Source organism: Chelon labrosus, assembly GCF_963514085.1.
Source record: "Chelon labrosus genome assembly, chromosome: 20".
In the NCBI taxonomy this organism is placed as follows: Eukaryota; Metazoa; Chordata; class Actinopteri; order Mugiliformes; family Mugilidae; genus Chelon; species Chelon labrosus.
In genome coordinates, this window is record NC_140353.1 from 9,710,814 (window position 1) to 9,782,902 (window position 72,089).

General features: G+C 41.6%; 2 protein-coding genes across 2 annotated transcripts in view; both read right to left on the minus strand.

The window, feature by feature from the left end:
* Positions 1 to 12,668: 12,668 nt before the first annotated feature.
* Positions 12,669 to 41,889, minus strand: LOC311505927 (uncharacterized protein C14orf132). Its single transcript, XM_084569754.1, has 2 exons — positions 41,638 to 41,889; positions 12,669 to 15,442 (listed from the first exon to the last, which is right to left on the minus strand). Exons 1-2 carry the CDS (start codon positions 41,662 to 41,664, stop codon positions 15,206 to 15,208), a joined length of 264 nt encoding a protein of 87 aa, XP_084425880.1. The 5' UTR covers positions 41,665 to 41,889; the 3' UTR covers positions 12,669 to 15,205.
* Positions 41,890 to 70,430: 28,541 nt separating this feature from the next.
* Positions 70,431 to 72,089, minus strand: part of tunar (TCL1 upstream neural differentiation-associated RNA) — a gene marked incomplete at its 5' end in the record, with an annotated part of 4,901 nt that continues 3,242 nt past the window's right edge. The window contains one exon of the mRNA XM_084568454.1: positions 70,431 to 71,057. Coding sequence (XP_084424580.1) covers positions 70,872 to 71,057 — 186 coding nt within the window. The 3' untranslated portion in view covers positions 70,431 to 70,871. The remainder of the gene's footprint in view (positions 71,058 to 72,089) is intronic.

The following is a 72,089-nucleotide window of genomic DNA, read 5'->3' on the forward strand; positions in this document are numbered from 1 at the left end:
GGGAGTGACTGGGGCACCGAAATGCAGCCTGATGACACCATCCAGGTCAGAGGTTAGTAAGTCAATCTACAGACCCCGGATGATGAAAACAGGTAACTCTGGACTCAGTGAGGAATAGCACTAGCGTATCATAAAATATTGGTGAAATGAACGAGTTTCACGGCAGATAATGCGTTATTTAGAGGCTGCGTTTCGGTGCCCCAGTCACTTCCACTATATGGAAATACAAGGCGCTCCGCTGGATCTAAATATCTTCCGAACGACTCCAAATGACACCAAAGTTATATGGGTGAGTAAATGATCGTATTTCATGCCAGAAATAAAGTCCAGGTTGTAAAAAACAGTAATTCCTCTTTAGGACAAAGCTTACAATCACAACATGGACAAGTGCCTAATGTAAAAACTTGCTTTCCACTTGGAAAAATGGGCCCAGTCCAAGTTCATTTAATTCGGCTTAAAGAACTCAACATAGACATGCAGGACAGAGTGTACAGACAGTCTAATGACAAGATTTCACCATCTGTAAAACATGGCTACAGCTTTGCAAGGCCTCGCCCGAGTCACTAAAGTAGGCCACACTTGTATAAGTTGTATACTTTTTTTCGTAGGTCGATTTCCTGAAAGGTCTAGTCTAGCTTATTAAAAAAATTTTGCACATGTGCCGCAGACAGAACAGTTGTGACTTGTGGTTTTCTGGCAGCAAGATGTTGTTAGTCAGGGCTTTTGGGTCCTATGGGTCGAAGGGAAGGGCCTCTGTGAATCAGGCTTGTTCAAGTGCATGCCACAGATATTTGATCAATTTAGGATCTAGTGAATGTGAAGGCCAGGTCAATACCTTGTGGTGTTCTTTTTGTTTTTTTGAGTTGTTCCTAAATCGTTTTTGTGTGTGTGTGCTTGTGCACAAAGCTGCTGCTTGTAGTGACTTCTAACAGAATCGAGCCTCTGACAGTTCGTGCTTGAATTCTAAGTTTCAATAGTAGTAGTTTCAGTAGTAGTGCCAGGGCTTTGGCGCAGCTTTGCCATTCTTTTGCTCTTGAGACAAAATTAATTTATACTGACTAAACAGAATTATAGGTGCCATTGTTAAAATATTCCGTAAATAACCGTACGAACCTACACCATAGCAGACTATTAGCGAGTCGACTGCTGCATTAAATTGTTAGGAAGGAATGGGTGGCTGCTGGGGCATAAAACTTAAATTGCTCTGGCGCCGGGACTAATTCTAACTAAGCTGCTGTGAAGTTTTTCGTATATAACTTTCCATTGAAAAAAGCACCACAAACACAGTTCTAATCATCTATTTTTTATGTAAAACGACCCTTTGCTTTAACAGCTTTGTCACTTTAGACAAACACTCACCCAAAACCAGAGTTCTAATGTTTATAGTGACACGCCATGAATCTTTTGACATCACAAGACTTGCAGACTGAAAGAAAACAGATGCCAGCTACAACTGCCCGCTGCTGTACGTTTTGCCTCATTGGCGGGCGAGCACTGAGGTTTATTAAAAATGTCTGGGCGAGGGGGCGGAAAGGTTCATGTTCCTCTTCAAAAATATTCAGCTCATTTCCCGTCTCCTCCTGCCTGTCTCTTAACATTTTTTCCAGACTGCGGGCTCCGTTGCTCGGTGCTGATCCCGCCCCCGTTCCCTCTTTCATAACTCCTCGCAGGTTCGAGGCACAGCCCCTCGTGCACAGTACTTATCATGTTTTCACAGATGTCCCGTATAAACAGGGTCTTTGAAAGGAGAACAAGCAAAAGTTCACATGAGGTGGACTCGAACAAAACCAAAAGTCTGATGCTGGGAGTAGCACCAATAAGCTAATGTCTGAAGCCACTAATGCAACTTTAATGAGCATTGTGTGAGACCACAAATGCAGCCAGCCATTGAATAGAAAGCCCTTTGTTCAAAAATCCAAACCAATGCTACTCAAATGTTCCTGGCAGAGAACCTATACAGTCCACCCAATACTAACACCGCTATACAGATAAAATAAAATTAATTCTTTCAGTACAGCAGGATGAATCAGGTTTTAGAGAGTCACTTGATCCCTAAAATGTCTCACGTATCATTTTTATTTTCCTATCAACCAAAGCCGACAGAAAATGTCCAAATCTGCGTGTTCTGTTCTGGAAACTGTTCTCAAAAGCCAGCCGCCATGAGACATTATGCAATACTTTGCATCATCAGACAGTGGGAAGCTATAATTTAAACATTTCCTGTCTGAATTTCAGTTTTGTTTTCATTATGTGATGTTCAGGTAAGAAAAAAAAAGAAAAGAAAAGAAAAGAGTTGTGGAGGGGGCATGGTGCATCAGCTGCAGGAGAGAGGTCAGGAGAGCAGGGCCAGGTGAGAGTGATTGACACAACTGCATCCTGTTGGACTAATCACTCTCTCCTTTTAACACAGTAGCGTGCTGGACCTGGGAGAGACCAGACACGGCACAAGGACAGACACACTTGGCTGTCGGCAGCGTGAGCATATCCGAACGACACCGGATAATGTGTAAATGTGTTGTGAACTGAAATAAAATGAACAAAAACGTCAGTGCTCTCTGATTCTCTGCTGAAGAACCCACAGTGGCATCTGAGTACGCCACAACAGTCTACCAGGAAATCTACCATTTATGGTGAAAGAAAAGTGTTTACATCCAGCTGAAAGTTTGCTTATCTGTCCATGGGTGTTTACGGGTTAGAAAATAATCAAGTGAGACGTAAACTATGTGGGAGAAAGCCATTTGACTGGAAATGAATGGTTGATGTGTCAGCTGCTGGCGGTGTTGGTGTTGCTAAGTGTTGTTGTGACTCAAAATGATTTTACTGAACTATGGAACTTCCACCGGAGCATTTTTTTCTAATTAACATCTGCAAATGATACTGAGTAATAAGAGAACTGTGCTCACATCAGTTGCTATGTATAAGGTTTTCTTCAGACCACCTTAGCAACGTCTGTTTTCAATCAGGACATAGATTATTATTATAATTTTTTTTTTAATGCATAAAACGTTCCTTTCTGCAGACTGAGACACACAGATAAATATTACTGTATCCGCCTGATACCATGGCATTGCATATAATCTGTCTCATTTTGGGAGACACTGCAGGGAACTTTGTAAATTGAAGTCTTCTTCAAATGCCCATCACAGTTAAATCTCTAGTAATTCTACAAGAAATACACAGATCAAACATACCTAACTAGATATACATAAATCCACACCTTGTCTAGTTTAATATCAATTTAATGTCAAATTACATTAATGTTAACCCCTAACCCCTTAAGTCAAAGTATACCGTTATACTAAATTCTACCCACCAGCTGATGACCTTATTATTTGCACTTAATCCATTTTATAACCTTGTTTATGAATCTTCCCTCACTTTTCCTCATTTTCTTGCAATGAAGCTGATTCAGATTCTACAGTTGACAGTGTGCAATGCACAGTGTTGGGGAGTAACGGAATACATGTACCGGAGTTACGTATTCAGAATACAAATTATGAGTAACTGTATTCCGTTACAGTTACAATTTAAATAGTTGGTATTTAGAATACAGTTACATTGTGGAAATCAATGGATTACATGACGATACTTCTGTTTCACGAGTTTATTCCCTTTCTAAATAAATTAAGTCAACTCCATGCATTTCCCAGAAGCCCCAATATGAAAACGAAAAAATGAGCTGCGTGATCAGTCACAATGGAGTCGGAAGAGGAGCTAGCAGAGGTAGAGCTGGAACCGGCACAACAGGGCAAGAATGCGTTTTCATCGTGGAAATTCAAAGATCATTTCACCTTCAAGAAAGAGAAGGGACGCAATATAACTGTGCAGTGCAATCTCTGCTTGCCTCATCCTGAAGTTGCAACACCTATGTTAGATATATTAGGTAATAACAAATTCTGTACAAAAACAGAATATTTTATGTTTGTCTATTTTCCCACATTTAACAGCTGAGTAAATAAAGAAACTGAAAAGGGAAAATTGGTAAATTCTTCACTTTTTTAACAAAGCAAAACATCTTTTGCATAAACATACCCTTATAGTCTTGTTTCTCTACAGCAAATTATAATATATAATTTGCACTTTAAGGGAGACTTGGGCCTAACACATTCAGCCAGTTGGAACAGAAGAACACACCAGAATAGGCCTGTTTAGTAAGCAGGATTTGATGGTCGCATTCCTACACTTATAAAATGCAATTCAATGTGGAAGTAATCCAAGTATTCAGAATACGTTACTCAGATTGAGTAATGTAATGGAATACGTTACAAATTACATTTTTGGGCATGTATTCTGTATTCTGTAACGGAATACATTTTGAAAGTATCCTTCCCAACACTGGCAATGCATATCCACATTATTATAGAGTACAAGCATCTGAAAAAAAAGAATAATTGAATACAGAGCCCTCTACTGGACGAAATGTGTAGTCCACTGTGCCTTAGAAATATGAGAAAAAGACGACAGTAAGAACATGAGGCGCAGTAAAAATATGGTGTAAATATTAAATAAAAGTAAAAAATACTGCACTTTCAGTATAAAAGGTAAGGTGTACATTGCTTAAATGAAGAATGCATATTCACTTTATATAATTTTGCATATATTTTATTTATTGAATATACATGCTGCATGGTGTGGCATGAAACTAGTTAAAATACAAAATTTAGTGCAGCACTTTAACTGGATAAAAAAAACTGGATAAAAATGGAAATATTCAAGTACCATGACCTTCTAGTTATAGACTATACCTCTACTGTACAGACTGTACTTTTACTTTTGATGCCTTGTGTACATATTTCTAATATTTTGCCAATATCATGAATGCAGAACCTCAGTTTGTATTGACAGTAGCAGTATTTTATACTGTGGTGCGGCTACTTCAACAACAACAACAAAAAAAGCATCCTAATATAACATCGTCTTTAAGCCACATGGAAGCCACCTTACAGGTGCCATAAATCATGAGTAACATGTTAGACATAAGAATCGCTGGAAACAGAAAACAGCCTCCCTGGCTGGGTGAGCTCGAGATGACAAAGATCAGCATCGATCAACAGCCGTCAGACTTTCATTACAACACAGAGAAATGGACAGAGGCTTCCACTTCCACATCCCGATCCCTTCCCTTCCCATTCCCTGGCATTTCTGCTCATCTCAATCATCCTGTCATTTTCCATCAGCCCGTCCATCCGTCTGTGTGTCTGTCTCTCTGCTTGTCTCACTGCTCCGTTCGATGGATCCTCCATTAGCCCCTGGAGTGGTTTCCACTTTCATTCTGGCCAGCAAACACGTCAGCGAGACCGTGGCTGCCAGTGGGCTCATCAGGCAGCTGGAGTGAAACATGTCAGTCTCCATGGTGACAGGCAGCCTGCTGATATTCAGTTATATTCAGTGTAGTGACAGCGCTGTGGTGGTTCAGAGGCTTGCATTTAAAGCTGCAGTGCGAGACTTGGCTCATACAAATGAGCATCCATTCCATTTAAGCCAAACAAGTTAGTCTCTCAGCGTTTCACTGTTTTAAATCTGTTGTCTGAGGGTGACATTCCTGCTCTGGTGTGCTGGAAGAGGTGTGTTTTATGTCAACCGGCACTGTTTGTTTGCCACAGTTACAAATGTAACCAAGGTTCTATGAATTCAGCAGTTCCAAGAGAAGTTTATTATGATATTATCAGAAACTATGCATAGCCTCAAGGACTATTGTTTGCAGTAGCTTGGCAACACTGGAAGCTTCTCTGTGTCTGCTTGTTTATCTCATTGACTGCTACGAGCGTCTCGGCGTAATCATCCATATGTTCAAACCTCAATATGAAATTCATTTGATATGCATTGGGATCTGTAAGGGCTCACATTAAGATAATCAGGGCCAAACAAGGAGAGAATCCGGGGATAACTCATCCAAGAACTCCTGTAGTCTGAGGCCGGCCATAAATACAAGAGCTTCTTAAATTGCAGTCATAAAGTCTTCAAACTGATGAAATTGACTCTCGGGAGAACCACTACTGGGGAAGGAAGCCTTAGAGCCCAAGAATACCTCCAGGATAAATTTATTACAGTTATAATTCTCAGACCTCTCCAATTAACAGCGCCTCAGATTAGAGCCCGTATCAGTGCTTAAAAGAGTTTTACGTCACAGACCATCTGTGTGTTTGTGAGCTGCAGAGAAGAGGGTATTGTGTCTGTAGGTGGCACTGACTTTTGTGTAAAATAACAACATACAAGGCTCTGGGCGGGGTTGCATCCATCTTGCTCTAAGGGCAGCTTCATCATGAATTTCTTTCTCTTTCTAAGGATGTTTCCCGTGTCAGATGACAGGCTGAGACAGATACTTCCCCTGTCCTCCTGCCTCACAGACGAGTGTGTGTGTGTGTGTGTGTGTGTGTGAAAGAGAGAGACCAAGCCATCCACTCAACAGCGACACTAAATCAAAAGAATGGCAATCTTGCCTTTTGGATGACGGGTGATGTCGAGCTCCCATCGTGCAGTAACCGTAATGAAGCATTTTCACCGAGGGTACGGCAGCGGCAGCAGCAGCATCAGGGGGTGGTGGAACCCCCGTGATTGCATTAAGACTCTCTGTTCCCTGTCACACTAGGGAGCACCATTAACCATACCATGTGAGTTGAGGTAGAAAGAACAGCTTCAAGCAGAAACTGATTTGCGTGTGTGGTGTTTTCTACATTTTGCCTGCATCTTGTGTCCACACAGTTAGATGGGAAAGCTTCAATTGTGACTCTGATTTGGGGGGAAATTACCAGAGTGAATGCAACTGAGGATGTGGATAATGAGTTATCTACACTTTGTCAATGTTGCATACACATCAACAGTTAACTGCTAGGTCTTTGCAGGATTGTCATCTTACAGGGCTTATCACCTTGTTTAATCATCCTGGTTAAACAAGGTGAGCTTCTCGTGGCAGGATATTAGCTAGACTGATAAGCTAATCTCTAATGAACAGCATCATCAGGATGCACGTTTGTGTATTTGTGTGTAAGCAAGGAACAAACCAAATCAAGGTACAAAGTATCACAAACTAAAGGCGCTGTCCAAATTCACTACAGCTTGCTCCTGAAATGTTCGCAGCCCGCTTTAATGGTTTTTTAACCAACTTCTCTTCCCTATTATACCGTATCAAGAGGCAATCATACATCGCCAGTCGCTGTGAAGCATGTAAGAAAGTCTGCTAGCGATGACAGCTGCCAGTCAGTCACATACACAGTCATTGGACCAGAGAATAAAACTCTCATTCTGCTTCTGCACTCGGGCAGCTATCATCAAAAACATATATCATTCCACTGTCAGAGTCCATTATGGATGATGCAAACGCAGCATAACTCATGTTATGCTCTGATACTTGTGCCTTGTCAGTGCCTCCTGTAATGTGCGAAGTGTTCATCTGACGGGAGCCAGCGGACTTTATTCCTCTTTGTAGAGTGACTGCAAGCAGGAAACCGTGATCTAAAGCCCAATATTGAACACAGTAACAACCCAATCTCATGAATCTGAGAACCTAATTAATATTAACCAGCAGAAAATCATTGGATCTACATTAAGATCCCTCTATTGTAGTCTGCTATCATGAGTTCATTAGTATAATCACAGTCCAGTTGGTTCCTCACAACGAGGAGTTGTATAGTCTTATGGCCTGAGGGAGAAATGACCTTCTCAGCCTGCAGGACAGGGACAGCAGCCTGAAACTGAACGAGCTTCTCTGCCTGACTATGGTGTCGTGTAGAGGGTGGTGGACATTGTTCATGATGGACCGGAGTTTGTTCAGGGTTCTTGCCTATGCCACCGATGTCAGGGACGCGGCCCCTACCATAGAGCCCGCTTTCTGTACCAGTTTGTCTAGCCGTGATGATGCCTCCCCAGCACACCACAGCGTAGAAGAGGGCACTGGCAACGATAGTCTGGTAGAACATGTCCAGCAGCTTCCGGCAGATATTAAACGATCTTAGTCTCCTAAGAAAATAGAGATGGCTCTGACATTTCAACATAAAAAAAAGACACAAAGGTCCTCTCTAGATTTCGGTGTTTGGTTGTGCACCATGGATATATACACTATTAAGAACTCATCTAAGGACAACATGCAAGTTTGTCTAACTGTTTATCAAACCTGCAGCGAGATCCAGAGTCTGATGCTTACAGACTAGCAAGCACTTTGTTTCATGGATACATCTGGCGAGCCCTGAAGCTCTCAAGCGGTCTCACGTGAGGCGCACAAGCTACACGTGGGCTTGTGTGAGACGCACTGAGGACACTGAGTGCAGCTTACAGGTATATTACTTGTTGTGCTCAGCAGTGACAGATACAAATACAGGCTCTAAGGGGAGAAAATATACGGGACCAACTGTGTCACACAGTAGTCCTGGGAGTTATTTTATTTTATTTTACGGGGCGGCACGGTGGTACATTTATTTGCACTGGGTTTAAACTCAACAGCTTGCTGAGGCCTCTCTGTGCAGAGCTTGCATGTTCTCCTCCTTCACATGGTATGTGTGTGCATGGATTTCCTCTGGCTGCTTCCTCCTCCCTTTCCTCCTCCTCTAAATTGTTTATCTTTCCATGTTTGGGTTGTGATAGACTGTGTACAGAGGTACAGGGATGCAACATGTACCTCTTGCCTAATGACTGCTGGGCTAGGATCCAGCCCCACCTCCAACAATGAAGGATAAGCAGTAACAGATAATGGATATTTTGCTTTATTTTAGTTTATTTTACTAAACTACGTAAATAAACTAGACCAGTTGTGGTACTGGATACTTTAGCAGTAGAAGGTGATTTGTTACAATATAAAAGGAAGGATTTCTGGCACTATGGCCTCTGCAGCCACAGAGGTTACAAGTAAAAGACGTCTTAAACTAATCTGACTTTGATTACATAGCATTCATGTAAAGGTTTTGCAGTGTTTCTTAAATGTTTTTCTGTCTCTTTTAAGCACTCTCTCTGTTGTGATCACCGAAATTGTACTTGAGTGACACATTCATCAGAGATTGCGTAATTTATTTCTTTAATTTTATCGGTGACAAGCCAGAGAGCTGTATTTATAGTCTAATTAAATCTAACCGACCAGGAATAGAGTGGAAAATAATAACCGCAATGAGAATAATTATATTGTGAGGTGTTTACTTGTAAATATGCAATTTTTATTTTTTTTTCCTTTCAGCACGATTTTTCCTTCACTGATGGAGTTCTGAGCTCTCCTTCACACGCCCACGTACTGCATGCAGAGACACTTGCAAGCTCTAATAGATGTCCTCTCCTGCCTCTCCCCTTGGAGTTGCAGAGCTTTCTCAGAAATAGCAATTTGGCGGCATACGACCCATTACAGAAATGATAGCCTTTATTAAGGCGTGGGGGAAGTTTGGACACACTGTATGTTCCCATGTGTCTCTGAAGTGACAGTCTGATAAGATGTGTCTAAGCAGCTTGGCATATATTAGCATATCCAGCACCTCATCGCCAAGCTGTCACTCTCGACTGGACAGGACTTGAGCTGAAGTGTTACATCCTAGGAGAGTCCGGGGGCAACAGAGGTGAAGTGAGACAACCTCTCCCACCATCCCCCTTCTTCACACATTTTCCATTCCTTTACTCCCCTTTCAGACAGATTAATCTTGCCTTGGGTGGAAATTAAAGGCACTATCTATTATTCTCACGCAAAGTCTGCCTCATTTTGCACAGACATTATAAAGGAAGTTTTGAAGCCTCTGTGGATTTTTCACAAAAGACCATCACCACAAAAGTCCAATAATTGGCATGCATTATAATAGATTAGCCCAGCCAAGGTCAATGGTTATTTCATTCCAGTGTTCTACGAATAAAGCGCGCTGTAAGCTAAACCGATTGCAATGCCCTCTGAGGCAAAAAGCGATTTGGGGCTATATGAATGAAATTGCCTTGACTCGACTTCTTGCTCCTTCTGAGGGATTTTTTGAGGTTCCCGTGTCCCCTGCCTCGGGGAGTCAGTGGCTTTTCTCAGGCCACTGGGATTTTCCCCTGCAGGTGAGCCAATTGATTGGATTCAGAGGAAAGCACAACGCCCCATGCAAGCAATGAGAAGGTCGTTTGAAGAACAGTCGATTTCATGTCAACTGCTAAAGGGGAGGGATCTGAAAGGCCCACGGCGGATCTGAAAGGAACTGATCCACGTATTATCAGACCAAGCTGTCTTTTCAGTTGGGAAAGGGCTGATTCGGTCAGTGAGATAGTGTAAAAGTTCAGCCGTGCAGCTTCATGGAATTATGAATGGGATCTTAAAATGTTTCTGACACTAGTTTTCTCCAGGGTGACAGGGATTTTCTTCCTGAAACCTTAAATGTGTGGAAGTGTGCCACTCTGTGTGTTTTATTCATGAAGGCACCTGCTATGTTGAGAATCTCAGTAAAAGTGCAAACTGAAACTTTTTAAAGGGGTTAGCTCACTTGATTATTAATTCACTAAAAGTCAATTTTGCCACAAGTGGATCTCAATCCATTCATTCATCCATCCATCTATCCACTTGTCTGGTCGCTGAGTCAACAGCGTTAGCATGGTATTCCAGATGGTATTCTCCCAGCGTATTCTAGTTCTTCATGAGGGATCCCAAGGCACTCCAAGGCCAGCTGAGATACTGCATGTAATGCCTCCAGCGACATCTGGGTCTATCATGTCTCCTCCCAGGTGGCTGTGCCCAATAAACCTCCATGGCACCCCCATGGAGGTTCGCCCAGTAGGACTCCTCTCCAGATACCCGAACCACCTCAACTGGCGGGCCGATAGTCACCAAACCGAAGAAACTATTGCTTTAACACTGTAAGATTTTTAGCCATGCTAGAAGCTGTGGCTTGGTCCAGACTGAAATGTCCTAGCCTAGCACAGCTATTGAACAGATTGCATTTTTTTGTGCACACAAGCAACAGGTCAGAATATATTATAGTTACCTGTTAGCAACTGTCAGAGATTGCTATGCCATAATACAGCCTCACAGACCAGCTCTCACTGTAACAAGATTCTCTTAATTATTACCTGAAGGATTTTAAATTTATGTAGTATGGTACAAATGTGTCACCTGTACCCAGAAAGGTGCAGAACCGCTGTGAAAAGATCCCTTTCATGTATTTCATGTGTCTTCCTCATGCACAATATGTACAGTACAGTTTATCCTTTATTTATATATGTATATATTTCTTGTATATTTTATTGTTTTGTTTTTTTGATTTTCCAGACGTACACTATATTACCAAAAGTATTCGCTCACCCATTCAAATGATCAGAATCAGGTGTTCTAATCACTTGGCCTGGCCCCAGGTGTATAAATTCAAGCACTCAGGCATGCAGACTGTGAAACAAGACATTTGTGAAAGAATGGGCCGCTCTCAGGAGCTCAGTGAATTCCAGCGTGGAACTGTCATAGGATGCCACTTGTGCAACAAATCCAGTCGTGAAATTTCCTCGCTCCTAAATATTCCACAGTCAACTGTCAGCTCTATTATAACAAAATGGAAGCGTTTGGGAAAAACAGCAACTCAGCCACGAAGTGGTAGGCCACGTAAAGTGACGGAGAGGGGTCAGCGGATGCTGAAGCGCATAGTGCAAAGAGGTCGCCGACTTTCTGCACAGTCAATTGCTACAGAGCTACAAACTTCATGTGACCTTCAGATTAGCCCAAGTACAGTACGCAGAGAGCTTCATGGAATGGGTTTCCATGGCCGAGCAGCTGCAGCCAAGCCACACATCACCAAGTGCAATGCAAGGCGTCGGATGCAATGGTGTAAAGCACGCCGCCACTGGCCTCTAGAGCAGTGGAGACGCGTTCTCTGGAGTGATGAATCACGCTTTTCCATCTGGCAATCTGATGGACGAGTCTGGGTTTGGAGGTTGCCAGGAGAACGGTACATTTCAGATTGCATTGTGCCAACTGTGAAATTTGGTGGAGGAGGAATTATGGTATGGGGTTGTTTTTCAGGAGCTGGGCTTGGCCCCTTAGTTCCAGTGAAAGGAACATTGAATGCTTCAGGATACCAAAACATTTTGGACAATTCCATGCTCCCAACCTTGTGGGAACAGTTTGGAGCGGGCCCCTTCCTCTTCCAACATGACTGTGCACCAGTGCACAAAGCAAGGTCCATAAAGACGTGGATGACAGAGTCTGGTGTGGATGAACTTGACTGGCCTGCACAGAGTCCTGACCTGAACCCGATAGAACACCTTTGGGATGAATTAGAGCGGAGACTGAGAGCCAGGCCTTCTCGACCAACATCAGTGTGTGACCTCACCAATGCGCTTTTGGAAGAATGGTCAAAAATTCCTATAAACACTCTCCTCAACCTTGTGGACAGTCTTCCCAGAAGAGTTGAAGCTGTAATAGCTGCAAAAGGTGGACCGACATCATATTGAATTCTATGAGTTAGGAATGGGATGGCACTTCAGTTCATAGAATGAGTAAAGGCAGGTGAGCGAATACTTTTGGTAATATAGTGTATGTGTATGTGTCGGGCTGAACAGCGGTGTGGTGGTTAGCACTGATGCCTCACAGCAAGAAGGTTCCGGGTTCGAATCCACCGTGTGAGTATGAATGGTTGTCTGTCTCTCTGTGTTAGACCTGCGATAGGCTGGTGACCTGTCCAGGCTGTACCCCACCTCTGGCCCCAATGACAGCTGGGATAGGCTCCTGCCCCCCTGTGGCCCTCCAGAGGACAAGCGGTTACATAAAATGAATGAATAAATATGTATGTGTATTGTACTAACCACCACAACAAATTTCTCATATGTGCAAACCTGAGAGGAAATAGAGAATTCTGATTGTGATTTCCCTTGCACTGTATAGTTTAGAGTTTTGTTTTGTTTTTTACTTTTTTAAGTATTTACCTTTCTGCACAATCTTTCTGCTTGCTCAGCAAAACAAATATGAAGACAGAGAGATATGGAGCGGTGCAGGGGTGCACACAAGAGTGAATCCAAGTGATTTCTAAGCAACCGGTGCCCGTGTCAAAATGACAGATGGTGTCATTTAAGCTGAGCATCTATCTCACCTGATGGCTCAGCACCGACCGGTGACATCTGCCAGTTGGTTGGCTTCACCCAAACGTAACGCCGGGTGACTCAGGTGGAGAAAAGACGGACCTAAAACACCTGGCGTCACTGGCTGCCGTGCACGAAGTCAAACGTTCTCCTCTTGGTACTCAATGAGTTGATTCTGAACAACACTGTGTGTGCTTCTTTAATCAACAGAGAAAACCGATTAGCATTGATACAGAAATTTTAATAGTAACATATCTTTACAAAAGGAGCGTCGTGTATGTGGTTTACAACATGTCTAAATATTTCTACATCAACCATTTATTAAAAATAACTGGAAAAGTCCTTTTAACAATGTAAAAGTACACTCGTTATAACAGATTGTTGTGTCTGACTCTCTCTTTACATCGTTCAGTAGATAAAGTAAGCTAGTATTATAGTTATTTGTGTGTGAACATTTGAACACTTATGGTGTTTACAAGACAGATTTACATCTTTATAGTATGTTGACATTATTATAATCCAAGGAGAAATATCAGTTCATGGAGCAAAGCGATTCTGTTTTTATTTCTCGCTAATTCGCCATCTGAAAAAAAGGAGAAATATCAGTTCATGGAGCAAAGCGATTCTGTTTTTATTTCTCGCTAATTCGCCATCTGAAAACCAGTCACTTAACCAGGAGAATGAAACACTTTGCTGACTTTAAACTTTTTTTCCATTTGTAGCTAAAAAGAGAACCATAAAATAAATTAAGCAAATAATCAGAAACACCAGTTTGCAGACTTTACAAAAAAAAAAAAAAGATCAAAGTCTACCAGCTGTAAATTTAGTGTGAATGCAGTTTACATGTGAAAATTATTACTTGCATCTTTGGCTGTAAGCTAACGCTCAAGTGTCATGGAAAATAAAAACCACGGTACAGTATCCCACTTAGAACAAGGGGCTAGTCGCCACAGAGACGGCTTTAGCATCCACAGGAGCGCAGGACTACATAACTGAACTGTGAGAATTTTGAACGGTACATCTTGATATATAAGATAAACTTCACTAGGCATCACTTCCCCACTCACATCTATTTATTTATCATAGGGTTTATCAGAGAGCTCGTCAGTGCTGCGTAACACATACAGTCTATTTCCTGTATTTTCACCTTCTGCCGTCGACAGTGTTAATGTGAGTGATGAATAAAAGTTATTTACAACCTGTACTGATGAAAATAGTGAATAAGGAAAGAAGGCTACGTGTGTTTGATTTAATTTGTGCTTCTAATTCTATTCCTTTGACATCTCTTCATATATCATGTAAAATTTACTGAACAGACCACGACGATACGATTTGATTTTCTAATCCCTGTTGGGTAGTACTGTAGGCATTTAACAATTTAACATTTACGAGAGGATGCCACGGTCGTACAGTCATCACTCCTTGTGTGTAATTACGTTAGCGCTACAGAAGACCTTTCTTTTTATGAGACTTTAAGTGGGTTTAATGAAGTCTGTGTCCAGTTCTCCTTTTCCTATTAGTAACATTGTTTAGAAACACACTACATACACTGATGATCAGTGTCTTTACTGCGTTTCATTTACATAAATGAGCTCTAATGTCCTGAGCCTCAGTGGAGCCTAACATGAAAATAACCTCTGCGCTTTCTAAATATTTTAACATTCACCGTTTCAGTTCAGTTGCATAATTAAGCAGCACTGCTTAGCAGCTATCTGGTGGATGTGTCAGATGGCCCGGTTTAACCCTAATCTTAAGCCCCATTAAATCTCTGTTCTCGCTTCCGCATTACAAGAGAGAGTGGGGTCTGAGCAGAAACACGGAAACAAGTTTAAGCTAAAAGAAGCTCTTTTGATTAATGGGTGAGAGTGCAGGTTTGCTGTATCTGTTTTTAAGTAAGGAGCTTCTGTGTGCGTACGGTTCTCCTCAAATTTCCTACTGAAGCATACGAAAGTGCTTGTTGCTGATAAATGCAGCCAAAAACCAGTCTTTACGTTTGACAGAGAAAAATAGTAGTCTATATGTCATTGTCAAACATCTCTGACGCCCTCAGGGGCCCAAACTGATCCAAAAACCAAGTGTGAAGGAAAGAAAGAAAGACAGAGACATAGAGGGATGGGATGTGTGTCTTCCTACAAAGCCTCGGTCAGGGGGTCCAGAGATTCAGACAAAAGCAGGATGTGCGCGGGCTGTCTTTGTAAGCATGTGTTCATCAGAAAGTGCAGGCGTAGACGACGCCCACCACCACGATGTTTCCAATAGTGGCGACGATGGCGATCCAGAGCCAGATGGCGTCGCTGGACATGGACTGCTGCTCGTCTTGCTGGCCTTGCACCGAGGCGGCCGAGGCGGCAGCGTGGACACTGGCCGAGGAGTTGAAGAGCGAATGCTCGCCGCTGTAGTCGTCATTAGGCGAGGAGTCCATGAAGGCTCCTGTCATAACTGGGATCTAGGAGGAGGGAGATGAAAAGTGGGGAGAAGGGTTATGATATGATTGATCTGGGCTTTTGAAGAAAGTAGTCTCTATTGGAGGTCATGAAAAATGGGACATATCACATCAGGTGGTCCTCTAGTTAACTACTGGAGGGCACAAACAAGTCTTCCATAGGCCTACTTTTTCTAGTAAATTAAGGGTTTTAGCAAACTGGGGGAATTATATTCTTTCTCATAACAGTACTTATAGACAGTACAGCTGACAAACGTACGGTTTTATGTATGGCAGTGTCATTCATCAATCTGCCACTTTGGTCCAGATTGAAATTTTACAACAACTGGATCGTATCGTTTCCATGATAGCTTGTTCCGACATTTATAGCACAGAAGGATAACGGCAAATCATAACGAATTTGGAGACTTCTCTGATTGCTTGACATTAATAGTTTTGAGTGAAATGTCTACAATTGTTGAACGAATAAGCATGAAAGTTGTCACAGTACTTCATGTTTCTTTTTTACAATGACTGGTAACAACCTTGGTATTGTATTGACATCAAAATGCAAAATACTAACAGGCGCTGAATGTCGTATAACTGTCTCCCAAACTGCTGCAGCAAGTCCTGCCAAAGTCCCCAGAATAAAAATGCCCACACGTCCCATAACCCTAACCCACTGAATATTTCCACATAGTACGCAAAATCCTGGATCCATTTCTGGGTTCCCACGTTGGCTTAGAAATCGCCCACTCGTTTCAGCAGAGACCTCAACTTGGAGACTCGAAGTCCCTGCGATTTTTTTAGTAACTAAATTTAATTATGTAAAGCCTTCATTAGTGTGGAATGCTGTGAGTCTTAAATCATAAACTTAAAAACAGAGTTGTCTGGCTTTAAAGTGCAGGCTTTCTTGAGGTGGTATGCGCATTCCTGGAATCGAACTGGAAAACTACTGGTTTGATTTGTTCATTAATTCATGATCAGCAAATGTGGTCATTCAGGATCATTTAAGAGTGAGACTGCAAATGTTTTCAGACCTTTTGTACTTCTCCAGAGTAAAGAATCCCCCTCATAGGCAACTATTCCACCGAAAAACAGTTCGGATGTTTGGGATCCTTCGTTCAAAGAATTTTCAAGGCTCTTTTCTTAATGCACCAACAATCCCATGTGCACGTATGTGTAGAACTGAAACCAAAGCCTTTTCGGTGATTCACACCTGCAAAGCCCGCTAGCCTCTTCCATCAAGCGTTCTCTAAACGTGTGGAGTCCATGAATGGACCAGACATGGAAGGACACATCCTACCGAGGTTTGGCTCTGAGAAATACCTTTTAGTTTTGGTGTTGGAACAATACCTTGACAAAAACAGAACCCCTTCAGAACCAGTGCAGTGGTTAGGATTAAACTCCCTAGCAACATCTCTCCTTTCCAGCAATAGCACGCCAGATTTGTCCCTGTTGCATTAACACGTTTGAGTGCTGTGAAAGAAATGAGAGGTAACTGCTCACGACATCGTTAGTCAGAGGTTACAGGGTTTCCCACACCGGCAGGCAGGGTCGCACTTTGTCTCGCACACCACCAAGATTGCGTGTCTTGTGCATGTGTGTGTTTATGAAGTAACGCCTGATTAACGAGGAATGAATATTTCAGATGTGGCATGTGAAAATGATTTATTGCTAAGAACAATCGGGGCCGTGTGAACGTATTCAGCCCTCATGTGTGCCTGCGTGTGTTTCTATGGAAGTGCATATGACTGAGAAATGCACGAGAGACGCTTCAAAAGCTCAGACTGGAAAACAAGACTCTGCTGAACATGTGAAATAAAAAAGAAAAGGAAAACAATGCTAAAAATACCTCGGAGGGATGTTGAGCACTCGCACAAACACAAAAATTCTCTCTTGCTTGCTCATTTGCTCACCTTCGCTCGCTCACTCAACCCACCCCCACGGCTGCCCGCCCTCTCATGAACACACGGGCTAATGCACAAAGACGTTAACACACACACACACACACACACACAAACCACTCCTGGTCTTCCCTCACACAGGGGAAAACACTGTTTAGAAAGCATTCGGCTGCTCTCCCTTCATTGGCCCCTGGTGGTGAATAATGACATGACACATCCTGTGGAGCGCCTGCTGTTCGCATGAGCATGATGGAGGCAGACAGGCATGCATGAAGTCCAGCAAACCTGGGTCTCCCACCCCCAACATCACCCCCATTCAGTCACTGCAACATGCTGATTCGTCCAACTATAGCATGTCGTATCTACTTGAAGGTTACTCACACATCATGCATCATCATACAACAAGATGCCATGGAAAATATGTCAATGTACGCCTGTTTTATATCTAAGTATATCTTTATTTATCTAGTTGAGTCTACAGAAGTCAAGCTGAAAAACCTCCCCCAAATTTGTCAAAATCTTATTTCGAAATCCACCTGTTACTTTACCCTCTCTGACCCCTCTCTAAAACATTCGCATCACTCGATCCCTTATTTTTACCGGTCACACCGCCCGCCTCCACAACGTTAAAAACCCTACCTTGCATTCAGAGGCGCGCCTCGCCTAATCTAACGCTCAGTCAGACGATAACCGAGGCTTTCAACCCCGTCTGCATTCTTTATATTAATGTTTTATTTATAAGTAACTCATTGTCCACAGGAGTGAGCTGTTTGCATAAATGGGGACATGTACCCAATGTGTGCGTGGAACATCTTTCCCAGTAGTAAGCCCTAATCTAAATATTTGATTGCCCGTGTTTTTTTACTATTTTTGGCAGAGAGTGTCTTAATTACATGTTTGTACATTGTCTTTCTCCGTGCGTCTACTCATACGAGGCCACAATCCTCAAATGTATCTTGGATATGAGGCTAGAAAGGGAAGCGGTCATGCGCTAATGGAACGGAGGGAAACGGAGACCTCGAGAAGAAGCATCCCAAAACATCTGAACACTTAGATGAGCATCCCCTAAGAATTACAGCCGGGAAACACCGTGCTTGTTGACATACATGGATGAGTAATAACAGTACAAGACTGACCAAAGTTTCCTGGAAAATATAAACATCCATCTCTCCAGACTAACGGTAAAACACCGGGCAAAATGGCATCAACAGATTAAATTTCACTCCGTGTGCGTTACAGCTACGCCTCCTGAACACACAGCTCCAGCACTCAGAGAGTATTCCCCAGGCAAAAAGGTAAAAGTAGTCTCATTTCCCGAGATGTCTTATGTGACTTGATGTTTTTTTAATCTTTATATTAAAACTGAATGTAAACTAGTTCACGCTCGGAGTAAAAACTTTTTGAAATTCACATTTTGTGTCTCTTTATTCTTTTGCAATGCACAAGAGGACCGAGCATAAACAGATTCTTCCTCGGCGCCTCGTCTCCAGAACGCGTCCACCGGAGCCTTTGTTCTTGTTCCTCTACAGAACTGCAAACGGATAAAGATGCAGCAAATGAGAGCGTCAAGACGTTAAGACAGTTTTTTTTTTTTTGTTTTTTTATCAAACTCAGTGTGACCAAGTTTATTTTCAGACGGAATTTCAGATTTAAGTGTATGTAGATTAAATGCACATTCTGGATTTGAAATACAACTGACTTGACAGACTAGTATCTTCTCATGACCAAATTACACGTCACATACTGTGATTATATTTAGAAGATTTCGTTGGCACTTAGCCGCTACCCTTTGGCGAAGACAAAGACGAAGCACTCTTCTTGTCCTGAAGGTGGTGATAAAGGCAATTTGACTTTATGCCATTCAATCATTCATTCTGCCGGTCTGTCTGCTCCTCTCATTCACCAGACTGTAGTCTATTGTATCTTCCTTTCCTTCCTTCCTTCCTTCCATCTTGTGTATTACTGATGTATAAACTTGACGTACAAACATGACGTGTAGCACAGCTGAATCATTTCCATTATTTTGTTATACACCGATCAGCCACAACATTAAAGCCACTGACGGGAAAAGTAAATAACATTGACCATCTTCTGACAATACAATGATCTGCTGGGAAACTTTTGCACCTGGCATTAGTGTGGATGTTACTCAGACATGTAGCACCCACCTAGACCAGACCAGACACCCCCACCCCATAGTAATAACACTCCTTGATGGCAGCAGCAGCAGCCATCCCCAGCAGGATGCAGCCTGCAGCCAGGTGCACACACACAATAACGGTTTAGGAACAATTAAAAACGGCAGAAGGTGTTGACCTGGCCTCCAAATTCACTAGATACCGAACTGATCAAGTATCTGTGGGATGATCCAGAGGCCCCTCCCCTCAACCAGACACCACAGGACACCCTCAGAAGGCCCATGTCTATTCTCTGATGAGTCAGAACTGTATTGGAGACACAAGGAAGACCTACACAATATCAGGCATGTGGTCATAATGTTATGCCTGATCGGTGTAGGCTACTGCTTTATTGTATGAGGTGTGTCAGATGAGCAGTGTTCGTGACAATGTGGCGTTAAAACACTTTTACAAAGGACAGACTTGTGCATCCTCTCTACGGATGATGCATTTTAGGAACCGAGTCAACCTTCAACAAGGCACGCTGAGATAGATTTCTGGTTCACGGGCAGGAGAACAAAAGAGAGAGGAGAAGGGGTGGCAAAAAATAGAGAAATGAGAAGAGCCCCAACACTCGTGTCAATTCAGACCGGCTGCTCCCATCTGCTTCATGTCATGTCACCTGACGTTCCCTACATCTCCGTTTACCTGCATCCACTTCCCAAATTCATTTCCCCTGTACCATCCGGCCTCGCCATGCAGTCCTTGCTACGTTGCCTTAATCCTCTCCACCGAAGCTCTCTATCGTTTCATAGCCTGTTTGTTTTGGCGCTGCTTGTTTTTTTGACCTCGCCTGAATCCTGTCGGATTTTCGATTTTTGATTCAAGAGAATTTATTATTTTCGTTCACCTGCATTGTTTTGTGCTAGTCTCACGAAGAAAGAAGAAGATCGTGGTTAAAAATAAACCTCTAGAGAGTAAAGTTTGTGGATTATTCAAAGCAACCAGGGCATTGTTTTTGGAAAGACATGTACCCACTGAATTTTTCAAGTGTAATTTTCTGCACTTGGAGCGCCATAACACTTCAACAAACTCTACTGGGGTGGTTGCAGAAGTCTCTGCAAAACTGTCTGCATTACTCAGTATCACAAACAGAAACCCGCCAATAAAATTTGAGCAAATCATCCCCATAACCTCCCATTCTGATATTTCAAATGATAAGTGAAATGAATTACATTAAGGTACAACGGGAACAGCTGGAAAGTAACCTCACTCCAATGAGCAACAGCTGAGGAATCTCCTGACTTGCATATTCCGCGCCTTCTTGGCTCGGAGCGGCGGCGACACCTGTGCAACACTCCACACAGCAAAAAAAAAAACCAATCAACGGCAGGCGTTACAGTGAAAATGTTCAATTCCACCTGCTCTGCTCCCCCAGCTTTGATTTATTCGTCCCAGCTGTTCCCAGAGCTTTGCCATCTTACATGGATGATCACAGTAATTGTGAAATAGAATGGACTGTAATTGCCTCCTGTGGGACGTTGGCACCAGTAAGTGCTCAAGTGAAATGATTTTGGCACAAACAAATAAAACCCAAATAAGTGTCCCTGGATGGCGAGGAAACCGAAACACAGCCGCAAAAGCACTCAGACAGACGGAGCGCAAACAAAGCCCAGGAAGAATCAGACAGAACGAGTTAGTTTTGTGGACTCATTGATTATACGAGGCCAGTCTGAAATCCAAGTCGATTCTTGTGTCCTTGCTAAGAAAAAACACAGAGGTGGACAGGGAGGGAATAAACAAGTGCAGAGTTGGATCCCTGCTGTGTAGAAGAATGGGCTTTATGCTCGACGCCGCACGCACAATCAATGAAAACCCACAGCTGCTTATTTTCTCACCTGTGACAGCGTTCTCAGCTCGATTAACTCCACTTTGCTGGACATTTTCATGAACTCATAATCTGTTCGGAGAATCTTTATCTTTCTTTGTAGCGTTTTGCTTCGAAATCACAATTTAGTCACAGAGTTAAATGTTTCGCTGGAGAAAAACTGACTGCACTTCAAGGAAGAGTATTGTTTTCATTGACTTGTTGCTTCTGGGTTCATATGGCTTTGATTTGAGCTAAACCCACAGTTCTTGACAACAATCCTCAGCTAACCATTCATATATTTAAAGGGAAGACGTAAATTATGATTGTGCACAGCAATAATAAATTGTCTGCACTGTCCTTGCCTCATAGCAATGGGTTCGAATCCATCGGCCGACTGGGACCTTTCTGTGTTTGCATGTTCTCCCTGTGTCTGCGTAGGTTCTCTCCAAGAACTCCCACTTCCCACCGTCCAAAGACATGCTCCTTAGGTTAATTGGTGATTCTGGATTGGCCGTAGGTGTGAGTGTGAGTGGTCGCCTGTCTCTCTGTGTTAGCCCTGCGATACACTGGCGACTTGTCCAGGGTGTACCCCGCCTCTCGCCCAATGACAGCTGGGATAGGGTCCCGTGACCCTCCAGCGGTTACAGGAAATTAATGAATGAATTATATGTGCACACATAACAAATATGGTAGGTAGATATCAATCATGATTGATATCTACCTACCATAGAATAATAAGAACAATCCAACTGAGGGTTTTTGACAGCAAAGTTAAAGTGGTGAATCCAGCAACAGCAGCAGCTACTGACTTCGACTGCACACGGATGTGACTCATCATTCTAAAGGGTTAGACAAGTGTGTGCCACAATGCAAATTAAAACATCAAATTAAACTTGCAGCTCAGATAGATAGAGAGATAGAGAGAGAGAGAGAGAGCTCAAAGAATCGATCGTTAAGAGCAAGCTCTGCTGTTGGCGGGAGAGCCTTTAATGAATCTGAGTGGGATAAGGAGTCTGTCGAGAGACCTAATCTGCCTTAATAAACACATACAGTACATGAATATTGAATCTTAAACATCAGAAGAGTTTAAAGGCCACAGTCTACTTGTCAGAGTAACAGTGATACGTGACAGTTCATAAAGTCTGGATGTTATAAGCCGCGCAGCAGCGACTGAGCCAATCATTGCAAAGCTGATTGTAAATAGCTGGGGCCAGTCAGCCAATATGAGCTAAGCATCAGAGTAAGGTTACATCTCTTGCAGCTACATGCGAGTCGTGATGGTAAATAAATTTGGATTAGAGTACTGAAAAACTCTCAGGATTAACCCCTCACGTGCAGCTGCTAGGAGAGAAAAAGGTAGTAACTTTAATCTATACAGTGCTGCCAGATAGAGAAAACAACAGATTTTACCTGTTCCATATCAAACGGCTGCACACTGAAGATAAGATAAGATAAGATAAGATAAGATAAGATAGGACTTTATTTATCCCTGTGGGGATATCAGGGTGCTACAGCGGCAGGGAACAACAGTGCAAAATGCAAAAGGATACAAAAAATAGAATAAGGTAGGCAGGAGGCATTAACTAGTCATGTCGTAAATTTCTAGGGTTTTAAGGAGGCTTGTTCACCAGCACCGTGGTGTTGAAATCTCCAGTTTCAGGCCTGGTTCCTATACTGCTCAGATTTACAGCTCCGCTCTCATTGATTTTCCCCGTCTCAGCAGGCCGGCTACATTTCTTAATAAATCTTATAACTCAATAGAACAAGTGTAGCCCAAGTGATCCTTTCTTGATGGTCAATGGAAATTCAGCAGGACAGAAGAGAGTTTATCACAGTTCTCTGATATTATGTATGATCACTTTAGCCCCTTCGTGTTTTTTTCTTTATAGCACGTGCCCGACGTTTATGTTATATTATTGCCACTCATAGCAGCCTGAGAAACATTTCTCTAAAACACAATCCGTGCAGGAAATAATGTACGATCACATTTGGGACTATAGCTCACAGATTGTTTCTCGCATGCCTTTAATTAAATGTTGCGTGATTGCTGAAAACGCGAGACAAGACTGAATTCACCAGCTATGAAACATTAAAATCCACCGCAAAGAAAGAATGACTTCTCATTCCGGGGGAAGATGAGACCGAGAAGCAGTACCAGATGATCACACTGAAAACTCGTGTGATCATCTGGCAGTGCTTTTCAGTTACGAGAAAGGATGAAACCGAGACAAACAGACTGCGCTCGTTCAAATGTCTATTTGTACATCTGGGCTCGTCCAAATGCTTTATTGTCTTCGTGTCCCAACTCCTTTTTGACATGTTCCAATGTAAATCTTATCCTGTTGTGCTTTAATCTGTGACACCCCATGCTGCAAAGACTCAGTTCACAAGGGAATAAAAAAAAAAATAAATCCCCAAATAAAAATCCTAGCACAGACTGGATGAGAAAAAAAAGTAAAGACGGAAAGTTAGGATCAGGATTTCATTTTTGGATCCCCCCCAAACAAGTCTTAAAGAATTGAAGAGCTCAGACTATACGGCAGCGATATTAAACCGCCAGCCTTGAGTCTTTTTTTACTTTTTTCTGTTTCATTATTTAGACGATCATTCAGCCGAACACCTTTTCTGGCTCTAAGATTACACTGATGCAGTTGTATGCATGTTTTATTCATTATTATTGACACAGGACACTTACACTTTTAAAATAATTCATTATTCCGTTGCCCTGCCTGGCTTAAACCCGCCTCTGTTCCACTGCACAGAATATTTTGAACTGGATGATAAGATTTGTTTAAAACAAAAAGGGCGCTGACAAGTCTTAAAAAATATCCTGCTTTTTACATTTCATTTCTAAATGATAATCACCACTTTCTCCGTGTCTGTGTGAATGTTTTCAGATAGAAATTTAAGCTTTAAACATTTAATTTTAACCCCTGGCAGAATTACACCTTGCTGAAAATTATTATTACCACAGTACATGCAGTAAATTAATTAAAAGAACCTTATGGCATATAGTTAATGGTGGCTTCACCTCTAAAGGAAACTACACAGTATTACTCACCTTAAAGGTTAATTAATCTGCAAAATGCTGCTCTCCCACTGTCAAAACCGTGCAGTAAAATGCACCACTGTTTGGGCATATTTGAACCTCATTAACCATTCATAACTTCATTTCAAGATACTTATCAAGATTTACAGAAAAATGCTTTTTCACCAAAGCCGAGGGTCATTCATTATTCACAGGGCAGATATTTTAAATATGCATAAAGTGGATTATGTGCAGCATGTGTTTTATGGCACAGTTTACACCGAAGAACGCGTCATGCTATAGCGACAGAGATTTCTCGCCGCGTACTATCACACCACTTCAAAATCTCCACGCGCATCTCGCTCATGTATTTTACATCGTGAGCACTTTAAATTAAAACGCACCCAGTGGAGTCACATCTCACCTCTTTCGCGTTAAACATATGGTTATGATGAGACCCAATGGAAACAGGCTCCACCTTATGCACATGCAAACAATAGATCAGACTTGTTAGAGTAGATAACTTAAAGTCGTCCCCAGAGTGGGATAAATGAAAGGATTATATTATGATGTCTTAATTCCTCTGTTACATTTGGGTTTTCGCCTAGTGAGCCAATACCTGGAACTGGAATTGTTATGAAGTTATCAGTATCAGTCATACTCGTGACTTGTTTGTGTTAAAATGTCAGAGTGTTAAATTATAGATGCTAGAAAAATAATTGTGATTTTTGCCGATCCATTCAAAAATCCCATTTGGAATACAGTTTTTATGAATCGATTCCAAGCCACATTTGGAGGTATATATGTATATATAAAAACAGACACAGCCACAGGTTGGCGGACTTCTCTTTTGAAGCCTTGGATTTGGCATTTAGCTATCGCCATATTGGCTTTAGCTTTTTCGGTGCTGGAAAAACGTGTTGAGACGGACCCGAAGATGGCAGTGACTCCAGATACAGACAGTTGTTTGAGGCCTATTATCTACTCACAATTACAAAATTCCAAAAGGGAAGGGAATTTAGCAAATTACATCATAAAGACTTGATTGTAGATTATTTTGGAGACATCAGCTAGCTGCCACCAAGCCACTTCCACATCAGCTTCAATCAACAGACCAGGGTTTCATTGATATTTTATATATCTATGGTCTATGGTCTCAATTTAGGCACTCCGTCAGCTCATATCAGATTTTGATGGGTCTTTTGTGTCACTTTCATCCTGACATACAACATCAACGTCAAATCCAGAGTGGCGGAAGTGCTGAGCAGAATCCATTGTGCCACTAGTGGGTCAGCAGAACGACAGTCAACGGAATAAAAAGTCTGCTGGCAAATTGGGAGCAGCTTCCGAATAAGCGAGACTGGAAGTTGAATTTGATGTTGTTGCTTTTTTAATTACGTCATTACCGCAGCTACACCTGCAGATAGGAAGGCGATGTAAGGATGCACAAATCTGATCTGGTGACGTTTTCCTAAAGATTCTCACCGCAAAGAGTTGCTCCAAGTGGCCAAAGTATAGGAGAAAATTCCCCTCCCCTCTTCCCCTTAGAAGAATTTCCCCATAAAGTTAAGACTTAAGAGTAGATCCTGGTAAAGATAAAAGGTATTCCTAAAGAATCTTAGCTCTTAAAAGTGCTCTGAAGGTGAGATCTGTTATGAGCAGGGAGGAGGACTTAGGAGTTTCTTAAGCAGAGGAGAAAATGGCAGAAAAGAGGCATTTATCTGTTATCTGTGCTATATTTTCCCATGCCTGCTTCTTGGCTTGTAGTGTGACACTGGGGCCAAATCTACCTCTTAAAACACTTTCATTCTCATTGACCAATTGAGCCAGAAGCAAACACTGTTCCTCTGTGCAGCTGGGTTTCCTACTTCTTTTCTTCTCCATTGCTGTTTGGTTTGTGGAAGATCTGAACGTCAACCAACGCTGCTCCTTATAGGCCGGTTAGCAATCACAGAAATTGATGAAAGCTGAGCCACTTTGTCCTTGTTGATACCAAATGGAGGAAGTGCAAAAATTACCAGCATGGTAAATGAATGTAAGCAAGTAAATACAACTATCAGCATGTGGATACTGTGCAAGTGGGCCTGAGTTTTCACACATTTTGTAGGATAATTTTGAAGTATAGCTTACTATTTATTTAACAGAGATTTTCTTTGTATGTAAATTATTGTTTATAATTCCACAGTCTTCATAGAGATTAGATTCTATGATTAAGTCTATTGAGTTCACGGTCTGTTCTCTTCCCATTATCAGCAAAAGTGTATTTTTATTTATTTAAAATGATGACTCATACCTAAGATTCTCACACATACGGGCTCTGATCACTTGCAAAGCCAGCATGCACCGCTGGAGTCTGAGGGCGGAGCCAGAGGTCGTCAGGAAGATTCAGCTCACCTGCACGGTCTACCCATAACCTATATGAGCATGTGGCAGTCAGCTTCACTCGCTTCATCTCCGCTGACTTCTCCTTTCTTTTCTATTCACTTAGTTGACATATACTGTGAGCTACTCTCTGCACTGCCCTGAGCTAAGCTGTGTCAAAACAGATTTTGAAAGCATGTTACGATGCTTTCTACCGTGCTACAAAGCCATATGGGTCAACGCAAAAAAAGACTGCCAGGGTACAAACAAAATCTGAATTTTTCCTTCATTTGACATGTATGTTCAGTTTGATAAAAATGAAATACAATAAACTGAAAACATACTTGTGCACTTGTGCAGACTAGGACTATTTTGCAGACAAAAGGGAGAAGTGCTGCACAGTTAATTCATTGCAAGTTTTAAATTACTGTCTTTTTCAGACTAATAGGCGGTTAAGGGTTCTGCGTCAATTTGACGCCACAGCTATTGCAACAGCGCAGACCCTAACGCCATAGCCTGACGTGCACCTCCCCAGAAATGTAACTGCGCGCCACGGTAAAGCAGACCACAAGCAGTGATGGGCAATCGAGGCTTTGTTGAAGCCTCGACATGTGATTCAAAAAAAGGTTCATTACGCGAAGCTTCAATGACACAGTGCTCTATTAGGACATCTAGTGGACAATAAAATGTAGTACAATCGAGACGTGTCTTACAGGTTCATGCTTGTATGGGATTTGATTTGCCATGCACATTCCTGTTCGACTACATTACATGGATATGTGGTTTAAAGCTGATAATAAATAAATTATACATATAACAATAAAATACATAAAAAGCAATCAATGGGAATCAAACCCTTGCTTCACTAACGAAAGACCGTTGTTTTTCGCTTTTGTCGTTGGACGGTTTTGATTTATGTCACTACTACGCTCTAATAAGTAATTTACACCAATGTTTATGTTGCAGCGCTTACATCAACTATTTTTTTTTTTTTCGCTCTTGGTATCATGGTTTAGTAGTGTTAGAGAATATTTGTACTGAATGCAACTCTGTCAAACCAAATCTCTCTTGACTCAGTCATTATTTACTTCGAAGACTCATCTCACCAACAACAGCAACAAACCAACCTACTCTGCAAAGAAACATTCAAATTAACACCACTAAATAGGGACAGGATATCCGGGATATCCCTGAACACACTCGATCCCACCAGGTGAGTCACATGACAAACCGAACCCATCAGGTGATTCGTTTGCCCGCTGAAGCACTTGAACTGCTTCGAACATCACTCAAGTGCTTCAAACGTCACTAGTCACATGACCTAACCACGCCTCGGCACAGTGGTTCGATTACAATTGCTTCATGAGCATGTGTCGGAGCCTCGGGTGTCAGAGGACCATCACTAACCACAAGAGCTGTGATGGGTCCGCTTGGTAGTAGCGTGTTTTTCCGCTTTAGTATTTCTGGCTGCTTCTCCATCCCCACAATTATCTAATTGTTTTGGATCAATAAAGATGGAACACATCGAGGAGAGGTTAACTGAGAAGCTTCGGAGGTACAAACATTTGTATGACTCGTCTTCGCCAAAATTTCAGCCATTGTTGAATTTGGAAAGTGAAGCAGGAAGTAGAAACAAAAATTAACTGGCAAAAAAGACAAAGCGCCGACTAGCGTTTGGGTGGTGTTTTTACAGAGTGAGCCAGACTGACAAGGCACAAGTATAAATGGCTGGTGTAGGCTATGTATGTAGGCTACACTCGTAGGTTACGGCGTCTGTGTACGGCAGTACCCTAAATACCCTTACCCTTAAGAAATAAAGCTACTAACTTATTGTCTTTTATGTATGCATATATGTAGAGGTTTAAGTCTAGAAGCACTTATTTCTGGAATCTTTCATTGCCCAGCATTGGAAAAAGAGAAGGTACAAATTATGGAAAAAAGTCTTTTTGTATAGCAGAGGTATTGAACTACCTGTTGAAATTAAAATATCTAATCTATCAGCACCATCATATTCATTTTTTTCTTTCTATATGAATCCTGGTGACGAAGTGCAATGTCTTGGCAGCTTGTTTCTGTCTCTGTGTGTGTATATAAGAAAGCTTTCGGGGGAGGGGAGAAAACAAAACCTCGCCAACCACTCGGTGTATCTATTGCCTGTGTCAGCCACCCTTGCGGCTCTGTCCATGCCTGCTCATTCATTGCGCGATACAGAGAAATTTAAGGCATAGAGATGAAAGCCCCTAATTGAATCTTCACTCATGTAAGCCTTGGTTTGAGGTAGCTGGGGCAGCCCTGATTTGCCCCTTCTCTTAATGTGCAGAGCAAGCAGAGAGACCCCGATCTACTTAAACTGCTCTGAAGAGCAAAGAGATGGCAGTAATATGATGAAGAAATGTCATTGCCACTGTCTAAGAGATGATGATGAGATTCTCTTTAGAGCTTCTCTAGACTCATGGTGCTCATGTGTATGAATTCTTTAGTCTACTCTCTTTTGCAAATTTGCAGATAAGAGATGAGGCATACTTGATGAATACTGATGTTCTGCAAATTGTTCCAACGGTCACCCACTGTGGAAATTAAAAGCTCTCTGGAAACGATTTTGTCTATTAGCTAAACCCATCAACTGTTGTATTTCTCCATCAAACTCCAATATTTCATCCTGGGTCGGCATCAATAGTGATCTGCACACATGAAAAGCTCTTTTGAACTTTTCTGCGTTGCACCACTTAAAACGCATTATACTGCACTTCGCACAGCATCAAAAGAAAGTTTCACCACAGAGAGATTCTTTCTGCTTGAAGGGGCTAAGCCAGTGTTAGACTTTAAGAAGCAAAGGGTGAATTTATTGAATGCTTTATAATGCTAATGCCGGCACATGCTCTGCAGTCTATTTTGAGAATCTCATTGATATGCACTTCCTCTCGGTAGTGCTGGCAAAGACGAAATGTTTGAAGGTTCTCACCCTGAGCTCTGTGTGAACATAATGATGGCATGGAGCTCTAAAAATTTAGAAGCAGATTTAAAATCCACAAGGAAGAGTATCAACACCACGTTTCTCATTTCACAATCCTAGAAGACTCAGAAGTGATCCGCAAACATCTCCACACCCAAGAAATCCTCCAGGTCATGGTTCAGTCCTGTGACGTCAGACCTCTCTCTGGCATCTACCATCTATTTGGTGCCATTGCTGGTCACAAACTTCACCTCATGTAGGCTGGAAATTCATCTCAAGGAGAGCACCACCCTCTTCTTTCTGAATGGTATCCAGTGCCATACCCTCTCCATTTATTTACTATTGCTTCTTGGTTTTATTCATCAGGCAGGGTCACGGGGTCCACATATAGGTTCTATGCCCCCTCCTATGGCATTCATGTAATATGTATGATTACAGTGCTACAGTCAATGCAAATCACTGTAAGCTAAATCTGATACATCTTCATCAATCTCTGGATCATTTGCATTCGCATATCTGCGCCGCTCTCGCCTTAATGTCCTGTCTCATTAATTTCTGTATTCCACAGCTAAACTGATATATTTTCCTCATGATATATTTACGTTTACATTTATAATTATGAATATTTATAACACAGGGCGCAGCAGCGTACGTTACTGAGGTCTTATTGTGAGATGACTCTGTCGTGGAAATGTGACTGAAAGCAGGAGTTATCCATAAATGATAGCCAGATGCAAAGAATCCTTACAGTAAAGTGGTACGCATGTAAGTCAACAAGACTGACAGCAGTAGCGCTGCAGACAGATGTAATTAATGTGCTTGCTTTTCTTCTCAATTCTGCACAAACCTGAATTCAAGCACTAAAAAAAAAAATGTGGCCGAGCTATCAGAGCATCGATACATCATGCATTCATGTCATGGTTCCACTGTAAGTATGTTATTTATGAACATTTCTCGCAGTTGTGCGCAAACTGTGTATCCTGCAGCCCTCCGCTTCTGAAGACCCCCGTGAACCACCTCCCTCCCCAGTCTAATGTAAACTGTGCACGCGCCTTTAAATTCCTGTCATCCCTGTATTGTTTGTTCTTCAGCTCTATTTCATTTAAAAGCGCCCTTACAATTATTTTTCCCCTCGATCTTTTTTTTCCCCCCTCTTGTGTAATAGCCTGTCTGCTCCTGTCACAAGCTGTAAATCTCACGGAGGGACATGATTACATATCTCCCCTGTTAAACCTGGGAAGCAGAGGAAAACATATATCCTGCTTGCCTGCTAATCCGAAGCAGGAGTTTTAGTCTGTGAAAGAAACACAATTAAGTACGCTCAAAAGTCGCTATGCATACTAATAGCTGCTTGATTTTTATACAGCCGAGTGCGGAAATAAATCTGAGGGGAAGTTAAATATGTTTTTGAAGTTATCTCATTTGCAAATTAGCATTTTGATTAATGTCTGTTAGTGCAGAAATTACATCTGTTCCCATTGGTACCAAACAAAAAGTACAGAGTTGTTATATAGGAACAGCAGCAGAATTCATCTTTTGATCTCTTTTCATTGTCTTGTGACATGACTGAGATCACCTAAATAATTTTTTTGATAGTAGATGCTATATTATATCTTTGCCAGTTATTTCAATTTTCAGACTGCCTAGACTCTGTGGTCACTTTATTGGGTTCACCTGTACCCTCTCAGGAAATCTAATGTGATATGAAACCCTAGCTGTGAGTAGCTTAGTGTCATAGATGCACTGAGGTTATAGTGTGCAGCCAGGTATGTCTGATGCTCTACTTCTACATTTGCGTGAAAAGAGACATATAAATAATTAGAAACATCTCAATATGAGGGCCACCCAGTACTTCACCATCATGGGCTATGATGTCAATAATAAAAACATACAACAGTTGGATTTACACTCATTTGACAGTGTCGACAAAGGCTCACCATTATAAATTTTGCGGTACAATTTATGGCTGTAATATTGATTTTTAATCGATTGCAGATGTGGCCACTGGTTGTTTATTGTGTGAACACGGAAATAAACCGGCATCAGTTATCTACTGACTGTCCAGAGTGAGTGCCGAACCTCCTTGTCATTACTTTAGTCTAAATTGTTCAGTTTAGTCTAAAACATGCTGTGTATTGTAGTAAAAGAAGATTAATGACTTCTCACATTGCATGTAAACATAAAGGTCTGACTCAAAAACCATTTACCACAAAACAAAAATCCACGTCTACATTGAAGCTGTGATGTACAATGTTTCCAACAGCGCGGCAGCAAAACTGCCGGAAAAATGCAATTAGTATGCCGATGCCTACACTGGTGTACGCTAGCAGCAGCGGTACAGTATACTGGATACCGCTGCAGGTTGGCATCTACATTAATGAATGGTTACTGTATGCATTCTCCCCGTGGGAGGAGGGGGGTGGGTGGGTGTTATAAATTTGTCACGCGTGTGCCATGTTGGCCTAGTTGCAGCACAGTGTTTTCAGACACTGTTGAGAGTACGACAGGGCTCGCTCACTGTGCATGACCCCAATCAAGCTTCTGACTGAACATGTTTGTGTATATTAAGAGGCACTGTTAGCTTGCATGCACGTAAAGACGACTGCCAAATCATATGTGAATTACTCCATTGAAAACTAGAACTCCTAATTCATCCGAGTGCACAGTTAGACACACAAACACACACATATGTGCTCTTGCAAGCCTTGTGTTTATTGTTCTGGGCTCTCTGCCCATCAGTCACTGCTATAAATAAATAGATTTCTGTGTCTTTCACACTCTGTGATGGATATACATCACTGGGAGCAATGAGGTGGGCGTCAGGGCGCAGAATATTGTTTGTGCAAAAGCTGGGCGCCTCACATACAGGCAAACAAGACTTAGGTGTGAAATTAATCAATTACAGCATGTTAAGTCTTTGGTTTCTAATTGCAGCAGCAAACAATATAATTGCTTCTAAATGACACAAGTGTCTAAATGCTTTTAACACATGGGTGGGTACATTTTAATCCCACACAGCATCAACCCTGCAGGAGCGATGTAATGCTTAGAGAGTGGCAGTAAGACGGAGTGGATATGTGACATGCATACTGCACAGCAGACTGCCTCGTCGCTGCATGGTGAACTTCAATATTCTCATTCACTTTTTTTTATTATTATTTGCTGGATCAAAATGCACTGAATCATGATTAAAAACCTGATAAGGTAGTGTAATTTTTGCTGCTCCTCTGTCAGCAGCTCGGGGCTAAATCCATTACTCTGAAAGCTGCATGGTTAGGACTGAAACTGGTGAATGCAACATTAAGAGTGTCACTCACACACCTCGCAACAGCTGCAAAGTGAAGCTCGAAGCTCTACCTGTGAATTGAGTCACGACTCCTCGTAGACATCATGAAAAATTCAACCGTAAAACAAAATCGGAGTCGCCACTCGTGCGCGTTCGCATTAGCATTCCAAATGATTTCCATATGCAACAGAACTGGCTGCGCCGTAAGTGCCTGATTCATCACCGGGACATTAAAGTTGCATGCACCCGAAATGAGAAGGTCACGGTCCGATTTGCTTTTTATGAAACATCGTCAGAGCCTTTGAGGATTGGCTGTGGGACAAAAAAACAGCTGCTGTAAATCTCATGATGCAAAATACCAAGCAGCTGCTTGCAGTCAACAGCAGCAACACACTGTAATTTAGCACAGAGGATGGATGTAATTGACCCTTTGAGAAGAACATCAGCTGGGAAATTGAAACTAGTGCATTTGTAGCTTTCAGTTGAATGTTGCAGGGATGAACTATGAGGCTGAACTACAGTAACGTCTAATAGGAAAGATATGGTATAATCTTACATGATAAGAGGATGTATTGATATAATGGGAAGACTGTCCAACTGTAACTGAAACCTTATATGTTGCCTTGGAAGCTAATATCAAGCTTTTCCATCCCTTCCAAGGCAGCAGCATTTATTGGGCAATGAAGGTGCAATATGTGATATCGCCTCCTTTGCAAACTGAACAACAGGTGAGTGAGAAGGAAAGAGGGAGCGAGAAAGGCCTGTCTGCATGCTGCGTCACTTGCTCCAGGGCAGACTTCTGCGAGTTGAGCCGAGGTCACTGTAAGGCCAGAGAAACAGATCAAATCAAAAATGTTCTGCTGTTGATCTCATTATCTGGGGATTGTAGTAGAAGTAGAGGGAAATCTGCACCAACGATTCTGCTGTCCAAAAACAGAAAACAATCTAAAATGACATCAGATAAATTAGTGTTAAACCCAACAAGAAATACTTTTTTTTTTGGCTCTCTTTCTGTTTGTACTCACAGGGGTAATTTACAGAAATTGCAGCAAGGGATAAAAACAATTTAACTGACACCTCTTGGCAAACAGGAGCAGCTGTGTTGGAGGCTCAGGAACAAATACACTTTTACAGTATAGCGTCGAGCATGCTAATGACTCCAAAAATGCTTAATGATCCCAATATATTACAGCAGCTCTGGTGATTTTAAACTGCAATCATAATTCATCTCTGCTTCCTCGCTGATGGTGTGTGATCAAGCTGCTGCCATTCACCATTTCGCCAGCCGTCACCAAAGAAAAACAACCACCAACTGTTTGAGCCTTTACAACATCAAACCGTGTTTCCTTTTCCTTCAAAGAAAAAAACGCTGATGAATTGAATTCAGACGTGCAATTTGTGTGTTTTCACGCCAAGAACGCCAGCCTGGAGCTCATTTGCGACGAGCGGGCTGAGGCAATTTAAAGTTTTACTCTCAGAATCGAGGCTCAATTGTATCTGGAAACATATCAATACAAGGGGACGAGGCTGCTTGGAAATTATCTCGGGATGGGTGGAGAATAGATTATTTATGCTGGAATACATAATTCATACATGCAGAATATCAAAGGCACCGTTATATAGGAAGCATCGTGCAGTTAGTGGGTTAGGTCTATCAGGGCAAGATGTTATTACTTCATACTTGGCTGTCACACTCCATCAAGTCGCCCTTTCATTCTCCGCAGGCCTTCGTAAGATATGCAGTCACTTATTTCAGGTGCAACAACAGTTAGGAGACATTTGGGTCTGCAGCGTAAACACACTGTGAAATAAAATAGCACAGAGGCACTGGGAAATGAGGCGCTGTAACTCACTGGGTTTTTGGTTCCTGTCAGTAACCTGGAGTTCATTAAGTGAATTTATTGTTACTACACCTGTCTATTATAATCTTGCTTTAGTATTTATTGAATGATAATATATCATCAGCTGTTATTAGAAAGCAGTTTTACCTAATGTTAAATGCAACAACCTAAAGCTGTATGACCCAGGCAATGATAAACAATGTAAAATTAGACCCTTATTTCATTCACATACCAAGACAAACAAGACACTGATTAGACTTAAAGTCTCCATGAAGGCAAATCGGGTGTCTAAATATTTTATAGTTGCACTTTACATCACCTAGATGTATAGTATCGTGGACAAAAATGACAAAATAGCTTCTTTTTTTTGTGTGTTCTGGTAGCATTTTTGAGTTTTCATTTCATGGAAACCAATAAAACACGTCAATGACTCATCTTGCACAACGGGTCGAAAACTAATTTTGCATTTGATGAAACACATATTCACATTTTTATGTCTCTAAGTGACCAATCAGAGCAGACTGGCTGTGTCGAGAGAAAAGGCATTTAGGATGAATGTGTACGCTACCTGAAATGATGAGATTAGATGTTGGGAGTTTTCAACAAATCAAATAAAATGCCACAAGTATTAGCCTCCACCAGGAGCTCTCACACTAGTGGATGTACTGACAACACCACCAAAAAATAAAGTAATATGAAATGCCCCTGCAACTGAAAGTATACTATGTGAGCTTACAAACTACAAATATTAAGACAGTTCACGGGAAATGGTGACATTTGCAGACGAAAAAAGAAACCTACCAGCCATGAGCACACTGCTTTGACCCAGATGCTGCAAATCAATGAATCATACAATGACTGGCCACAGTTGTTGTTGTATTTCAGGGGAATCTATGGTACAACCTGACAGCAGTGGGCTCAATTATTCAGGGTATAAGACATGTAAGAAAATAGGTTGTAAGTAAATACGCCTATCAGCCACAACATTACCACTGGCAGGTGAAGTAAATAACATTGACCACCTTGTGACGATTCAGTGCTCTGCTGGGAAACTTTTGCACCTGGCATTCCTGTGGATGTCACTTAGACATGTACCACCCCCCCCCAACCGGACCAGACCAGACCAGGCACCCCCACCCCATAGCAATAACACTACTTGATGGCAGCAAGAACACACACAGAAACGGTTTAGGAACAACTCAAAAAACATGAAAAACAGTACAAGGTGTTGACCTGGCCTCCAAATTCACTGGATCCCAAACTGTCAAGTATCTGTGGGATGATCCACAGAGGCCCCTCCCCTCAACTCATAGGACCAAAAGGCCCCCACTAACAACATCCTGTTGCCAGACATCACAGGACACCCTCAGAAGGCCCATGTTTATTCTCTGATAAGTCAGAATTGTTCTGGAGGAACAAGGGAGACCTACACAATATTAGGGAGGTGGTCATAATGTTACGCCTGAGTGGTGTATTTCTGTACTATGAAACTCCATCAAATAAAGTCTTAGGGTAATCATGGCAAACTAGCGTTTCAGCACAAACGATAGCTTGTCACACAAGATGAATAATGAAACTCTGCCCAAATCAGCCTTGTACCTCTTCACTCTCACAGTAAAAACGATAAAATGTCATAATTATTGTACATTTAGAATTATTGATCGTACAAAAATGATTCTTGTAGACCTGGTGGCACTGGATGGATTTGCTGTGCTTTGATATTTGCTATGCTTGGGGAATAAGAGGAGGGGTTTAGTATACAGACAGATGGCTACAAGGCTGTTTGGTGCCTGCTGCCAGGAGTGATCGGAGCCAAAAATAGAGACTGCAGTTCCTTGGGTTGTTATTCAATTGTTCCCACTGATGGATTAAAAATTTCTCATTTTAAAGGAAAAGAGGTGCTCATCCGACACCATTTCACAGAGACTCTTCCTTCTCCAGAGATCTTTGAAGAGTCTTTCCTTTGATTACGGGGAGAATGACAGCCCTTCCACCAACATGGAGCCATTCTTTCTGAATACTCCTGTGTATTGAGTATTCCCTGTTCATTCTGCAAGATGTACAGTGCATCCATCAAGCGAGAGTAAACTATGAAATGGTCCTGCTGTGACCTCTCCTTCAACCCCGCAGTGAAAATCATCTATTAATGGAGACGTGTCAAAGGCGATAACGTCTTTAACTTTTCTTCTTCTTGTAGGTTTTCCTCATTACCACCTTCTTAAAGCCCCGCTGCTCCTTCACTGTCCATAAATGTCTCTGAATGCTCCTGCTGGCTTTGTGAAATTACACAACCACACAGGGCGCACACCAAGTTAATTTGACTCATCTGAACAATGATAGAATATAGACATGACGGTATAAAAACGAAAAGGCTGTCTGACCTCACACAGCTTTTCTTAGAAAGCAGCTAAAAATAGAAAACGGACCCAACAAAGACGGCGCCGCCTGCTTTTCATCAACTTAAAGCATTGATTTTTTTTTTTTTCCTTGTGCAAACTGCTCCCCTCTAATTTGCTTAAGCTGATTGTTATTTTCACAACCTGTTTACAACACTGCAGGGCCATAAAAGTGGAGGAAGAAGACCGGGAATCGGGGCTGTCGCGACATTTCGCTATCTCAAGACTACAGCTTTCATATTAAACCAATCGGCGAAAAAGCAGACAAAGGCAGACCAGAGGGGAAATGAACTCCCCCTGATGAATAGCCATGGCATGCCATTATTGCAGCACTTAAAATAAGCCTCCATTGTACAGACCCGGAGATTTTTAAAGGGGGTAGTCGCGGCATGAAGAATTCAGTGAGATAACATGATTATGTAATTGCAATTGAGAACAAAGATGGTCTTGATTTTTGGTTTTGCAGTGACTGCTATTTCAGAGAGTTCAAGAGTGTAACAAGAGTGCAACGTGAAAATTATGTGTGAGCTATTAAAATCATATTTCTATATCTGGCTGCATATCAGGGATGGTGGTGCACAAACAAATCTTCGTGTTGTGTCTCTTTAAAGTCTCCATTAAATCCAATGTAAAGCTTACGTGTTATTGTACACGACTTGTACTATGCATCTGCTACACAGTAGTATCTAGCCCAACAGTCACAGAAAAGATGATTTATAGGCATTCGTAATGATGTTTTAGAGATTTTGTGGAAAATAAACAAGAAAATGTTGATGACTCATCCTGCACTTGTGGCCTCACTCCAAAAACAACGTAATGCTCAGTATGAGCTTTCCAGCACTGACGGCTCGGTGATATCATTTGGCACTTAAGGAAACTAAAATGTTTCTGCCAGCTCTGTTTCATCCTGCGCCCAGGGTGGGTGTAGGGGAGGGGTGATGGTGTTGGGGATAAATACAGATGGCTGTCTTTGTCGCAGCTGTCAACCACTCCCTCCATCCTCATCCTTTAACTCTCATCCGTCCTCTTTAACACAACAAGAGATGGACAGCCCTGTCAGGTAGAATGACTCAGAGAGCCACAGTTTCACTGAATAAGTGAGTGAGTAATGAGAAATGCTGATGGCCTGTCATGAAATGACAAAACATCCTAAGTGGGAATATGGAAACGGAGCAACATTGCCTCTCAAGTACCAGTCTGGCCAGATGTTTTGGTAATCAAAATGTTTTAAAGGGAAGGGAGCTAACATACAGAACGATGTTGTGTGCATAGTGCATAAGTAAAAAGGCAGAGGACAGTAAGGTCAGCAAGCGCTGGTTAGACAGAGCCTTAAGGGTTTTGCCGCTGCCCTATGTGGCAGATGTGTCAGCTGAAGCAAGTCTGAGGCTGGCAAAATGCCCAGGACGGCTCTGGAGCCTGTCTAAAACACATCAAGGTTGACCTCAACATCAGTAAGTGACACACTGGCTCTTTTTTTTTTTTTTTTTATCCCACTTAAATCACACATCTGCCACTTAAATACTGACAGTCACAGTCTTTGCGAGTTAGTCTATGCACAGCGTGATAACCCATCACAGAAGCTGGTCTGAGCGAGTTAAAAATAAATCTCAATATCCATATGGGAGCTACGGTAAGTTATGTGAAACATTTCTCAGTTGAGTCTAATTGAGAAGATAAAGAAGAAATCGCCTCATTGCACTCGGCTTGATATTCAAAGGGCTTTGCCGTGATTGTCACCTATTAATCTGTGTTTTTCAATGCTTGAGGATGCCACCATCCTTGACGTAATGAAGTATGCCCTTTTTCATTTTAAGTCAGTCAGGCATCACTTCGAAATGCAAGTCATTCGCCAAACGCAAAAGGCCACGCTTTGTTCTGTCGAGAGCTATTTGGCGTCTTTCTGTGATACTGTACAGAAGCAGCTCATCGGGAAGGAGAGAGATAAATGCAGACAAACAATGGACAATTATGTTACCAGCTTCGGTTCTGTGTAACGGTACAATGTATGCGGCTGTCTTGCACGATGGGTTTTTGCTGAATGCCGAAAAAAAGCTTAATTATAAAAAGATAAATTTTATTAAACATGTTTAATGTGTTCTGTTCACACACACTGCACTAGTAATGACCAGCACATCCTGCAAATAACTCGTGCATCATCTTCTACATGGAAAAAACAAAAAATCAGTAACCAGGGGAGACCCAGTTACGGCCAGATCCGTCAACTTTTAGAGACAAAGTGATAGCGAAGGTCCAGTGATTTGCAGGGAGCAGGACTGCAATAAGATGGATAGGCAGAAAATCATCCGTTCTGAAGGCAGGGCTTCAAAACTCCAGGGACATCTGCCTGACTTCCTTCACAGTCACCATTACAGAGCGACTCGGGGTGCTAGAATAAATTTCACTTCAGTTAAATTAGCCATTACCGATCTGAGATGGGCTGCGTTCTTGGGGGAGAAAGTACGCAGATGCTGCAAAAGGGTGAAGCAGGAAACCAGCAAGGAATGAGCGTGGGCTAATGGGATCAGGGGGAACAGAAAATAAATCAGAAGAAGATTCAAGCTGGCCACCGTGCACTTCACTCTATATAGCTTCTTCAAATAACTAACAAAAGTACTGTTTCTGCTAGCAATCCCAAGACAAAAATGATCATTTTGAAACTGCTTTCAGTCAGTGTTGATGCAAAATTATGGTCAAAATCAGAATTTTTCTTACCGAGTGCTGAGTGTCCATTAGCCTATATGAGGAGCAGTGAAAGAAACCCGGTTCACATCTGGCACTGAAATGCATCTTGGGTGATCTGGTCACTCTGGACACCCAAAGTGCATGCCCCACATTTGGAGGATGTCTGGGTCCCTACCACCTACTAAACTGACCACTCATCTGCTTGTCAGTGGTGTCATATTAAAGTGTGAATACAGCCAACAAAAATAAGTGATTTCTTCGTCTTCTTCATTTGCAGCAGACTAAAAACAACAACCCGTTTGACCTCTGCAAATGGGGAAGCGAGATTTGACGATCAAGTGGTCAATGTGAAAACCAGTCTCGAAAAGGGCCTGAGAGAACGAGGCGGGGATTTTGGACACGGCCAACAACTTTTTTTACTGTCGAAAATTTTGTCAGCAGCATTTACATTGAGATGAACCCACAGTAGTTTACCAGATATAGGCAGAACAGCAATTTAGCCAGTCTGTGACCAAGAAAATACTTTCAGCTAATCTTTAATTGAAGCATTTAGTGGCTAGCACAAAACTGCTAAATGCTAACCAAGCTTATGGCTATACTGGCTGTCAGTGTCATTAAAACTCTCTGAGTAGATTGTCTCTTGTCTTGTTTTATGTGATCAAGAAACCAAATTTGCAAGAAACAAATCACTTTAGTATAATAGGTGATTAAGGACAGACACAAGAACGAGAAAATATTCACACTGCTGAAGATGCTGTCTGTTATTCAACTAATCCATCAATCGACTAATTGCTCTAGCTCTAAACACCGCTCTATGATGATTAATTACTGTGTTGAGTTTCATTGTGATGTTTGCTGCGCCTTGGCCGGAGGGCCAACGCAGTAAACTAATTTCACCCTCTAAACTTTTGTGACTTGTGAGTTTTCGTGCTCTCCACCGTCATTCCACTGGGGGGGGTCGTACTGAACAACAATGTATTCTCAGATGGGCCCACGCTCCAATGCATTTCCATTTAGAGGTCCTTGATTTAAAAGGATTTGGGACCATTTGGCCCCATCTGGCCCGCATAAAAAAACAAAACACAACAACAACAATTTGAACCCTAGTTGCACGGGAAATGGCAAAGTAGACGGCACCAGGCAAGCCAGACGCTGAACGAGCGGGAAGGGCAGGAAGAACAGCACATCAGCTCGCAATGAAGACAAACCACATGTCCAGAACAGATGCACAACAACGCATGCTTTCTATTGAGCCAGAATCAGTTAAACACACAGGCAGCTTATTACCATGCAAAGCACAGCAATATCAATAACATTTGCATAAATGGCAAAATATGGGTTGGTTAGGGAAAAAAAAAAAGAAATGAAAAAAGGAAAAAGAAATAAGTAACAGTATAAAATACATGTTATTTATTTAAGTACTCTGGATTCTGATTAAAAAACGCACACAGTATGTCACATTAAGACAAACATAGCTTTATGAACGCCAAAAGAACCTAATAAGATGAATAAATATTAACAAAATTGATGAAATATGCAGATTTTTTTTCCAAGTGCATTTTTTTTAATTATTATTTTAAATTAAAATTAGCATGTTGTTCCCCTTGATCCGTGGTGTCCAAGCATTCAAGGATGCTCAAGCGCAACTACTGTAAACTGTCAAAGCCACAGTAACTTGTTGACCGGCCACGCCCATGAAATCAGCGGACAAAATATATTAATCCAAAGTTCAGACAAGCCAAAAGTCTTTAAGCAGTCTGGAAGAAAGAGCGTCTCACCTGAGCAGCCATAAATGACAGATCCATGCTGTTGCTGCGTTCGAGCCAAGGCACTCAACGAAAGATGCAAACGTGCGTAGTTTTTTTTCCCCCCTGTTATTGCCCGTTAGAGCATTTGCCTGCTTTTTCTCTTTTGACTCGACATCCACGGACTCTGCAAGTTGGTGAGGTGACTTCACGTGAGGAGCATGTCGCGGATGAAGAATCAAACGAAATAAGGAAGGAGGAGGAGGTGGAGGAGGTGATGGAGGGGGGGAGAGATGGCAAGAAGGGAAGAAAAGGAGCGGAGCAGGCGGAGTAATGAAGAGATGTGGAGGCGAGAGACAGCGTGAGTGAGAGAGAGAGAGAGAGAGAGGGAGAGAGAGAGAGTCAGTGGAGCTGGACTGTCACATGTAAGGAAGGAGGTGCAAGATTCCGTTTCTGTCTTTTCCATTCTTCCTGTGCTTCATTTCGTCTCATCCAGTCTTATTTATTTCTGTTAGTTTCTTATTATTGAAAGACGCACTGTGTATATGTCCTGTCCTGTTCCAGAGATACAAAGATAAATACCCAATCTGTGATATTTTAAAAGTGCTCTAAATCAATCTTCTAAATTCTTAAAGACATATCTTACCACTTGGACATGGGCCTTCTGAGGGTGTCCTTCGGGTTGAGGCGAGGGGCCTCTGTGGATCGGGCTTGTTCCAGTGCATCCTGCAGATACTTGATTAGTTTTGGAGGCCAGGTCAACACCCTGTGCTGTTTTTTTATGTCTTTTTTTACTTGTTCCTAAACCGTTTGTGTCTCTGTCAGGCTGCATCCTGCTGGGGATGGCTGCTGCCATCAAGGAGTGTCATTGCAATGGGCTGGGGGTGCATGGTCTGGTCTAGGTACATGTCTAAGTAATATACACAGGAATGCCAGGTCCAAAAGTTTCCCAGCAGAACACTGTATTGTCACAATATGGTCAATGTTGTTCACTTCTCTTGTCAGCGGTCATAATGATGTGGCTGACTGGGGTGTATGCGTATGTATGTATTGTCTGTAGCTAGGGAAGAATGTTTTGAATTCTTTTCCTGAGCTGAACCAGTATTACAATTCTTTTGTCATAACTGTGGATGTTACTTTCATTTATTTTTTATACTTTTGCATAAAACGTTCTTGTTCTATATAAAACTAGCAAGGACATGTTGTTTCCAGCTCGCTGTCGTAGGACACGAGTGTCACAGAGTGTGTGAGGATTCTAGGGAACAACCGAAAGTGACGCTGAGTAACCCTATCGACTGGTGAATGTTTATTTTTATTATGGACAAAGGAGCACCACGATATATATAAATTACAGGAACTCTTAATTCTTCAGCATGAAGTATAAAAATATTTAAGGCAGTTGTGTGTTTTCATTCTTGTGGCAGGAGGTCAAAAGGCCTTCCTGTTTCAACATGGCAAATGCCCCCGGGTACTGGGAGAAGTTTGCCTTCAGGGCTTTCTGCCAGAAAGGCTTTCTATCACAAATGCTTCAGGAAGTCAAGTGAGGCAGTGTAAAGAGCAACAAAGTCCGTGTAAAGGAGGAGGTTGAGGCTGATGAATGGGTTTAAAACATAGACTGTACATAAATATGGACAATGTGACACCTCTTCCTTGCATTGGCCAAACTGCTGCTATTTTCCCGGGCATACGGGCAGCGCCATCTTGCAAATCTGGAGCCAGAGTCTGCGCCGTACGGTCCGAGAATGGAGCTGTGGAGCCGCGTTATTGATGACCCGACCACACTTCCTCCGGACTCACTCGCATTTTAGTTTAACGCTTATGAACTATACTGCAGCCAGTCACCAGGGGGAGCTCTACTTGCTTTGACTTCACTTTTGAAGAGCAGTTCCGCCGTCCATCTTTATACAGTCTGTGGTTTTAACCAAGAGTATCACACTGAAGCTGGGGTTTGTATCTAGTATCAAATCAATATTGTATTGACAGATTTTTAGACTTAGCTCACATATTATTTATTAATTTTAGGTTTTCAGCTGCAGTTGGATTTGCTTTAGGCACAAAACGTATTGGTTAGATTTTGGAAATGTGTTTTCTCTAAAGCAAAACTTCTCCCATTTGCACAGCCCATTGCATAAAAAATTTAAAAATATTAGTTTTACCCAATTTTGTGTGGAACCTCATGAAAAAGACATGCCTGGACCCGCAGCAAGTTTCCAAATTCTAGTAGAACGATTTCCCAGAGGCACCGGCTGATGTACAGTAGTAGCAAATTAAAGCCCATGATTTTGTAACGGTCATGTCAGAGTGTGACGTTTGGGTGAAAATATAATCTGTTACAAAGACCGCATACATTAATCAACAGGTTTCACACCTAGACAGAAACTGAGATTTCATTCTATAGAGCCCATCCAGGGCTGCACTGGAAAACTTGTGACCTAAAACTAATGACACACTGCTGAATTAAAAGGGCCTGCGGAATAAAGGACGCCGCTATAATTCATCGGAGAGTCTCTTCAAAGATCCAATTAACAAGCTCTACTTACAGTATAGAGTGATTAATTTAATGGTGACCCAGCCTTCACTGTGAATACTAAAACTCATCCCTTAGTTGAATCCACGTAGACAGAGACATGGACGTAGACAGAGCAGTTTCAGAGTTTGTCTGCTGTTTCAATTATATTTAGGTTCATCTTAATATTAACACTCTAAATGCACAATTATATGTCCTTTTGGGAAACTCTGTATTTGGCAGTGATTCTAGTGATTTTCAATTTGTGGAAAATACTGCTAACATCCATACCCGGATCGCATGTTGTCTTTTTGATAGCTTACCATAACCTCTGGCATGTAGGAGATGAAGCAGATCTCCTAGATCAGCAGTTCATACTCCTTCCTCCTGTCTGTTTTTTTTTTTTTTTTTTTTGCTGAGCAGGCATATGCAACATCCAGTTCAATCCTCCAGTGTGGGGGATTTAACTTCACTCCATTTCACAGCTCCAGAAACGTCCAGTTTCAACACATTAATCTTTAACTTAATTTATTAACTTCTGTAGTAGCTCACTGCCTCATTAAGAGCATAAACACGCTAATATGTGCAACCTCAACATCAGACTAGTTAAAATGCACTTTCCTTGCTCCTTGCGATTAGACACAATCCATTGGGGAGTTCAGTGAGACCTTCAAGAACAAAGATGCAGCTACGCTTCACAAAAAGAATGAGTCTATGTTTTACCAGTGAGAGAAGACTGATATATTTTATCACACGTTCAGTTGACTCAGTCGCAAAATTCAGTCAAGTCAGTCAAACGGATAGAAAACAAAGTCTGTGATCATTAGAACTACTATGGACTCTGAGCCCTGAATTATTTCTACGTTCAAAACTTAACTTATGGTTTTGCTATATTTATGCATGAATAATGGAAAACGGTTAATAATTAATGAGGCCTGTGCTGAGTTCATACTTTGATGTAAAATCAACGTTTGCACAGACAAATTCTAAGATTGTGCCGCTTTGACGACGACTGTTATATTTCTAACAACCAGACGGTGGAACAGCGGGCCTCGAGAGGCTCAGTGATCCAGTCAGCAAAGCAACACACATTCATTTCCACACTGATGCCATGATTTATTACCAGCCGCGTGAGCTCACTGACAGAATGAGTATACAAATTAGACAGATTAATGATGCAACACTGGTGCAATTCATGGTGGTGTTACAGATCATGATCACTGAAACAAACTTTCACTTTTCCATAGAATTAACGAGTAAAACCTCCCTGTTTTTCAATCTGATTTTAGCTTTCATGAAGATTAACATACTATTTTACCATAAAACCTTAAAACATGCCCCACATCAATGCTCAAATCACTGGAGCTCAGTCTGGTGCGTGCGTCTCCGTGGCTGTCCTGTTCTATATCAAACCTTGTCTGCTCTGCAACCTCTTTTGTTTTGTCACGGACATCATGCCACTGGGCATTCTGTGGCCCCAATTCACAGCAGCATAATCTCGGTAAAAATAGATTAATAACAAGCATCAAACTGGGTCTTGTCATGTAACAGTATCCCAGGTTGATAGTAATGAGTTAGAATAATGTCATGCCACCTACTGCACTGGCTTGGTGAACTTTTATTAATGCCTGTGATGTGACTGATGTGGTCTGTCACCCAGGCCTCCTGAGCCCAGAATGCTTGTATTTGTTTGTATTTATGAGGGTGCATTCCTGCGAGATGGGTCATGGTCTTCGATTAATCCTAAATACCCTTAATCTTTTGTTGTCATTTTGGCCGTGACAGCTGCGTGTCAGAACCCATGAATAACATTACTTCCGCTGAAAACCTTTGTATAATCAACCAAAAAAAAAGAAAAAGAAAAAAATGCATCAAGCTTCAAACAGGAGGATATATCCTCCCGAGACCCTGCGTCCTCGTATGGGGACATAATTTTTTTTATTTATTTTTTAAATTACTTCCTGTTCAAAGATGATTCTTTGTTTTTATACTTCTTAGGTCCTACTAATCCCAAATACCTTCGAGAAATTAAACGTGCATACCATACAACAGCTCTCAGGAGGATATAATCAGAATGCCACCCATAAACACACACACACACACCCACACACATGCTGCCTTATCATTTATCAAAGGAGATATGACTAAATTCATGCTCATTCTGCACATCATGCATGCAGGAATGCACACACACTTTTCATGTGCTGTATAAGGTCTTTTCTCAGCTTCGTACAGCAAGTGCATGAAGCTGAGAAAAGTATGTCTTAGTATGTCTTAGTTTTTTATCAACTGATGCATAGCCAACAAGGCAGGTGATTCATAATTAATGCTCAGCTGGATATACTGAAATTCATCATGTGTATGTTTGACCATGGGTAACCCGCAGGGATGCAGTCTTAACATTGCTTTACACACCATGTTTCCACATTTTCCCGCATGAACTCCTTCCAAGTCCATATGGGAGACGTACAGTCAAGTTTCAGTCTCCCTTTAGAAAATGATAGCCTCTGAGCAGGTTTCTTTTCTCGTTATGTGACCATAGAGACATCTATTACCAAGGTGCCGTTTTTTCTTAGGTTCCTCTTGTCAAAATCAATTTGCTTTTCATCAACCAAAACTGCAAATGGAGAAGCCAGTGCGATAAGCCGGTGTGGATTTCCGCGCCACATCTGCTCTGGTTAAATGAATGTATTTCAGCGAAACCGCAATGGCCTCCCTGGCTTTGTTTCTGTGACAGCGGCTATTATTGGCCAGTCAGAAGTGATAAAGCACACTGGCACCAGATGCTCAGTATGTGCTATTCTTCTGGATATTTATTTTTATTTTTTTTAAGGGTCGACAAATGAAAGAGAGATGTGTGTGAACATGTACACTGATATGGCATAACATTATGACCACCTTCCTAATATTGTGTAGGTCTCTCTTGTTTCTAAACTGTTTTTGTGTGTGTGCCTGTGTCAGGCTGCATCCTGCTGGGGATGGCTGCTGCCATCAAGGAGTGTCATTGCTATGGGGTAGGGGTGCCTGGTTTGGTTTAGGTGGGTGCTACATGTCTAAGTAACATCCACACAAATGGCAGGTCCAAAAATTTCCAAGTAGAACATTGCATTGTCACAAGATGGTCAGTGTTATTCACTTCACCTGTCAGTGGTTATAATGTTATGCCTGATTGGTGTATATAACTGTAAGCAAGACCGTATGAACATATTGCTACATGATGCATACAGTATGTGTTTTGCTTGTCATTCAGTATAATACCTAGAGCCATCATTAGTAGAATTATTATTAAAAAAAAAAAAAAAAAAATATATATATATATATATATATTAATATTCAGATTACGCATGCCTCTTTGTTTATGGGATTATTACAGATTTGTGTAGTTTATGTGGTCAAGTTGTTTTCTATCAAGTTTCAGTTCTGTCAGTGAAAGATATAACTGCTAATATTTTAGTTATTGTCCACATAACAAAAATAAATGCTTTAAAAATCAAAATCTAACCAGGTGGGATTTGTAGTTTTAAGCAATCATAAATCAAACAGGAGTAAATTATGTATTTGATGGAGACTATTTTCAGCCTCTGGTTTGTGGGAGTATATATATATATATTGTATGCTATTTTCTGGGCAGTAGAACTTGTGTATGAAGGATCAAGTCAAAATACAGCACTGTGCTTGTCTTTGTGTCACACAGTGCGACAAAGTGGATCACTCATTTGATGGTGGTCCGTGGCACAGAGGAGCAGGATATATTTGGCTTTGGCTAGACAGGCAGTACTTGTCATTCAAGTGGTGGTTTTGATGTTTCCACGGCAGAAAAGAAATGTAAATCAGCTCAAGCAGACCAACAATCAGGATGCTACAACTTGTGAACCTGTGAGTACTTACAGGTTGTGACTAGAATTCTCAATAAGCCAAATACAATTTGTGACATTTTCAAATGTCTTCCAGTCCAAAGGGCACAAAAAAAAAAAAAATGAAACTGTAACACTATGAACCAAGCACCTTGTGTGCTGTGCCGGCCTTTTTTTGTAATGTAATGCTACCGGGCAACTTCTGAGGCTCTGGGAAGATTACCAATCACACCCAAGCCTCCAGTCTCAGTGGGATGAAAACAGACAATCCTCTAACCTTCCTCATGCACTGTACACCGATTAGCCACAACATTAAAACCACTGACAGGTGAAGTGCATAACATTGACCATCTTGCAATGTTCTGCTGGGAAACTTTTGGACCTGGCATTCATGTGGATGTTACTTAGACATGTACCACCCACCTAGACGAGACCAGGCACCCCCATCCTATAGCAGTGACGCTCCTTGATGACAGCAGCCATCCCCAGCAGGATGCAGCCTGACACACACACAAAAACAGTTTAGGAACAACTCAAAAAGCTGGGAGCCTATCCCAGCTGTCATTGGGCGAGAGGCGGGTTACACCCTGGACAGGTCGCCAGTCTATCTACCGAACTAGCATGTCTTTGGACGGTGGGAGGAAAAAAAAGTGTGTATACACTATAATGTATTTCACTAAAGTCAGTGATTGTGGGGAGGGCTAGTGTGTGTGCACATTCCCTTCAGATGGAAGAGAAATCAGAACCCCGACCGCTTATCCTTCGGCTGTCATTGCATCATTTCTCCCAGAAACACTCATTTTTTTCTGCAGCAACAACATCAAGGTCCCACATGTACAGCCAAGGTCTTTTACAGCTGCAGCGGGGCCACACACAGACACGCACACAAACACAGAAATACCCATAAACATACCTGACCTTTGTGATACAAACAACATTTATAGGTTTTAATCTGCAGGAAATATCGATCGTGTTTTTACATCACATTGACAGAAAAATCCAGCCTCTGGAGCTAAACTAAAACCAAGTTCATGATGCAGCAATGATCTTTACGTGGAAGGGTTTGTGCATCCATGAAAATAATAAAAAAAAAGAAATAAATAAATCAGAATGATGCTCAATGTAAAGATCATCCCCCTGAGACTAAAATCCTTACTTACTGTTATAGCCCACTCTTCAGCCTTACCATCTCATTTGGTTCTCGTTTTTTAGCAGCGTAGCTAATATGTCATTCAACAAAATGTGGAAATCATTGCTCATATTTGCCCCGGGTTACTGATAAAATGGACCTAGAGGATGATTTGACAGTCCTGTAATGTGTGTCTGACAAGCCCTAAGGTGAGAAGACAGATATAGGGCCAGTCACTGCACACTAAACTGTTACATTATTGCCAAGAAATTGAGGATGTCACACACTGTTGTGGATGGAGGATATTGTAGAATGGATTTTTTCCTTCGGTGACTGCTAAGGCTATGGATTTATCATATTGCTCACTGTATTTTAAGCCATTTTGGCTCAACTATAAGTACTTAAATGTCTTATATCCTAGGTTCACACCTCACTTTAATCCAAATCCCTGTCCCTGCATATTAAAGTATGGTTAACCACTTATGATTCCATACAAATCCCTTTTCTGCTTCATCTCCTGCTTGTCTTGTACAGGAACCTTTTTCCTCTCTGGGTTCCACGCTGTCACACCTCTGGACATGTAATTTATCCTCATTCGACACAGTTCGTCCCTTCACGTTTGACCCTATTTCATCCCACACCTTGACCTTCATTCATCCTCCGTTTACTCAAATGGCATGGTCTTCATTAGAGACATGTTTATTGAACCAAAGAAATGTAAAATCATCACTGACACAACTGATCTCCAAGTTGTTCCCAATGGCAGACGAGCTTCTTGCATGGCAGCTCTGATCTGGTGTGTGAATGGATGAATGAGAAACATCTGTAAAGTGTTGTACTAGCACTACACAAGTTAAGATTATCTATCAATTTATCATTTTCAAGGGTACATGACACAGCATGCACAGCTGTCAACCCAACCATTAGCCAATGTGTTCCTTTGAATCCATATGCCATTCTTGTAATATTTGTTCCTTTGCCTCCTGAAGTAATATTTAATACAGCCTTAAATGCATCTGCTTTCACTTAACAGAAGACTCATGACATCTTCACCCCGGGGAAACAGAGCGACACAGCAAAACTCATTTATTTCACTTTTCTTTGGGCCTGGCACTCTTCCCGCGTCCTCCGTGTTCTCTCGCCCATTCTAAATTAATGGAAATGAGCCGCTGCTCCAAAATCTACTTCTATGATTACTTGATTAATTTGGTGTATCTCTGTCTGAGATATTCATCTTATCCCTAGGCTAAAACACTTTAAATAAATATGACTTTCAGATGTCTTCCTGTCATTTTTCTTCTGCATTCAAGAGGCCCCAAAAAACTATTTAGAAAAACAAGCTTTTTCGATGATTGGTTCAGTTCACAAACAACCAAACACACGCACACACAGTCCTCAGTCAGTCTCTCATGCCTGAACGACTGCCACTCTGCTGGGCCACTTGCCAGTGTGTAGAAAGGTCCCCATGTTTGACTTTTAGCTGCAAATGTGAGGCAAACTGGGGTGACCTTTGTGGTATTTCCTACCTCAGTGAAGGTAGTATTTATGTGTATGACACATTCAACTGTGAAGGAGGTCAGTGTTGAACGATGGATGACTGAAACACCCTGGAGGGGCAGTTGGCCCAGGTCATGTAACCGGAAAGTCCAGCATGTTAATGTGGACTTGGATTGTTGTTGCCTGCCATCATGTTCCTCTCAGTTGAGGGAGTAGTTAAAGGTATGAACAGTGTGAAACAACACTTTATACTCCCAAAAAATATAAAAAAGATAAAACAAAGCCGAGATTTTCCTACAGAGTTGGATCACAGAATATGGAGTGGCCTCTTTCCGTGGTTCAGTCGCTGGGAGAAGAGCTTAGCTAAACCTGTTTGGGCCTAAAAGAGCAGCAAACGAGAAGTGTGTTGTCGTTTCACTTTGATCATGTACTCCTGAAATCATGAAACTATTCTAAATATAGGCCTTGTATTTTCAAGAGCTGGTAGTATTATATACCATTTGTCCTCCCTGACTCTTATTCTCCTTCTGAAGTATAGACAGTATAAAGATGGACAGCGGAAACGCTCCTCAATAGTGAAGCCAAAGCAAGTAGAGCTCCCTCTGGTGGCTGGCTGCAGTATAGCTCATAAGCTCCACCCCCTCCATGTTAGTGGATGGGACTTGGGCCACACTAAAACACAAAAAAAAAAATTTCAAAGATGTCATTTTAGGTAGTTATGCATGTTTTAGTGTAATTTTTTCATTTTAGTTTAGTTCCTCAGGAAAATAGCATCAGTTTGGTCGATGCAAGGAAGTGGCGACACATTGTCCATATTTACATACAGTCTATGTTCTGAACAGCAAGCTTCTTTCTTATCTGGAGGCTCAGGAACTTGGTCGTTTCCTTGATTTTTCCCCAGACTTGTAGTTCCTGTTGTCTACTCCGTCCCTAAACTCATCATTACTGGCGCACCAGGAAGGGAATGCCGCAACAACTCCGGCTTTAAAACTGCAGCATACTGTGAAATATACACGAACATTGTGTGAACTTGTTTACCAAGGTCTTTAATGTAGCAGATGTTAACGTATGTCCTGAACTGTAGCTTTAGTTGTGGCTGTTTACATTGACCCAGTACAAAATTAGCATATTAAGCGAGTGGCCTACAGCAAATAGAATACCATAAATATTTATCCTAGCATGATGTATATTTGATTACTCTGTCATGGGTAATAATTAAAGCATCGTTTGATGTTTTTCTTGCTGCATGTCGCAGGTTGTCATCTGTCTTTTGCATCAATGGTTGCCTAGCTTTAAAGAGGTATGTAGCATTAGCCAGCCCGAGGGAAGGCACCATAGGAGCAAGAGGATGACGAGAGAGATGGATGAGTGGTGCGCCGCAGATGAATGCCAAGAGCACAAAAGCATTTTATGACAAAACATCCAGCATGTTGTCCACTCCTCTCTTTGTGCCATTATGGTCCAGTATGAGCTCTGATTTACGGTGCTCCTGGTCTCTGCGCCTTTCATCCCCGTGTAGCATCACAGTTCTGATCCGATAATGTCAGCTCGGGTTTGAGAAATTCATCTGTTTGATGTGAAACCAGGTTCGGCTTGCCTGCACTAAGCAGTTTGTTTTAAATCACCATAAATGAGTTAAATCTTCTTTCTGACACCTGTGCCAACAAGAAGTGAGGCGTTGCAGGGCTATTGCATTACATGTGGTAGAAATACAGAACAAGTTATGGGTGGAGGCTGATGGAAATGTTTACAGTGAGCCATCCAGATCAATTTGTATTATTACCAGCTATCAAAACACATCTATGGGAAATATGTGTCGGGGCATACAGATTGTGTGGCTTCTCTGAATGCAACTGAGTGACATGCAGGAACGGTATTATTCAGATTTTACAGTGTTGTTGAGTCTGTTGCCGTGTGTCCGCATGTGTGAGCGCGTGTTTGCGTGCCGTCCCTACAAACAACAATCCCATGTGACCTATAGAAACGCTTCTCTCGCAGCACGCGGAGGTCAAAGATCGTGCAGAACTGCAAATTGCATTCAAGGACAATAGGTGATTCATCTCTTTGATCAAATCCGCTACAGTAAATGTCATCTGCTGTTTTTTTGATTAGAAGCCTTTTTGGTATCAATTTCTTTTATTACGCGGCGCACAGCTGGGAATACACCACAGTGTAACCCTTTCAAGGTTATTTTATAAGAGCCATTTATATGTAGAAAACTACATATAAATGTCAAAATGTTTAGGATTAATATGAACTTCTGTAAATGAATTACACCACTGGGCATGATGTTTTACTTGATTACGTGTTTATCCTTAAATGCTTCGTAACAGTAATTCATTTAGTACGTTCAAGTAATGGAGAGAAAACATTTTCTTTACATAGGAATGCTTTCATTGACAAAAGAATCAGTTTTGAACATTTGGAATTGTATAGCTATCCAGTAAACTGTAGTAGACACACATTTAGTCACTTCTATTTTAAAATCTAACTTCTATTTTGCATATAGGCCAGAGATATGTGAATAAGAAACTAAAAAAAATTAAACAAAACAATGGCACTGTTTTGTTTTCTTGAAGATGTATCTTCTTCAGTTTTTATTAGGAACATCTGAAGAACATCTGGTGCCCACCTGAAACTCACATGACTAGGGTCTGTAACAACCACATATATGTTTTGAGTTTTTCCCCTCGATCCTTTAACAACCCATTAATGGCAGCAGTGTTAGTCAGAGCAGGCCGAATAATGTTTCTTCATAAAGTCCTGTCATGAACTGATTTGGCTTTGAATTAACACATAACCCAGGTATATAATGGAAATAGATACTTATGTCTCTAAAACAGTTCTGACTCTGAGGGTGCCCTGTGGCATCTGGCAACAGGATGTTGTTAGTGGGGTCCTTTGGGTCCTATGGGTTGAGGGGAGGAACCTCTGTGGATCAGGCTTGTTCCAGTGCATCCCACAGATACTTGATCAGTTTGGGATCTAGGGAATTTGGAGGCCAGGTCAACACCTTGTGCTGCTCTTCATGTTTTTCTGAGTTGTTCCTAAACTGTTTTTGTGTGTGTGTGTGTGTCTGTGTCAGGCTGCATCCCGCTGGGGATGGCTGCTGCCATCAAGGAGTGTCATTGCTATGGGATGGGGGTGCCTGGTCTTGTCTAGGTGGGTGGTACATGTCTAAGTAACATCCATATGAATGCCAGGTCCAAAAGTTTCCCAGCAGAATGTTGTATTGTCACAAGATGGTCAGTGGTATTTACTTCTCATGTCAGTGGTTTTAATGCTGTGGCTGATTGGTGTTAATATTATTCATGTTGATGCAACTCAAATGATTATCAGAGACTAATAACCTTCTATAAATATTAAAACTCAAACCACTGAGGTTTTAAAACTGATCAAATAAATAAAGACTAGAAAACAAGGTTTAAGTTTTATCCGCATGCTTTTCTAAATATATAGCTGAGTGTTTTTGTATTTAATTTTGCTTCAAGCCATCACTCACTAGTGAAGCAGCAGTTTATCCCACTGAGTCACAGTAATCTTCCGTGGTTTAATGCAAATAACACGGCCTGTCCATCAGGTCCTCCACAGCGGCGCTTTCTCCTTATAGCCTGCCGTAAACCATAAACAGCGGCCGTTTTCGCAAGCCGTAACGTGGAACCAGCCAACACTCTTCCACGGTCCCCTGCTGTGTTGTCCCAGGCAGGCCGCGACTTAACCTTTCACTGCTCATTCTCCACAGCCGCTCCTCTGCTTACTGTCTGCATCTCATATTCAGATTGCTGCCTGAACATGTGAGCAGAAGGTTATGGCTTTGTGCCGTGTGATAGATGGGCTGTGCAGAATGTCACAAAGCGTCTATGGAGCATCTGGAGGGGAGACGTGACAGGTGCTAGTGTGCCCACGCTTGAGGCGGTGCTTTACAATGTATACAAGGGTCAACTCTGTTTCTTCATTTTGTTTTTATTTGATGATGATCATGATTATTAAAAAATGCAAAAAAAAGCCTTTGATAATCTTCCTTTTACACTATAAAAGTTTATAGTTTTTGTGAGTTCTCATGTGCATGATAGTGTAAGTACTTGAGTCAGTGATCGGGGGTCTTATTCTCCCCCTCCGTGTATCCATCTCTCCACCGGATTTCCCCACAGAGCCTCCTTTACCTTTCCACAAAGTGTGTTGTTTTCTCTTTCCATTTGTGTCCAGGCTTTCCCCCTTTCGCTTGAAGCCGCAGGCCATTTCAGCTCTGTCACTTTGATCGTGTGCACCGGCACACCTGCACGGTCGGCCTGAGAAGGCTGTGGCAGAAGGAAAATACTCCTGTTTGAATTGAATGTAGTAATTTAATCATTTTAATCTGCACGCGTGCACTGTGACTTAAAGATCATTCTGCATGGGCAAGGATCTAGCAGGAATAATTAATTACATCAGCGCTTCTCCGAGGTTGTGTAACGTAACATATTCACACATATAATTACACCATGATTACTCTGCTGAAACTCTGTAGCTGCACTATCGATTCTGTGTACATCATGCTTTATTGCTTCTAATTAATGGCTCAGTTCAGGGGCAGTGTGTTGTCGCTGTCATTATATAACACTGTAAATAATGTAAAACAGTTGAGTAAAGATGATTTATCGTGATTTTAATGTTTTATCATTATTGCTATTGCTACTTGCAGCATTGACCAGCTCGGCTACGTGGTAATTAAAGTTAGTTGAAAATAACCACGGCTTCACATATTTGCTGGTTTACACATTCAGCAGTTATGGAGCAACATTTGCTAAAAGCGTCATTATGTCCATGTGTTTGTTCTCAGGTTTCTGTCCATTGGTGCTGAGCAGGTAGGGATGACGTTTTAGAGAGTGGCTGAACTAAATCAGCCTTGGAACCCATCTGCATTTGTCTGATGCCTCTGTGGCACTGACTGATGTTTTAAGGCTTCTCGTGTAACCAGAAAATATCCGGATAATGAATACGTGGTCCATGGCTTGGCTCTGTGACTGTACATTCTTCGCAGTCCATCAAGCAACCTTAGACGCAAGAATGGAGTCGGAGTCAAGGTCAAACACTTTACACTGACGGTTTAAAACCACTGCAAAGGCTTTTTTAAATATATTCACGCAAAATATTAGCTTGCTCCCTGACAGGCCACGACAGGGCTTTCTGCCTCTTAAGTTCTCCACATGGACTGTTTACCTGCTATTTACCAAAGCCTCCTGCTCAAAAGTGACAGCTTAGGTTTACTCAGGCTACTGAGAAAGCTTCTGGTACCGAGATCTCTACAGCTTCTGCATATTCATACGCGGATATCTGTTTACAGAGATTAGGGGCTGGCGAAAAAAGCAGGCTACAGGTCAGTATCAATGGAAACCAGGAATGTGAATCTACAAACCGATGCCCAACACGTGTCGCTGCCTGACGGAAACGATGCAATACAAATCAAAGTTAACCAATCATATGTGTTTGTGTTAAAACGATCTAAAATCTTTTACTTCTCCTGCTTGTGCCTCCAGAGCTGCACAAAAAGAAATCTGGTTTTGCAGAAGAAATTAGGTGTTTTATATGAGGAGATTAAAAAAATAAATTAAAAAAAGCTCTCCGAGGACCAGCGCTATATAAAAGAAAACAAAAGAGGAGTTTAGGGGTGAATTGCATACGTACGTGGGTAGGAGCTGCTCTATTTAGCCTTTAATTAAAACTCTCACAACCTCAGACGTTGAAACATTTATCTTTACTGTACCTTTGGGTCTTGTGCTGTAACTAAAGCTCAGCTTTCGCGATGTGTGTGTCCGGAAGTTTCCCTGCGGTCCCTCCCTGCACTTTATCACATCAATCAGCCTGCTACTGTACACATTGTCCTCACAGTTAGGATGAGTTAGGATGCAACTGGGTGATGACGTGTGGCGGAAGCTTCAGAGGCCTTTAATGAGCTTGTGCGTGAAGTCTGTAATCTCATCTAGATGTAAATATATTCCGGTACAAGTCGCCCAACTAATTTATTCATCCAAATGTAACTCAATCAATTTTTCCGTCATCTTGAGCTATTAATGCGCTCCACAAGTCTGTCTAAGAAAAAGCTCGGGGCGGGGATGTCTGATTGCAACATGAAGTTTTTCCTCTCTTCAGGAAAAAACACGAAAAAGGAGATTTTTTTTTTTTCTTTACTTCAAATGTGAGATTGAGAAGCAGCGTGACTTGTGTAATTGCTTCATATTTAATCTGGCAAACATGCAGCCGCGCGGGTGAGAGGCTGCCTCAGACAAAAGGAATGGTTGCGTGCCCCGTGCTGGTGCTCTGGCTTTTATCTCTGTCGGCCTGTTTCCGGTATGCACTTCTCGTGTTTGCTGCAGCGGTGCATGAAACGTGTCACCGGATGAATATGGCCAAGCACTCACCGTAAACCTGTCTCCGTGCTGTGTGTGTGAGTGTGTGTGTGTGTTTAGTCGTGGCGGGTTAGTCGTGTAAAATCGGTCCTGAGATGGGCTATTTCTGGAACTCTGAAAAGAAAACTTGACCTTGAACTATTTCACTGAGTTTATTGTTCTTTTTCTGTGTACTGGAAGTCTCATGTTGCGACTGTAACTGTGTTGCCGCAGACCTGGGTTCAAATCTTACCCAGACATTGTCATCTTTCTTCTGTCTGTAGGATTTTAACTTTGTATTTATTAACATAAGTTAGTTGAACCAGTGGTCTATCCATCTGCCCAGTACATTGCATTAAAGCTGCATTACAACTCACTGATTTCTGGGAAGTGCTTGCACCCATCACTATTGTTTTGTTTTGTTTTTTTCCAAGAAATATGTACAATAATTAAGTAATTTCTCTGTAAAATCATTTTTTTTGATTGTTTGCACAGATTAATTAGGCTACATAAGTTAAGAGCATCTCTACACTTCCAGCACCAGCTTTCTATTATTTCTAGCTCAAGCTTGGATAACCAGGATGACATCTACAAGGTTACGGTCCCCTGACTCTCAAAGCTCCCGCAAAGCTGCATGCGGCCCTGACCCTGATATGTAAAATCAATTAAGCCTCCCTTTAACATGTCCCACTTGCCCCGCTTGTCACAACTCATACTGTAAACCCATACTGAAATGAAACTTGACCCAGTTTCTCTGTGGTATCTCATATGCCAGGTCAGCCCTCTTATTGACCGGTGGCCTGGCCAGGATGACCCCCACCTTTCACCAAATGCACCGTGGAGTAAAATCTCTTAAAACCTGTGCATATGCATGTGTGACCAAGTACGGAAATGCATGGGTGGATGAAGGATGTTTGCATGTGGTATCCAAGAATTCCTTAAAATATGAAGTCTCGCAACTGGAATATCGATTTTGTGTTTTCTCGCTGTCACTATGCCGTCTGGGGAGAATGATTGGATCACCGTGTAGTTTCACTGTGGCGCCCTAATCTTGTAGACTAGATGAATGGTAAGTGGTCTCTAAAAGGCTGTCAGTGCGGATTAAATGGTGGCTCTCTGAAAAGGTCATCAACCCTGTCTGTTCACACACACACACACACACACACACATAAACATTCATTTCTCTTCCATCCAGCATAAAGACATGCACTGTGGGCCACAATGTGGATTAACGCTAAACATCAGATAATGAATGACCTCTTGTCTGTGCGGTTTAATAGAAAGGCAAAGTCCCACCTCCTCCAGAGGAGATGAAGCTTGATGACTTTTGGGTGTGTTATATTTCTCATTACATACCAAGTGCCACTTTCTGCAGTTAAAGGGGAACTACTGTTTTTTACAACCTGGACGTTATTTCTGGCATAAAATACGATCGTTTACTCACCCATATAAGTTTGGTGTCATTTGGAGTCGTTCGGACGATATTTAGATCTGCGTATATCCATATAGTGGGAGTGACTGGGGCACCGCAATGCAGCCTCTAAATAACACATTATCTGAAACTCGTTCATTTCACCAATATTTTGTTATGATACGCTAATGCTATACCCCGTTGAGTCCAGAGTTACCTGTTATCATCATCCGGGGTCTGTAGATTGACCTACTAACCTCTGACCTGGATGATGTCATCTCTGAGCGCTGCGTGCACCTGCGACGGTTGGCTAGTTTACCTGTAATTTGCTACTGCTAGTTTTTTGTAACATGGCTGAATATTTTTCTGATTCTGAGGTTGTGTACGACAGTTTTGTTTATGTTGGACGTCCTTACCGTTTTGAGCCAGCGTATATGGATGAGGAGCTCGTTGAAAGGAGGATGCGAAGGCAGAAAGAGGAACAGCTTGCCATAGAACAACATACCGCTGCACATCCGCGAATAGGTAACAGGTAACTCCGGACTCAACGTGGAATAGCACTAGTGTATCATAACAAAATATTGGTGAAATGAACGAGTTTCGCGGCAGATAATGCGTTATTTAGAGGTTGCATTGCAGTGCCCCAGTCACTCCCACTATATGGATATACGCGGATGTAAATATCGTCCGAACGACTCCAAATATCACCAAAGTTATATGGGTGAGTAAATGATCATATTTTATTTACTTCAGAAATAAGGTCAACAGGGTTAACTGAGTTTGACATGACTAGAAACATCTCAGAGGAACCGAAAATTTCCCCCAGAATTCAAAAATACTGCCTCACATGTCAAATGTCCGCGATGTTTTACAGTTCGGACAGCATTTATGAGGGTAATAAATCTTTTTTGACCTTCATACGGCGTTTCAAGTTCTTTCCCAAAATCCTAAGAGGAATATCGTGCTCCAAATTAAACGCATCCAATAATGTGGTTTCTTTGCGAAGGTTGGATGAGTTCACGCAACGGATGCAATTAGTGGCCATGAATTATTCATGTGTACACGAAGACGCGATACATTAGCCGCTCATCCCCGGAAGGTGACACATTCTGGGGCCCAAGCTAATGGAATAATTGTCTCCTATAACGTTGTCAGGAGAGGCGAGATGAACACACACTTCTCATGTAGGCCCCGTATTTTACCAGGCGTTTAAAAGACAAAGCGGGGAGATTACAAGGTCATATCCATTTGTCGGCTCGCTGATTAACTGTTCACAGGGTATTGATGGCATATTTATAGCGTGTATTAATGTGTTGATCTCAATAACGCTGGAGCCCCTGAATGTTTGATGTCTTTATTTTGGTTTGCACCTCGAGAAGCGTTAAATGGTATTAAGTTGGGACATGTCGCATTAAACTATGTTTTGACACGTGTGAGTTATTCTTCACTCTCCGTCAGCTTAACTTATCTTTGCATAAGTGCCACATGTCCTACACTACTTAATCTTGGGACAACATAAAAATAAAACCGGTTTATTTCATGAAGCTGAACTGCAGCTGGTGAAGGGATTATACTGTGGCGTTCACTCTCTTTATAGATATTTTCTATTTGCAGTGCACTCTTGCTGTGTTTCCCAGTTGTTTTAGTCATTGGGTTCGCCACCATGCTTAAAAAAAGACCTGATTACCTGCAGTGTTCAGCTGGGGGCGGCTGAGTAAGCTGGTGTCTTGACATGATTGCCTGCAAAGATGGACAACTGCAGCCGACTCAGTACCAGGGTTTATCGGTGAGAAAAAATAAAAAAAAAAAGAGAAGCTGTTTAGAGACCTAACCTCAAATAAGTCAAATAAACCGCATGTTTCTTTTCCTCCAGCGAGGCCAGAAACACTCCGCTGTCACTGTAGATTTCGTGTGTTTGTGTCATTTCTAAAATTCCTGTCTCAACTACAGTGCAGAATCATAAATGAGATTTAGCTCTGTTTGGAGCACTACCAGGTTAAATCAAACACTCGCCCTGTTGAATATCAATGGACTCTGTCAATGCGCCGCCAAGTGGACTGGACACCGCTGCGAAGGGCTGAATACAGATCAGACGCAAAGTCACACTTCTCCGTGGCTCCTCTCGTTTAAAGTCTTTTCCTCTTTACAGGCTGATGGTTTAACGATAGCAGAGAGTGCTTTCACATTACAGGGGGGGTTCTTGTCACGCTGCGTCTTCTTCAGTTGCTCCCCGTAAAGCTCGAAAGCAAAACAGTTTAGGACACTGTGTTGTTTCCTTCTCCATCAGCTAGAGGTCAGCAGCTAACAGATTTCGGCAGAGTCGTGCTCCTGTGCAGATCATGGAGGAATGACCTAATACTTCATGAGAGGACAAAATATGAAACAGCGGCTCTTCACAGTCTAATGCAGACTACTACAATGGTCCAGTCACACATTTTATTCGTAAAGCTGTTGCATTTAAGTGTTTTGTCTATTGCAAATCATCAAAACTGAACGTGAATTAACATCTTCCACTTACATATAGAGGAAACCCTAAAGTCATGATTGTGTTGATCCTCTCTGTAACATCAGCAGAGGGCAGTGTGTGTCTACTCTCTATGTCTCGCTCGCCTCTTATTTGAAACAGACATTTGTTTGGGCCTGTGAAATTACTTTGGCAGCTCAAATAAAGACATCCCCTCTGTTCCTTGGCAGTCATCTGCATACTTGTTTCGCCTGCCTCTCTATCCCGCTCCCGTCCTTTACGGCCTCGTTTTAACGCCGAGCAAATCAACGGGAACCCGGCGATTTTTCGGTCCTGGCAGCCGAAGATGCTCAAGTCCAACGAGCGGATGGCCACTGTTGACGATTGTGACCCCATTAAAATGTGACTCTGTGCCAAGCTGGAGTGGACTGCTGCCGCCGCCGCTGCTGCTGTAACCACAAGATGTGGTGCCCGCTCCATAAGCAAACACTACTCCAGCAAATAAAGTCACAATGAAAGATTACTCATCAATATAATATATGTGGTTTCTTGTCTCTTTTGGTTGTGTTATTATCAGATGTTGTGCCACTGATTCTGATTTTACTGTAACGTCTATTGTTCGAGTTGGACCTAAGACTCGGCTCATACTGTGGCTTATTATAGTGAAGTGCAGCATAGCATAGTGTTTCTATTTCACAAAGAACAGCGAGCAAGTCACATGATTCTTCAGTCAATTCATCTAGACAGGCATTAAGTCCCGCCCCTTACAGTGCACCTTATTTTGAAATGACTGAATGAGTTACATATGATGTCAAATTAAAAGATATGCTGCTAGTCAAAAAAATGTGTTGTATAGGTGCTATACATTGATCAGGCACAACATTATGACCACCTTTCTAAAATTGTGTACACCTCCAAAACAGTTGTGACTCATCAGAGGATGGACGGTGTCCTGTGGTATTGAGGAGAGGGGCGTCTGTGGACTGGGTTTGTTCCAGTGCATCCCACAGATACTTGATCAGTTTGGGATCTAGGGAATTTGCAGGCCGGGTCAACACCTTGTGCTGTTCTTCATGTTTTTTGAGATATTCCTAAACAGTTTTTTTGTATTTGTGCCATCAAGGAGTGTCATTGCTATGGGGTGGAGGTGCCTTGCCTGGTCTAGGTGGGTGCTACATGTCTAAGTAACATCCACACGAATGCCAGGTCCAAACGTTTCCCAGCAGACCATTGCATTGTCACTGCAACCTGAGGGCATCTGTGGATCAGGCTTGTTCCAGTGCATCCCACAGATACTTGATCAGTTTGGGATCTAGTGAATTTAGAGGCCAGGTCAACACCTTGTGCTGTTTTTCATGTTTTTTGAGTTGTTCCTTAACCGTTTTGTATTGTCACAAGATGCTCAGATGTTGTGGCTGATCCATGTATATCAAGATAGATTTAAACTGGATCAAAAATGTATATTTTTCTTGTTATTGACTGACTTGTGCAGATCCAGTCAGTGTCCTGTTGACTGCTTACAGGCTTTCAAGACTGTGGCTTGTTTGTGTGTCTTCTTCATCACTCTCCTCATGCATTATGGGGTCTGTAGATCTAATTGGATGAAGGCAGGTTCAAATACATTTATCTTGGCTTTGTGAATTATCAAATACAGTTGATTTTTATGTTTTCACTTTGATTCACATCTGCGTTGTTTTCTAAAGCAAAATTGTTCCTCCAAGATAAGCGGGCATATCTGTCGTCCTCCGTTCGGATGTGATGTCCCACTGGAAAAATCATGCAAACATAAAATGCTACTTGGGTGTATCAGAGATACGCTATAAACAGCGGGAATGAGCGAATTCAGCAGCTGCACAGCATGTGTGTGCCACCTCAACAACTGGACTGATTGAAGTGCACTGGGGTGTTTCAGCCCTTGAATGTGACTGTGTCTGGTTCGTGGAGTTTTTTTTCTGCTTAAATCTCGCCTCTACCCGGCCTTAATCATTTGGCCAGGGAGTCATCCATTCCTCTCCTCTGGGTACAAATCAGACTCAAAGTGAGAAGTACAGTAAGAGCAAAACCCATTCTGCTGAGCTTATCTTCTACAGTGTAAGTAGTTAGCGAGCATTGATTTCACACCAGATCAAATCTGTCTTGAACTTTCTGACCAGCCATCTTTGCGGCTTAACGCTGAAGTTTCAATGCAAAAAAAAAGAAAAGCAAAGGGGGTTTTATTTGAATAGTCGTTCACCGTGTTGATTAAAAGACATTATACCGTGATAGTCACTATTTTCCAGAAGCCCTGTGGTCCTCTCTCTATCGATCAGCTCAGCAGTCTTTGTTTGGACAACAGTGACAGATACTAGGAGCTGAGTCGCCCAGTCTCAGCTTGAGACAACACAGCTGTCCCCTCCCACTCTGCTCCTGTTTGCCCATTAAAAAACAGCTTGCTGTGATCTGTCCTTTCCGACGCAGGAATCCATTTCTTTTTGTTTTTCATACCAAAGTTTAAATCCGTATCTCCTGCCTGCACATTCTTTTACAGCACACAAAAACTCGGTAAGGTCAAATGTTTCCATATCCTAACATGATGTTGTAAACAGTGACATATTGCATATTTCTTGGCGATGAAATCCTAAAATTTGCAGAACAGTAAGCTGGGACGCAGCGTGATCTCCAAACCGCAAAATCTTCTGACTTACTGTAAGACTTTCCAGTCGGCTAACACTGTACTTAGGGAGATCAGCCTGGATTTAGGAAAAAAAAAGTAGTCTGACAGTTGACAAGAGAGCTGCTTAATCATGCCACGCTGTAACACCAGACCCAAAACAAATGTTAACATAATTAATCATAGTCAGCGCATCACGGGTGCTCCTTGAGCTGCGATGAAATGAGTCTATACCGGCCTTTTTTAAACCCTCCATCCTTTATTTTCCTGTTACTGTCTTCTATTACTGGATTTAACAGAGATTTCGGACTTTCTTATGTAATTAACATGTCTCATTATTGTTCACATTGCCATGCTTGTGGCTGGAATGATCAGTGAAATGTAAAAAAAGAAAAAAACACACTTGTGTTTGTTAAATGCTTCTAACTGACTGCAGCATACTGCTAGAAGTTACACGAAACACGGGGTTAATAATGTTTTATATTCTGTTGACTGTGTTGATCATGATGACCCACTTTCTAAGGTAAAGATGACTACAAAGCATGTTTGCTGAGGAGAGTGAGCATCCTTGGCTCGTGTCCTAAATGCAAGACAAACTGCTTTGAAGCATCTTCTCCTTCTAATGACTTTCTTCCTCGTCTTGTCTGCTGCTAATAAAGCTGTGTTGGAGAGTGTGTGTGTGTGTGTGTGTGTTGGGGAAAGATTAGATGTGTGTGTGGGTGTTCTGTCTCTATGTATTTTATGTTCTTAACACAACCGTAAAGACATGAAAACTCACATAGTGACGGAGAAACAAATTACTCTCCAATGATCAGGTTTTAGTGCAAAATGTTCACATTAAATTAATGTTTTGAATTAAATTTGCTTTTTTTATTATAATGAAGCGTAAACTATAACAATAATGTAGCTATTCATTTAAAGGATTCTTGCCAGTGTGTTGTGTAAGCTTTTGTTGCTTGCCTATGACTGCAGGACATCGTAGCCATGCACACACTGACAGGTTTTCCCTTTTTCAACAAGCCCTAAATACGTACATGCACCAATCAGGCATAACATTATGACCACCTTACTAATATTGTCTATCTTGTGCCTCCAAAACAGTTGTGACACATCAGAGGATGGACACAGGCCTTCTGAGTGTTAGTGGGAGCCTTTGGGTCCTATGGGTTGAGGGGAGGGGCCTCTGTGGATCAGGCTTGTTCCAGTACATCCCACAGACACTTGATCAGTTTGGGATCTAGTGAATTTGGAGGCCTTGTGCTGTTCTTCATTTTTTTTTTTTTTTTTTAGTTGTTCCTAAAGTGTTTTTGTGTGTGTGCCTGTGTCAGGCTGCATCCTGCTGGGGATGGCTGCTGCCATCAAGGAGTGTCATTGCTATAGGGTGGGGGCGCCTGGTCTGGTCGAGGTGGGTGCTACATGTCTAAGTAACATCCACATGAATGCCAGTTGCATAAGTTTCCCAGCAGAACATTGTATTGTCACTGCAATGTTCTGCTTTTAATGGAACACGACAAATCATGGTTATGACATGGGAAGTTGTGCACACAAGACACAATACCACAAGAGCAAAATTAACAACCTGGGATTTGACTCATTTAAGCAGCAGCAGCAGCAGCAAGAGAGACTAATGAAATAGTTTATCTGCTCTCATCACAAGGCCAGAATGAGATTTCAACAACTTCAGGAACAATTTCACGTCATCTCAAACGTAAATTAGGGAGAAAACCGAATCTTTCTAACAGCGGATTAGTAAACGTTGCTGTTACTGAACCTTAGCTGTGACTCTCGCACTAGAAATAAAGTACAACAATGCACCATCCATTTTAATCACAGCGGTACTAGGAGGCCTCTTCACTGAATGTGCCATGCTCAGCAACCTTTGAAAAATTATGGCCCGTTGCATTTTAATAACACATACAGCCCGGTCCCGGTACAGGGACCTCCAAGGTGGAAACGGTTAACCCTGTTGCGTAATCTTTTTTGTATGGGAGTTTATGTACCCTAATATTTTAACTTAAGTTACCTAAGTTACTTTCCAACTGGTCATGGTCAAGAAATCCAGTTCAGACAGGAGACAATCTCCTCCCTCCCAAATCTGCTGTCTCCACCTGTGCACCTCTCAGATCCCTCTCACCTCAACGGTATAACACACAAAGGATCCCAAACACGTGTGATCCGAAGCAGCCCTCTTTCGTCGGGTTGATCTCCAGAAAAACGCGGCTGGGAACATTTCCCATGCAAAAAAAGATCCGTAATCTCGAAAACAGTCAAGCTGAACCTGACACTTTGACACTTTCCCTTCTCAAGTTTTACATTTATATCAGGATTTGTCACGGCTTTCAAGCGCGCTCCCTGATTTTGATCACAGGACTTATTTCTCTGCATGAATAAATGTGAAGCAAGGCAGCTGGATATGTGCAGCCTTTGTGACAAGAAATCTATATAGGACACATCTGTTGGGGAAATCCTCTCAGATATCTAATTGAGGCAGGGCTGAGGCGGCTGGTGGATTCAGGGAAGTCACGACATCCATACGCCGGAGTGAACTTTCCCCTGTTGGATAGAAAAAAGGTGTTGCTTTGTTTCCTGATTAGTTTGAAGTTTTAAACTTCGCCTTTGAATTTAGAGATTAGGGTGAACCAGCTCTTTCCTGTTGTTTCTTCTTGTCTCATTATTATTCGTTTAATATTCCAGGGAGTATTCGATGATTAAGTTCTTTTCCCCTTTAACCTGTATTTACCCTTTAGGGATTCCCTAAATACTGCAAACACAGTCACCTTGGTCTTTTGGGGGAAATATTCCAAGAAACTAACCATAAACTTGATTTGCCTTTCTGCCACTGCCGCTACCAGACATCTTATTGTCTGTGAAGTTATTTCAGGGAACACAAACCATTCAAACACACAGGTAATTCTGGCTCAGGAGCTCATTGTGCACTGTTTTTATTATTGCTCAATATCTTTTATTTTTTGCAAATAAGCATATTTCCCAAAAAGTCAAGCTATATCTTTGAATAATTCCTCATAAATCAATCCGGTTGCAGGAGATTTTTTATGGAAAGAAATGTGAATTACGTACCTTAGGCTTCTATCGTTTCAGGCAGATATCTTCGTCACACACTGTAATGTTTGCTGCTCTTTATTAGAGTTTTCTTGTGTATATATTTCTCCGGGAAAGGAGAGTGAAAGTGAGCGGCGAGATGGAGACTTATCACTCGTAAACAGCTGAGAAGCAAGAAAAGTGAATGCCAGAAAAAGTGATCCCTGAAATTTAGCTAAAATTGTGTCGAGCAGCGACAGTGAAGTACATTATATTATTTATTAGTCCGTCACTTGATCCACGTGTTGCCATTTTTAGTGATAAATACATTTTTAATTATAAATGATTGGATTTAATTACAGCTAAAAACAATTTACCCATTTGGACCTTTCACCACTACACAGCATTGTTTTCATTTTAGGTCTGATCATTCTTGAAGGGTAATGTTTTCTAATGAAAGAAATCTGTATGCTGTAGATATGAGATGTGGAAATATCCATTGAGTTTATGCACTACTGGAAACCAATGCTTTGCACTGCGGTATGCAATTTTAATGTGTGCTGCTGCCACAGGTTGAATTGCCTTAGAATAACAACAGAAGCAGCGTGACGTTGCCAGCCATCAGAATGTCTTCTTGATTTGGAGTGGCTTGTGTGGAGGATGGATTAATCGCTGGCGCAGCTTTTCTGTGAAACCATCAAAACCATGTCAGCTCAGCGAGATAGAGATGGAACGTCTGCACGGACAATCTGCTCGGTTGAATCATCCATCTGGGATGCGCCACAATCTCTCGCGCATTGTTCACCGGGCGTCTTTCAGCTTCAAAAGAGGGAATGATTTTTGAAAAGGGCTGCGCTTTGCTGGCTCCTGGATCCAGGTGAAACAATGGCTTAAAGCGCGCATCTGGGCATGTGTGAATTTAAGCAGCTGGGGTTCCTCAAAGAAACACAGTTCTTTTTCTTGCTTCACTGCCTAATCCATTATATTTAAAGAAAAAGCAGAGTCAAGCTGTTTCTAGTCTCATTTCTTCCCCCTCAAACAGGATTATTCCAGTACGTTACTCGTCATAGAGCACTCTTAATGGAGTGGGAAATCATTCTGACACGACTCATGACCTAAAAGATACAAACCAAAAGGAGATAAATAAAATAAAGAATGAATTTGTTTGGGGCAATATGGTTGCTGCATCTTTGTCCTGCTCTCTCCTTTGTTCCCCCAATCTTTCAGATTGATTCGCAGCAAGAGAGGGAAATATGTCTTGCAGGATGCGAGGCTGTAGTCTCTTAAAGGTTTGGTTTCTTCATCCATCTTCTTCTTCAAGCCTCCGTTGTAATCTCACCCAGCTGTCAGATGCGGCAGAATATAGATTTGCAAAGACTTTTTCTTCAGTGCCACTGAGTGAACAGTTTCCACTCCAGCTAAACACTTTCCCTTAACTTTATAATTCATGATGCTTAAACAGTCAGAACTGACTTATATTGCCTTTAATGAACGTGCCGGAGCTGGTGCGCTGCATAAAACTGAATGCATTATCCGTGATCTTCATCCCTCACCACCACTGAGACGACATGTCCTGATGAAGTCGCTTTCAAGACGCATTTGTTTAATGTTTTTTTTTTTTTTAATAAAAATTCGCAGGCTGAAAAACTTTTAACCCTTCCATTTGTCACCCACAAGAGACTTTACAATGAGTTTAAATAGATTTTGCATACACATAAATAAAACATAAAGAATAGTTCAGAATACATTGCTTTAGGAAAGATAAGTAAACAATAAGGATACCAGGAATAATCAACTTTTACACCAGATATGAATACATTCGTAAGACCTGTCCATGTGCTTACTAGACTGTCATTGTCCTTGTTCTGCGAAACAAGCAGGAACACCTCACCCGAGACAAAAATGACTGTTTTTTTTTATTATTATTATTATTTAAGCCATGTAGTAGAAATCCAGTCCCATTATAAATCCAGCAGAGTAGATCAGGGTACATATTCCACTCTCCTGGCTGTATGTCAGTCAGGCGGCCTTAGAAAGATCTGCTCACTGGTTTATGTTTTCCTCTCCTTCACCTCCGCTGGTGAGGTCGAGACACTTTCATCTCAGGCACTTTCTGAAATCACAGGGTTATTGACAGACAGACACAAACATAATATTATGCACAAAATGAAGCCTGCGGTCTACATTCTCTACATAATGTACATCATTATTTATTTGTCCATCTCTTCTTTCTTTTGAGGAATAGTACAACATTTGGGTAATAGTATTTTTTTTGTGTGTGTGTGTGGAGGGGTTGCATCAGAAGATCGATACCACTTTGAAATCTGACTGCTAAATCTGAAGCTGCTGCAGCCGCTTGTTGGTTGGACTCGACCGACAGGCAGCAGAATCAGCAACTCTAAAACTGAGTGTTTTTCCCAAATGTTGAACCATTCCTTCCGCTTTAATCTACAAATAACAAATAACTGATAAGACTCTTACAGGTAAACCAATATGCAGGTCTGTTATGCGTAAATTAATGAAAAACATAAAGGTGATTTCAGTCCAAACTGCCTCATCACCCGACCTGATTCAATTTGTACAAGCCAAGCCCAGATCTGATGAACTTATAAATGTGAAAATCACAAATTTCCAGGCCTGTGTCAAGTCGCATGGAACCATTTTTTGATCCACATTTTGAAATTGTCTCTCAAAAGTCAGATTTAAATGTTTTTTGTTTAAGTGAATGAACTTCACCACAGTTGCCATTGGTAGGGTGGAGGTCGGGGTGGATGGTGGGCATCCAAAACGCAGGATTAATCCGTGCACCAAAGGCACACGTTATGCTAAGGTTAGGAAAATATTGTTGTTAACAAACACGTTTCCTGTTTCTTGTGTCTCAAGTCACTGTGTTTTTAATCTCTTACTTTAACCAAATGCTTGAATGCGGTGACGTAACCTTTACGTATTGTCTGTTTCTGACTTGCAACACTGAGAAAGTAGCATATTTTGGCCCAGGTCTGGAAATAACTAAAGTTTTGAAATGCTCAAAGGTTTTGCATGTTATTTAAGACAAGAGTCGAGTACTTTATATATATATATAGATATATATATCTATTTATATATAGATATATATAAAAAACGACCCATGAAATGACCTTCCACCAATAAACACATTACATCGGTACTGAATATGTACAATAGGTGACATTTTCACAAAGTAGTGATAACCTGATCATTTCTATACATCGTGGAAATTGCCATTTCCTCATGATTTAAGGCAAACAGTCATTATGCACAAAATTACGTTTTCAATCCGAGATGCACAAGCTGAGACTCATGGAAAATGAAAACTAACTTAAGCTTTCAACCTTAGTAGCTTCTATTTACATTTATTTGTGAACATTTTTCTAGTGTGGTCAGAAACATGATGACCATTTAACTCTTTGTGCATGTTGATGTACTCATGCAGCCTGAAATGTATGATATAACTCTGCATGTTAAATTAAGATCTTTTTTTTATTCTCTTGAGAAGATTTTTTCATAAATTGATGCATCTTATTAGAATATTGATGAACTTTAAAGGCAGAAGTGATGCAATAAAAACTTGAATAATAAATGATAATCACTCTTTTTTTTCAACTAATTTCCATAACTCAGTCTGATCGTCCATCAAGTCAAGTGTGCCCATTTTGGATGCATTTTAACTTTACTTCATGCCTTTTAAAGACACCAACTGTTTCAATAAATACACATTAAACAACCTGAAACTGTGTGAATCATTTTCATGTGTATATGAACCCCATAAATAGTCATCCAGAGTCAATTCAGCCTAAAAGAATATCGTATATAAAAGCATTACATCAAGCTGAAGGACATTTTCTTTAATATGTCCGTTTGAATCTTATATATAAATGGAAGAATGTCGTGTTTTGCTTGCAAAAATAATTAACAGCAATGCAGATACCTGTTTTTAGATTCTCTGTACATCTTCATCTTTGATCCCATGGAAGGAAATCAGACAATTTTCATTTTTCGTCTGATAAGAACATTGAAAAATATCCTCCAAAAGTGTCCGTGTGTTGGTATGGGCTGCTTCTTTTGAGTGTCTCTCATGAGCTTCATGCATTTCTATATAAGTCAAAAGATATTCTGCATAATTCTGCCTGTAAAGGGGAGGGAAACAAGCCAGTTTCCCAAAGTCTCAGCTGTTCAAAATGATGCAGGATCGATGCCATTTGGCAATTGCACAGTCTTAGATCCAGTTCACCACTGGGTAGGTTCAGCCTCTTCATTGTTCCTCCCATTTGTATCTCCATACCAGTCATATGCTCTGCTCCACCCGCTGATGAAGTACAACAAGAGTTCGAGAGCTACAAGGTGGTGTAGATGTAGACAAAGATGATGACTACCAAGTTGAGAATGGTCCCAATGATGCCCAACATGGCCAAGATGGACTCCTCCTTACTTTCCTTGTCTTGGATTCCCTTTTCCTCATCACTGTAGACAGTGTTTACCATTTTCCCAGGAAAAGTCTGCAGTTTCCGTCTCGGACCAATCTGGAGCCGGCAGATAAGGAAAGAAGACAAACACACAAACGTTTAAGTTAATTCGGCTGTTTTCGTTTTGAAGGATTTGGCTCAGTGTATGGCGCACGGCGATAATGGCATTAAACCAACAAGACGAGTTATCTCTCTGGGAGATGGTCGTGACAGAATAAAAATAATCACAAAGTAATTAAGAAAGTAATTGATGCTCTTATGTGTTTTAGGTTAAATAGACTAAGCTCTGAGTAATGCCAGTTAAGTGAAGTTACACCACTGTGTTGTTGTAAGAACTGATTTAGTCATGAAATAGTTTTTAATCCAGCGCTGGGAGCAAATTAACAGATTTTCTGGACTACTGTTTGTTTAATTGCAAAATATGATTATAATCTCTTCAATAAAATATATACCCTTAACACACAAGGTCAAAACATTTTTTTTTTTTAATCTAATCCGTTTAAAACGTACAGACATTTGTTAATGCTTTACATCACCTTTATGAATAATGACTGGATGATTTCTGCTTTGTCTTTAAAGTGAATGGAAACTGCAAAAGCTGTTTTTTTGTCATTAATGGTTACTGCTTTATGAACATTTATGTTAAGATTTCTAATTAGATCTTGTTTAACTCCATGTATAAAACTAACACAGCCTACATTATTTTGTTAATTTATGTCTATTCTATTGGTGCCAACAACTGTTTCCAAAAAGGAAGTTATAACAGCCATAAAGTACTTCTGGAAACTGGCACTGACTCCCTCCATGATTGACATGCTGGGCATCAGATGAATGGCCTTGGCAGCTCTCTGAAGCCCGGTGAGAGTAAAAAATAAAAAAATAAAAAAGACAAAACAAGAGCTATTCCTTCACTAGACACTACTCAGCTGTAGTATTTCTTCAACTGTGTGACTGCTGAAGCTCTGAACCTTCCAGCTCTCATGTGTGAGTTTTCCACTGTGTGTGTGTGTGTGAGTCTGAGTGTGTATTGATTTGTGTAGCCTGGGGTGCAGTATTAGAGAACTAGCTGTATGTTTTTAGCCCGCAGGC

Bases quoted from the DNA above. Each gene is read 5' to 3' on its own strand.
- LOC311505927 (XM_084569754.1), bottom strand. From the start codon at position 41,664: ATGGATCTGTCATTTATGGCTGCTCAG. The intron at 15,443-41,637 runs GTGAGACGCTCT...CCCTCCTCCTAG, and splicing joins TGTCATTTATGGCTGCTCAG to ATCCCAGTTATGACAGGAGC.